The following is a 72,089-nucleotide window of genomic DNA, read 5'->3' on the forward strand; positions in this document are numbered from 1 at the left end:
TATTTTGAAAAGGCACAGTTTTTAAGAAGGAAGATTAGGGATTTATGGGGCGGGGGGAAAACCCTTGAACAGGGAAGAGTAGTCCATGCATTTCAGGGTAAGGAATTGTAAACTATTCCATCCTCTTCAAGAGAAACCCACAGGAGTTGGTTGATAGTAACCAAAATGAAACAAACTACGTGATTGTCCACTCTAATCTTTATTTGTGTAGCACAATACTATAAAATGTTGCTTTTTATGATTACCAAAGCTTGTTTGAAAGCATGCACTTTGTAGGATCTTAATATTTCACATGTGATGATCGCCAAGGTACTCTGTTATAGTGATAATAGCTTATTGCATTATGATGTATGCAGATATTTAATCTAAGTGTCATGGTTACGAATGGTGGATGGTTGAATTTCTGTTCTCTAATTTGGTTTGCCGTAGGCTAGAATATATACACGGCTGGTTCCTGCCATCTTGAGGTTAAAAAGGAGTAGACTTTATAAGTGAAAAAGTTATCCTCGCAGTTTAAAATAGATCACTTCTCTATGGAGCGTGATTGAGTCTGTGGTGGACAATCAGGAGACTTCCCAAGAAACACAGGTTTAATGGCAACCAGATTCAAAGAAGTCTCCAGGAAAAGATGCATACTGTTTTTAGCCTTTGGGGTTCATCTTTTGATAATAATGACACATAAAGGAGAAGCAGAGCCCTTGGTCTTCTGATTCTGGTGCGCAGAAGAAGGAGGATTACCCACAGGCAAAGAGGGATGTGGGCGAAGAAAAGGACCAGGTGAGATGTTTACGTTTGGAGGGCGATGATTCCACAACACCAAAAATGTTGAGGAATGCCAGGGAGATGCCCCTCCAAGGCCCAGAACTTCATGGTGGACAAGGTCTACTGATCTTTCTGCTATAGTGTCATAAAGGGAGGCATTTGATGAATTCCATTATCCACCAACCATGTCTGTAGGTCACTATATGTAAAAGTTGAAGCATGATTTTTTATTTTTATTTTTTTAAAAAAGGGAGAAGAATCTTTTAATGATTTGGGAAAGGACTGTGTCCCATGACTAAACTAAGTGGATTTTCTGTTTGTATGTTTGTTTGTTTCTATGGCAATTGATGTTTCAGTGTCGTTGGCTGCATCATTTATAACTGAACCAGAATGGTCATAAATCTGTTTTAATTAAAACTCATGTCAGAGCAACAGGAACAGATACACAAGTATTTGAAGTTTACAAACTACATCTTTGATAAGGGAAAATGCTGTCATGACATGTGTACAGTTGCTATTAAAATGCCATCTATATATTCTATATGATTGTATAATATTTTATACAACAGTACAAATAAAATATTTTTCTATTATGATGAAACACAGGTCTTCCGTTTGTTTGTTAGCTCATATAAATAACATAAATAACACTGTCAAACGACACATTGGAAGTGCTGACATTTTTTCCCCCCTAGGCTTGCGAGAGTTAATCATGCTGCCGTTACACCTGCTCATGCTGTTTAGAAATATTCCAGTTAAGTTGTTCAGTAGGTTAAAATGAATGCATATTTAAACACCATTTAGAAGCCAGGAAATTTTATTTCACTCAAGCTTGTTTATATAGATTTGTTACATTTGGCAGTATGGAGAGAGGAGAGACAAATTAACACCAATTGCAGCACCTAGATGTATAAATGGTTGCTAGGAAAATGAAATAAAATAAAACCAAAATACCCCCAAGATTTTGAACAGTTGAAAGCAGTGGTGGAGCAGGAGGGAAGGAACATGGGAAATACCAAGGGCAGAACTACAGCTACACAGGGCAGCTGCAAATAATACTGTCTCCATTTGGAGCTCCTTTCCTTTCTCTCCATGACACAGGGACCCACTGACTGGCACGGTGATGTCATCCATCCTATGTCCCCATCAGCAACATCCAACCGGAACAGGAAAAGCACAGAAGCTGAGGGTACAATGGCCAGCATGCTCGGCTTCAATGCTGTAGGGCAGAAGGGGAGAAAGATACTTCACTGGATGCCATTTAGAGAACTGCCCCAGCTTGGCTGGAACATGTAGCTCTGCTCAGAGAGGAACTGTTGCAAGAATTGGGTCATGGGACTTGCTTCTGGGAAGGAGGGCATTCGTCATGCGTCTGATGTGTAGGGTGGAGAGAGGGTGTAGGCAACGGAGGAGGGTCCTAAGGAAGGTGGCGATGGAAATTAGCGTCCCACACTGATGTTACATGTCTTGCAGCTTGGATCTTTCTTGGCATTGGCAGTGGACAAACTCATGAGTTGGTGGCCGGTGATTTCTGCCACTGTGCCGAGGGAGAGACTGACTGGGTCAGTGTAAATCACTTCCAAGATGACATCCTGCGCATGGTGGTAAACCATGACCCCGTCTTCTTCAGTGCAGGTCAGGAATTTGTTATCCTGCAAGTTCAGCTGAGGCAGGCGCTGCTTGCAGAATTCGTCCCCCAGCGAGCCGACGGGGGCAAGGACAAGAATGACATAGTGGTAGGCTGTGTACATGCAGTAGAAGTCCCCGAAGTACAAATTAGTGTTTGGGTTGAAAAGTTTCTCAGCTGCAATATCAAACCTGTATCTTCCATAAGGTGAATCCTGGGGGGGCTTTCCAGTGTTGAATTCGGTGTGGCAGCTAAAAAAGATCCCCTCCAGCTTCCCGCTGATAGGAGAGCCGTGGCTGCCGCTGTTATCCTTAACTGAGGGCTGAAGGATGCTTCCATGCTGCTCTCTAGAAATAAAGGATGGGGGATATGTTAGTTCCACAGTGGCATTAGAGCATGGGTTTCAGAGGACCATGGGTCAACCCAACACCCTTATCGTGTTTGCATTTATGCAGGGAAACCGGCCAATACAGATGCGGACAGAGACCAAATTGCTGTATAGGACATTGGGGAGCTGTGTGTATTATTGAAGAGGCTCTCTAGTTTTAGGCAGTGAGATGTTGAAGGGAGGCCAAAAGCAGCCAGGGAAGGCCTCTCTTATTTTTAGAATAGAAAGTATAATTAAAAAGTTGCAGCAATCTATATTGTCGATCTACTTCTGTCCCCTTCCTAAGAACCACTGGATTTAGACTGACGGCTACAGACTGTGCCATATCGACAGTAAAATGTTTGTCTGCAAAGTTAAGTGTTTCATTAGGGCAGCAGTAGGCAACCTTGGCTCTTTTATGACTCGTGGACTTCAACTCCCAGAATTCCTGAGCCAGCCATGCTAGCCCAGGAATTCTGGGAGCTGAAGTCCACAAGTCATGAAGGGGCCATAGTTCCCCCATGCTGGCTCAGGAATTCTGGGAGTTGACGTCCAAAAATCATGGAGAGGCCATAGTTCCCCCATGATGACTCAGGGATGCTGGGAGTTGAAGTCCACAAGTCATGAAGGGGCCATAGTTCCCCCATGCTGGCTCAGGAATTCTGGGAGTTGAAGTCCACATGTCATGAAGGGGCCATAATTTCCCCATGCTGGCTCAGGAATTCTGGGAGTTGAAGTCCACGAGTCATAAAAGAGCCAAGATTGCCTACCCCTGCATTAGGGCAAAGGGGAAAATGTGATGTCATAGGATGAGTTCTAGTTCCACTTTGTCTTCTTCTATACTTTCCATGCATAGAGGTAAAGAAAACTTTAGATGAGGTTCATCTCTGGTGTCTTTTTAATTTCTCAGAAACAGGAATGTGAATTTTACATTTCAGAGGGCACTGGAGTGAATCTACCTTTATTTTTTTACATTGGACAGATGTGCTCATGAACAGATGAACCTAACAGCAAACATAAGTCTGCCTAGGATTCCTGATCAATAATTTTTTGTTTAAAACCGTTCTGCAGAGTTTATGCTATCTGGATCAGAATTATAAAGCATCTCTAATTCATAGTTCCAGAACAAACATCATTAAACTTGAGATTAACCATTTTAGGCCACAAGGAGGAGCAGAGAGCCCCTTTTTGGATGGCAGCACAATGACCCCCAATGCCAGATGAGCTAATCCTCGGCCAGCAATGAACCTACTCCAAGGCTACACATTGTTGTTAATTCTTTCCTATATTATAAATGCTTTGCTTTATTAGATTTCAAGAATATTGCAACTAAATCTACTAAAGAGTACAACAATCTGTGATTCACTTATCAATGATAACACAGGCAACTGTTGCTAATTAAGAAACAGGTTGCTCCTAGATCTGATGTGTTGAGTGCTTCCTTGTCACTTAGTGGAAAAAGCCATGCTCATATCTGCTCCACACGCCATCAGGCCACCGTGAAAAGCTGGCTCTTTTTGCCTTCACTTACCTGATGTAGTCAAAGTATTCTTTGTGCTGATTCCGATAAAAGACCGAAAACTTAAGCATACGCCCTGCAATCACTTCTGCCTTTTCCAAAAGTTGTGTTAAGTGAACCTTGGAATAATCTGTGAATACAAAACATTTCTGTTAGCGTGGGGAACACGCCAGTGCTTCCAAACAGAGGATTGATGGTGCTATTATCAATTGGGATCCAAATTCTAGCAAAATACACCTGTCCATACATGCGTCCGTATTTCACCACTGGTCATTCTCTTTCAGGGTAAAGCAACACAATGTCAAGTTCAGAAGGAGAGTAAGAGACAGTAGGGAAAGGAAAAAAAGGAGGGAAGGAAAAAAAGAAAGAAGAGAGAACCTTAACAGCAACATGATTTAGTATCATCCTCTTCTTGCAAACTGCCTCGCTTCTATCATGCCCACGTGTTGATTCATACCCCACCTTTTGTTCTCAATTTTGCAACTCTCTCTTTCTCTCCGTCTCTCTCTCTCTCCCTCCCTCCCTCTTTCTCTCTCTCTCTCTTTCCCTCCCTCTTTCTCTCTCTCTCTTTCCCTCCCTCCCTCTCTCTCTCTCTCTCTCTGGATTGGATATCCATTTGTCTGAAATGGTGTAGGGTTTCCCGCCTGAGCAGGGGATAGAACAGGGTTTTTCAACCTTTTCACCCATTCTACCACTTTTAGGATAAGGCAATATTCAAGTACCACCAGTCACCTAGCAAGGTGTCTAAAACTTGATGACCCCCCCTCCCCCAAAAGAACAAAGGGATAAAGTACAGGCAGTCCTTGACTTATAACAGTTTGCTTACTGACTGTTCAAAGTTCCAACAGCACTGGGAAAAGTGACGTGACCATTCTTCCCACTTATGACCATTGCAGCGTTCCCCGGGGTCACGTGATTTACATTCGGATGCTTGGCAACCGCTTCACGTTTATGATGGCTGCAGTGTCCCAGGGTCATGTGATCCCCTTTTGCAACCTTTTGACAAGCAGAGTCAATGGCTGGGGGGCGCTTGTGGGGGAGGGCAGGCGGGGCTGTGGGGGAATCCAGGGTTCTCCAGTGGAGGGGTGGGTGGGACTGGGGTGGGCACCAGGGCATGATCCATCAGAGGAGCCTCACTATCCCTCTTGGGCTGCGCGGGGGACTCCCAGATGGTGGTGCAGGCTGCCCAGAGCCCTGGGCAGCAGAGGGCAAGCGCCCAGCCTGGCCCTCGAGCTCCCAGGGCACCAGCACTTTGCAGCTCAACCCAGTCAGCCCCACTTTCCTGAGGGGGCGCTGGCTGCACTTACCTCCTCCTTGAGGCTGCTGGTGCTGCTTTTCTCACTCTCCTTGGCCAGGTTGCTCATGGTGGGTGCAGGAAGGCAAAGCGCCTGGGTTAGAGGGAGGCCCACTCCCTCTGCACGCGAGGAGACCTGGCTTTGTAACCAAACCGTCCTTTGCAATAGGATGGGAGACCACCAGGTTAGGCCAGGAGGAAGGGGCAAGGGGATGGTGAAAGGGCAGCAGGGCTGCTGGTGGCCAAGTGCCAAGGCAGGACTTCCCTCAGCCTTTCTCCCTCTCATTATAATCTTCCTTCCTTCCTTCCTTCCTTCCTTCCTTCCTTCCTTCCTTCCTTCCTTCCTTCCTTCCTTCCTTCCTTCCTTCCTCCTCCCTCCCTCCCTCCCTCCCTCTTCTTTTTTCCTTCCCTCTTCATTCTCCTTTCTTTTTTCTTCCTTCCCCTCTTTCCTTCTTTTTCCTTCCTTGCTCCCTTGCCATCTTTCCTTCTTTTTCTTTGTCCTTCCTCTTTCCCTTTCTCCTTTCCTGTCCCTTCTTGGATGCTCAAATGCAAAAGGGGAAACATTTCTCCATGCCTCCCTGCCTTGTGACCAAAGGCCACTTTTGCTAGTAGTCTGTGGCCACTTAAAAGACTGGCTCAGTTTATCCCGTGGTTGCCTTTAGTGGGGGCGTCCGCAGACAACAGTACAACAGCAAAACTGTCGAAATGGTGGCTGTGACAGTTGATCAGAGCTCCTCCATTTTTTATGGGCAACAGCTTTAGCGTTTGGGAACAGAGTTACAGTAGCTTAGTTGCTTTTCTATTAATACCTAATCCTTAAAAGGGCTCTCTTGTAGGGACGCTGCCTTGGTTTAATTCAGACTGGAAATACAGCAAAGGAAAATATTTTTTCCCCACTCTGTTTTCCCCACTGGAAATGGCTGTTAGCAACACACAAGGAAGGATACTTTGCTAAGAGCTCACAGTTCAAGAATACCAGTGTTAACTTGGATTGCCAACAAAATTCTGTCTGCGACAAAACAGAACAGAAAATTGCTTTCTCCTTTGAACTGGGGCATTTCCAACCGAATTGCCTCTTCCTTCCTTCCTTCCTTCCTTCCTTCCTTCCTTCCTTCCTTCCTTCCTTCCTTCCTTCCTTCCTTCCTTCCTTCCTTCCTTCTTCCTTCCTCCCCTGCTTCTCTTTCCTTCCTCTGCATTCAGGAAGGGATGTTGGGAGTGGGTGAGATAGCTAGCGCTGCCACTGGCCATGCTGCCACTGGCCGTCACTATCCTACGCAGGCAGGGGCGGTCCCAGTGAAAGGGATGCCTGGTGGCTACGTGGCTAGGTCAGTGAGCGGGTGTGGTGCTGATCTAATGGTGGGGGCTATCAAAGCCGGAACCCACTCAGCCTTAGATCCGCTGGGCAGCCCTGGAGCTAGCGAGGCCCCCTCCCACCGCCTCTGCCGTGTGAGCGCTGGTGTCCTGGGTGAAAGGGAAGCACTTCGCTTATCAGTGCTCAGCAGAGTTGGTCAGCAGGGATGCCGGGCACTTGCTGCCTCCTCTTCATGCACCCGGGGGATGGGATGGGGGCAGCCCCTCGCTGGCCCTTTCCCGCCAAAACCTCCTTTTATATTCTCTCCTCTCCCCCCACTCCTACGCCTGTCCTCTTGAGTGTAACTCCAGCTTTCGGAAGTGCCGATCAGCTGTAGCACGGTGCTGATCCTGGCGCTTCTGCCGAGCTCCGACAGCTCTGCATCTCCAGCTGTCTCTCCCTTGGGCTTGTGTGGTGCTGTCGCTGCTACAGCTCATTCCTCTCCACCCCCGCTACCACTTATCTAGGACAGTCGCGTACCACCTGCCAGGTGCCAAATTACCGCTGGTGGTAAGCGTACCACCGGTTGAAAAGCCCTGGGCTAGAAGACCTCCAAGGTCGCTTCCAACTCTGTTATTCCATTATTTTTCTCAACTTTGTCCAAGTATGATTTTGGACAAAGATGAAGATCTTTCTAGATCTTCCTTTTGTGTCTTTCACTCTTCTTTCATCTGTTTATTTTGTGGTCCTTCTCCACAGCTCAGAAAACCACCTGAATCTCTCTCTCTCTCTCTCTCTTTCTCTTTCTTTCTCTCCTCCTCCCCCTATTTGTCTGAAATGATGTAGGGTCTACTGCTTCTTTCATCTGTTCATTTTGTGGTTCTGTCCTCATTCTTTCTCTACAGATCAGCAAACCACCCGAATGCATTTTTTTTTCATCCTGGTCACTTACTTTTGTATTCACTTTTGCAAGAATCCAGTGCCCCTTCTATTTTCCTGTCTTCCTCACAATCCTCTGAAGCACCCAACTTCCAGTGGTTTCCCTTGACCTACTCAGTACTCAGTTCTTTGACCCAAAGTGGCCGCTCTGGCACCCAGCCATTTCTGCATCTTTTAACTGATACTTGTTTCTGACAAGCTGTCTCTTGGCCATAGGCTGGTTCTCACAAGCAGAGGACTCACCTGCCGTACAGAATTCAATAATTTCACTCCATTCTGAAACCGTGTAGTCTCCGTCCACCTGCTTGGAGGCTGTCTGCACAGCAACGGTGTATTCGGTCCGTGGGCTCAGGAACCAGTGGCCACGGACAGTCATGGGCAGGGGGACAGCTTTTGCCACCAGTTTTGTAGGCACATCCTAGTTGAGCAAGGAAAAGTAAGACAATACAAAGAGTACCAGAAGATAAATGAGCCTCCCAACTGTTGAACTTCATCTCCCCAGTTTGGTGTTCTCCACTCTCTTGGGGAGCAGCCGTGGAGTGGACAAGTGACATCCTGTACTAGGACACCACCACACAAACAATACAAATTGTGTAATTCATGTCAAATTATATACTTCATATTATTTCCACAGTAATAGAATGATGCATGTGATATTTATCATGCCTTTCTCCAGGTGAATTAGCTTGGTTTCTTACTAAAATTCAAAGATTGTGAAATGTTATTTTCTCTTGTTGGTTGACTAATAGAAGAGAAATATTCAGGGGGTAGGAAGGAAGGAAGGAAGGAAGGAAGGAAGGAAGGAAGGAAGGAAGGAAGGAAGGAAGGAAGGAAGGAAGGAAATTGGTATTTCCTGAATGCTTCACTTAATTAGTCCCACTAACAAACGTAACATAATGGTTAGCTAGGAGAATCAGAATTATTTGCCAGAGCTGGTATTGCATTGACTGAATGTCATTAGCAAACATCTAGAAGTCCACTAGATGGCAGCAAAGTAATATTGCAAAGTCTAATCCTGAGGTTCTTGCCATCTTATGGCAATTTGAATTATTGCAGCCCAGATACAATAGTCCTAAATATAGTACAGTAGTTGGAAGGCTATAAAACTGGAGATACTGCATTTCTCCTTTTTCTTGAGAATGGTGTCTAAGTACATTGAAGAGGTGGAATCAGAAGATGGTTGCAAGTATTATAGCAATTCCACATTTCACAGGCAATGAGTTCATCTTCCAACTAAGATTTCTTAAGCATTTCTGGTTTGCTATTTGGTTGGTGGGCTTCTGCAAAAGGAGATTATCAGGATGTTTCTTATAATTGACCGGACCTCTAAGGCTATTCATATTGTAAGGCAGTTCTTTCAAGCATGCCATTTACCCTCCGTTATAAAGAAAGCTCCTTGGAATCTATTTATGGCAGGCCAACAGTCTGGTAATCCTAAACAGATTAAGGCAAATCAGGGTAAACACAGGATAACATATCAGTGGAAAAGTGAGCCTTCACACCAGTCTCAAACAGTCTCCAAACAAATTTCTAGAAGCAAAAACCCAATACAACCACTAGAATATTATATAGGAAATACTGCAATTAATAAAATATACAAACACCGTTACTTTCCCCCTCTAATGATCTATCGTAAATGAACAGGTATAATATAATAATAATAATAATAATAATAATAATAATAATAATAATAATAATAATAATAATAATAATAATAATAATAATAATAATAATAATAATAAGAAGAAGAAGAAGAAGAAGAAGAAGAAGAAGAAGAAGAAGAAGAAGAAGAAGAAGAAGAAGAAGAAGAAGAAGAGGAATAGGAATAATAGGAAAAAGGCCATCCTTTTTGAGTTTCTCTTCTTATCTGGTTAGAATAGCATTGCATAAATAAATTATAAGTGAGGAATACAAGAATAAACTAAATAGGAATAGCCATTTATTAAAACAGCTGCAAACAAGGGACCCTGACTTGTATGTAATGTTATACAGATCAGGATTCAATGAACTTTCCTGGTTTGTTTTGCTGATCTAGCTGGAAGCAAAACGAGACAGCATCACACTCTCTCTGGAAAGGGCAAAATGTAGCCTCTTCAGTAGAGTAGGTCAACCTCTGAGACTGCACCTCCTTATCTTGTAATTACTGAAATATCTCCCTTATTCATACTAATGATATTCATAGATATAACTCCTTTTGATCTGAATATCCAATTCTCCAGGCAGAAGTGACCATAAGTAGCTACTAATAAGAAACATTCACTAAATAGGTAATTGTGCTAGAAGAGGGAGCGAAATGGTCTTCTTGGGGGAAAAAAGACCATGATGTGGGTGTAATATATTATACCCCAGATATATCCAAGCTATGCATGTCATCAAAGCTATGTATGTCATTCAAGCTAAGTATGTCTATATGGAGATTCTCAGTCACCCAGTTCTTCCAAAGATGCTTTTTCACAAGGCAATTGGACTTCCTTGTTAAATAAGAAAGTCCAGTTGCCTCGTGAAAAAGCATCCTTGGGACATCAAAGGGGACATATTCTGAGGCAGCAAAGCTCAGACTGTGAAGGGAAAATGGATCTAACAAAGGGTCAAGTTGGCTGGGGGTTTTGAGAATTGAAGGCCACCGTTTCAGCAAATATTCTGGGACCTAGAAACAGAGGACCATTAACGAAGTTCATAAAGTTCATCAGAAGCAAAATGACTTGCTTGGACTGGAGGCCATTCATGGACAGGGAAGCTGTTGTTGGCATTAGAAATAATTAAGGAGAGTCTCTCCTTAACAGGCAGGGCCCTGAGGGCTGTTTTTATTGTTAGTTGCAAAGTCATGTCCGACCTATCACGACCCCATGGACAATGTTCCTCCAGGCCTTCCTGTCCTCTACCATCTTCTGGAGTCCATTTAAGCTCAAGCCTACTGCTTCAGTGACTCCATCCAGCCACCTCATTCTCTCTCGTCCCCTTCTTCTCTTGCCCTCAATCTTTCCCAGCATTAGGCTCTTCTCCAGTGAGTCCTTCCTTCTCATTAGGTGGCCACAGGAGAACAAAAGAGGAGAAAATTGCAAATGATTTTTCTAGTTTTGTGTCCAGAACCAGGCAGGTGTGTGTTGTGATTCAGGGTCAGCCTGTGGGTTCGGCAGTTGGGTTGGACGACTCAGAGGAGGAGGAGGGGGGTGTTGAAGAGCTTGCTGATGATGGCCTTGAGGCTCCGCAGAGCCCTCAGCCGGGCCCCTCCCACCTGGTCACAACGGAGACCCAGCTGTGTGAGCCTGACAGCGTGGATGAAGATGACCCACAGCTGGCCCTGTTCAAGGACGCCCGACGCAGGAGGCAGTCAATCAGGGGTAAACAGAGGAAGGTAATGGGGCACCTCGGAAGGAGGCAGAGAGAGGCCACGCCCTGAACTGTATTTAAGGGGAATGTGTGGGAGGGCTGGTTTGCTGAAGGCAACCGCTTGGATAGTTCCTGTTTCATAGTTCCTGTTTCATGGTTGGTGTCTTGTCTTGCTCTGTTTTATGTTAATAAATTTGGCAGGCTTTATTCCAGCCTCTTGCTGTTTGTAAAGGGGTTGTCCCTGCTTTTGCTGCAGGGCCGGTAGCAGGCTGGTACAGAACAGTGTGATAGTGGAAGGAAGAACTAGACAGGTTCCTGAAAAGGAATCTTTAATATAATAGAATTCTTTATTGGTCGTGTGATTGGACACCCAAGGAATTTAATGCTAGTCTAGAGTACGTAAAGAAACTTGGAAACTGCAGGAGGATTTTTTTTGTCCTAATTTACAATGAGTTCATTATGGTGAAGTATCTGGATGATCTGAAATGCTTCTTTCCACCGGGGTGGAGTTGCCATTTGTGAGCTGAGCTAAGCTACCAACTGTCTCTTGTCTGTTTATGTCTGTTAGCCCATCCTGGTCTTCCCACAATCTCTCACATTCCTTCACACTTCCGGTGTGAGTGCAATTGCCACTTCTGATGGGTGGGGAAGAAGTGAGAATATGCTTGGGTGTGCAACAGCCGGACTAGTACCAGTTGCTCATTTGCTTGCCCACCTGGTTCAAAACAGAGATGGCAGTTCTAGTCCCAGCAATCAGCTATCCTTGCCCTTCGGATCTTTTCAGGAACAAAAGACACCACTACCAGCCAAAGAGACAACTCTGTTGTCATAGTGCTGTGGAATTTCCTCCCAAGAAAGGAGATTTTCCTTTCTTCTCTCCAAAAGGAATAAAGGTAGTCCTCAGCTTATGACGACAGCTGATCTCAGAATTTATTTTAGTTTATTTATTTATTTTAATTCCATTTATATCCCGCCCTTCTCCGAAGACTCAGGGCGGCTTACAAGCTTAGCAGTAGCCTTCATTCTATGTATATGCCTGCTTATTAGGGCTTTCGCCCCCCCTCCCCCCAAGCGGCATTATTACAAAGTCAGCTTATTGCCCCCAACAATCTGGGTCCTCATTTTACCTACCTCGGAAGGATGGAAGGCTGAGTCAACCTTGAGCCTGGTGGGACTCGAACCTGCACTAAATTTATTTATTTATTTATGTTTTAGAATTTATGTTGCTAAATGAGAAATTTGCTAAGTGAGGGTTGCCCCATTTTACGACTTCCTTGCCACATTTGTTAAGTGAACCACTGCAGTTGTTAAAATGGTAACATGGTTGTTAAATGAATCTGGTCCCCCCCCCCCATTGACTTTGTTTGTCAGAAGGCTGCAAAAGGGGATCGCGTGAGCCCGGGACGTTGCAACTGTCATAAATGTGAGTCAGCTTTCAAGCATCCAAATGTAAATCACGTGACCCTGGGGATGCTGCAATGGTCGTAAGTGTGAAAAATTGTCATAAGTCACTTTTTCCAGTGCAGTTGTAATTTTGAACCGTCACTAAGCAGACTGTTGTAAGTCGAGCACCACCCATATAAGATTAATCTGCTCAGGAGCAGAGCACTTTCTCGATGTGCCTTTTAAATGGAGATCTGCATATGTTTTTGTGGCCTCTAAAGACATTAATAACAATGATAATGAAAACACCATGATGGCACAGTTGCCAAACTGCTTCACTGGAACATCTGTAAAAATTATCATGACAATAAGTTGGTGAGAACACACAAGTTGAAAAGGTAGTTGAAAAATGAACAAGTTAAAATATTGGGGGATTTCTGAATATAAACGTTTTGGCTCATAATACACCAGATATAACTCTGGTTGAACGGAAGGAAGTGTGTCTAATTGATGTGCCAATATCAGGAGATAGTAAACAAAGAATTGGAGAAGATCACAAAGCATTAAGATCTGAAAATCAAAGTGGAAAGATTGTGGCATAAACCAGCTGTGATGGTCTCAGTGCCTCTCCAAGAAACCAAAATATCCAAAAAACCTTGGACGAAACTTAGAAAACCTGTGCATTGACACAATGGCCATCTGTCAGTTGCAAAAGATCACACTGCTCAGGTCTGCACCTATACTAACCCCAATACATTACAACATTCCAGGTTCTTGGGAAGAATGTGATGGTTATGAAGGCCAACACCAACTAAAAAGCAGCAATGATGACTTCACATTGTTGTGTATATAAATAAATGACATTTAGACTTGCAATGCTAGACTGACATAAAGTCTAGATTGACACGAGTCCAAGACTTTGGAGGTTCATATTTGCACCTGGAACTCTGTTGTTGACATAACACATTCCTACCACAATTGGAGTGAAAAAAAAGAAAGACTAATAATTTTGGGAGGAGATGTGTTAAGGCAGCTTTATTTGGGCTAAATAATTTTTGTTGTTTTTATAAGAGCCACTGATTTAACCTATTCACATCTTCAGGGTCAGCATTTAAAAATACATTATCAGCTGTCAAATGTTTATTTATCCTTTAAATGCAGTTTTTTCCAAAGTACTTTACAGGGCAAACACTTGACATTTTGGTATTGACTGCCTTTCTTTTTAAATAGAATCTTTTCCTCTGTCTGAAGCACAAAGCCATGCAACATTAATGTAAAATTATCCACACCGAATAAGATTCAGTAACTGAGTGATGTACTTGACCATTTAAACAACAACAGCTTGATAGCAGCGGAGAAGCTATTTTACTATTGCAATTATTACTGACAGAGAAACAAATATAATCTCAAGAAGACAATGGTTCAAAATGCTTTTCCATTCTCTGTCTTTATATAATTATTTTTTTGTAAATATGGGAATTACTGAGACATTTGAAGTGGGTAATATCTAAGAAAGTTTCAAAACCAGTTGGACTGTTTCCTAAAAATGTTCTTGATGGTCATCCTCTGTCCATAGTACTGCTGTTCACTACTGTTGACTTGGTGGCATGTACCTAATTATGGAGTCATAATAGAAGTACAGTAGATTGGCATGAACTGAGCTGAAGGTTCAGACAAAAATTGAACTTCCCACTGTTTCTGGGACCTTCAACTCAATTCATGCCAAGCTTGAGTTAAAGTTATATTGATGTGGGCTTCCTGCTTGCTATTCCAAATCCAACAAATAATAATGTATCTGTTCTTCCCACTGGTCAATAGCACTAGCTCAGTATCACCTATCGTTTGCGTACTGGCTCAACCAGGGCTCAGCATCTCATGAGGCAGAATCAAATCCATCTAGATATACATATAAATGCATCATATTAGGAAAGCAACTTGCATAAAATATTGGGAGGATACGCAGATATGTACGTATTAGCAGAAATGCATGTCAAAATGCATACTTTCAAACACATTTCATGCAACTGTTCATCTCAAAGATTATATGGAAATGATCAAGTGACTATATACAAGCCTGAATTAATCCCCCATAACCATAATGGGGTTTCCTCTGTACTAAATGTGTAAAGGATTACTACTGTAACAATCCTAGGGGAAAATCCAATATGACATCTTCACTGTTAATTTTTCCCAACTTTGCAGGAAAGACAACTACATCAAATGCCTATTAAGTCTCTGATGAATTATAACATATAATGGTCTGGATTAGACAGAGGTACCAAACCACTGCAAGGATGTTAGGAAAATTTAAGTCTGAGGTAGAAGACTAGACCTGGGCTTCCCTTTCTTTGGGAAAAACTTTTTGTGTTAGCAATTTAAAATTGCTAACCTTTTCCTAATACTATGGGTAGCGATATTATGAGGATTTGAGTAGAGAAATCAGAATTCTGCATTGCTCGGTGCTTCATGCAGCTTCCTCTGCCCACAGGAATGGAAGACCTACCTTGTGCTTAAATTTGTTGGAATTCTTGTTCTCTTTCTTATTTAGATCAATGAAATAGTGAGTGATGCGTTCCTTTGACTTGGAGTCCATGTCCCACGAAATCTTGAAAGAATCACAAGTGATGTTGCTAATCTTGATGTTGTGAGGAACCGGGAGCTCTTCCATCTCAGCAATCCCGCTGTCTTGCGACTTGTTCCCTGCAGAGGTGTGGATAAAACGTAGCCCTGGTTAAGGGGAGCACGACTGGAGAGCACAGTTCAGCGTGCATTCCTCGGGGTTTTAGAGGCAATAGATCAGGGGTCTTCAAACGTGGCCCTTTTATGACTTGTGGACTTCAACTCCCAGAATTCCTCAGCCAGCGTATGCTGGCTGAGGAATTCTGGGAGTTGAAGTCCACAAGTCATAAAAGGGCCACGTTTGAAGACCCCTGCAATAGATACTGGTAGATGGGGTAAAGACCTAAGATTAAGTTGGTGAACATAAGATTTGCAAAAAACAACAACAAGATCAAGAGGTGGAGCCTTGTCTCCCTAGCAGACAACTTAGTTGCAAATTGGGGTTTCAAGGAGAGGCAGCAGCATATTACTTTTACTTACTTTTACTTTTATTAAATTTGTATACCGCCCTTCTCCTGAAGGACTCAGGGTGGTTAACAGGGCATATATAAGTAAGAATACAAAAATTAAAAAGGAATTAAACAAATGCCCAATTAAAAATTACAATAACAATAAAAACCCATTAAAAAACCCTAACGTCCCCCATCAGGCCAGACCAGCTTGTTCAAATAAGTGGGTCTTCAGACCGTGCCGGAAGGAGCGAAGGTCCGATGCCATCCGGAGCTCAACCAGTTCCATAACACCGGAGCGCCCACAGAGAAGGCCCTCCCCCTGGGGGGCCACCAGTCGACATTCCCTGACCGGAGGCACCCTGTGTCATGTCTCATAATTGGAATATTTTTAGCCAAGGCAACTATAGAACTGGACCAAGCAACTTAGTTCTGGACATTGGATAGGTTGGTAACTGGAGCTGGGCATTGTCACTGTTCCATGCCCCATAGCAGAGCATCTTGGGCCCGACTGCGACAGAGGAGGGCAGCGGCTGACTCAAAATGGGCAGCTGATGTGAGTTGTGAGTGATGCTTTTCAAATGGTGAAGCTTGGCTCACCCATCCGGTAAAACAATGTCCCATCTAACATTCAAAATACTGCCATCTTTTCTGGATTTCAGAACAGAGTATAAGGACCTGCCTCCGTTTCCCTATCTTTTAAGCAATCTAGGGGCTCTGACATGTTTCTTTTCTTTTTTTTATTGAAAAGCTTTACAAAATTTTAATAATAAACACCCCCCTCCCCATCAACCCTCCCCCCTTCCCTCCCCCCCCCCAGACTTCCCAAAGCAGAATACAGGGTATTACACATAGCAATCTTATGCAAACATATGCTAAATATCTATTACAACGTTAACAAACCTTCCACACTTTAACTCCCTTATAACAAAACTAAAGTAATTATAATAACACTTCTATAATTGTTAAGAATTATTCATATGCTATTTGAAACTTTTTAGTCCCATATTTGTTCTGAATATAATTAATCCATCTTTTCCATTCCAAAATATATTTTTCTTGTGACTGTTCTTTCAAATAGGACCCAGATTGTTGGGGGCAATTAAGCTGACTTTGTAATAATGCCGCTTGGGGTGTGTGTGAAAGCCCTAATAAGCAGGCATATACATAGAATGAAGGCTACTGCTAAGCTTGTAAGCCGCCCTGAGTCTTCGGAGAAGGGCGGGATATAAATGGAATTAAAAAAAATATGCTGAAACTTTTGCCATTTCAGCTACGTCCATTACTTTAAGTATCCATTGTTCTATTGTAGGTAAGTCTTCTTTCTTCCAATGTTGCGCCACCAACAGTCTGGCTGCTGTTATTAAGTGTAACATTAATTTAGTTTCTATAACAGTACAATCCGAAATAATCCCCAGTAAAAATAACTGTGGAGTAAATCTTATCTTTTTCTTAAAAACTTTCTGAAGAATCCACCATATTTTTATCCAAAAGGCTTTAACATTTTTACATGTCCACCATGTGCCCACTCATTTGGGAATGGTGGGAGGTCTTTCCACGCTACCAAGTATTGGGTCGAACCATGATGTTTCCTGGAGTCTAATATCACTTTAATTTCAAAATGTTCTTCCCCTTCTACCATAATGGGCTGTGGAGGGGGGGAGGCTTTTGCTGGCCTTAAGGGAAAGATTAGCTCCCACTTAAGCAGACTGCAATGAAACATAGGGTGGACTTCTCTTAATGGCTTTAGGAGTTCCAATTCCATTATTATTGGGTTAATTATGCATTTTATGAGGAACGGTCCTATGAATTTTGGCCCCAGCTTTTCTGAGGGCTGCAAAGACTTTAGGAATTTGGTTGAGAGATATACTTTTTTCCCTATTGTGAATGGTTTTGGTTCCATTCATTTTTTATCTGCCTGTGCTTTATAAGCTTCCCTCGCCTCATCCAAAGCTTTTCTAAGGTGTTTTGTAGCTGCTTAATCCACTCGTTCAGGGAGGGGATGGTGGGTTCATTGACAGGTAACTCAGGCATCAGGTTAAAACTCTGTCCTGTCGCCACCTGAAATGGGGTGTAACCAGTACTTAAATGCACTGCGTTGTTGTATGCCATTTCCGTGAAAGGTAGCAGCTCGGTCCAATTGTCTTGTTGGTAAATTATGAAGCACCTCAGGTATTGTTCTAGTACTGAGCTTGAACATTCTGTCCCACCATTCGTTTGCGGATGATAACTAGATGACAGGCCTTGACTGGTACCGAATAGGTCCAAAAATGCTCTCTAGAACTTTGAAGTAAACTGAGCCCACCTGTCTGATATAATGCGTTGTGGGGGCCCCATGCAGCTGGTAGATATGTAGTACAAACAATTTGGCCAAGGCTTTAGCGGTGGAAATTTTCTGGCAGGGTATGAAATGGACCTGTTTGGAAAATAAGTCTGTCACTACCCAAATGACAGTGTTTCCCACGCTCCTTGGCAGTTCTACTATAAAATCCATAGAGATCTCTCTCCAGGGTGCTAAAGGGCTGGCAACTGCTTGTAATAATCCCGGTGTTTTCCCCCTGTCTCCACTTAGCTGCTGCACAGACGGGGCAACTAGCCACATAGCTTTCAATGTCCTTTTTTATAGACAGCCACCAGAACTGCCTTTTGGTCAGATGGAGAGTTTTCACGAACCCGATGCCTGAGTTACCTATCAGATCCCGCCTAACGTAAGGACCTGCCTCCATTTCCCTACCAAGAAAGCAGAACTCTTGAAACTTGCATCATTTCAACTTTTATTGGCAGGTACAGACAGCAGGAAAGCTAAGCGGGATCTGAGAGCTTCCTGCCTGAATCAATAGGTTAAACCTGTGAAATATTAACCCCACCCGAACTGTCCATCTGGTCGGTTCAAATAGGCCAATCCATAGGTGACATTAAGCCATGGGAAACAAGTTGATAAGGCGCCTCTCTCAAGGTTTGCAGGTCTTTGCAGTTTCCTCCCTCTGCACCGAGATAAGGCAAATGGCCCCAAGGCATTCCATTCACACCCCAAAGAGGATACATCAAAGAAGATAGGGGAAGCGTGCACTACAAACACTACAAGCCCTTTTACCCCCCCTCCTCCCCCCCAGGACAATGGTAGAACCCGAGAGTTTAAGCACAGAGAATATAGAGAATGATACAATTGAGGGAATTATAAAATTAGGGTTCTGACACAGAGTTGCTATTATGTTGAATTTACCCTCTTGTCCCAAAGGTGCTTTTTCCAAAAGGCAACTCGACTTTCTTGGTTTTTTCCTTCACATTTCACTTTTTATCCAAGAAGCTTCTTCAGTTCTTCTGAAACTTCTTGGATGAGAAAAACCAAGAAAGTCCAGTTGCCTTTTGAAAAAAAAACCCACCTTTGGGACAGCCATGAACTGGATAATGGAGAATCTCCATATACAAATTTCTCTGGTTATTTACTTCCAGTTTGAGAGCCAAAAAACGTCTCTGACTCAAGGAACAAAGCTTTTTGATTAGACCACCTCTCCTTTCTTCAGAGCAGCTCAGTGGAAGAGACATTTGCTAAGTCTGAGCAACTGAACATATCAACGATCCATCTCATTCTTGTATGTGAAAACAAGCAAAGCAAAGGGTTGAACTCAACTTGGCACCTTTTTCCTACTAGCATTCTCCCCAAGCTTTCCAATTAATTATCAGTTAGGAGTATTCAAAAAGTTTCACTTGTCACTCATCCAAAAACATGAAGTGCTACATTCCACTCTAGAATAAACTTACATATTACAATATGATGTAATATTGGTTACCATGCAATTCTAGGTAGAGTGAGGATGAGGGTCAGACATAGCTAAGTAAGACCTAGGAAATGTGTTTCTTTGTACATAGATCATGAGCATTGATATGCACACTAGTACTTGCCATCAAGACCCACTTAATTGTTTTTCATGATTAAAGGTTTGTCATCATTGGGTAGGGCTTAATGGGCCAGTTCAAAGATAATCGAGAAAAAGCAGAGCCGAGCCACTGTGATTTTTAAAGTTACCCAGAGAGAATTATGAAGTAATTAAAGTCAGATAGAACATTTATTATTTAAAAAACAACTCTTTTGCTAATTTAAGTTCGACCTACTAATTGTCAGCCTGGGAAAAATGAGCACAAAAATTAATTGCAGATTTCGAATAGGGCTATTTCAAAGGTTCTTGAATTCTTACAAGCAGGAATATCAGCGTTTGATATTCGTAATCATGACTGGAATTCAGTCATGTAATTTGATCATGGAATCTCTTTACTGGACCTTGGAGAAAGCAGTTCTCCATTCTACCTGAAATTCTTCGCCAAATCTCAATATTTTTTTTCAGAAGAGTTGGACAACCACCTCACCTTTTCTTCAAGTGAGGACGCTTCCGGAAATATGGGAGGAATTTTTTAAAAAGCCCATGGCATAAAGACAGCTCAGGCACACAACCCTGGATACTTCTCAAAAGCAGCAACAATGATGGCAAATAATAATAATAATAATTATAATAATTTTATTTGTATACCGCCCTTCTCCCAAAGGACTCAGGGCAGTGAACAGGGCAATAAATACTAATACAAGAATACAAAAATTAAGAAAAGATTAAACAAAGTGCCCAATACCTTAAAACAATAAGTTAAAATACGTTAAAAGCAGTAATAAAACCCAAAACCCATCAGGCCAGGCCGGCTTGTTCAAACAAGTAGGTCTTAAGAATGGTGGGAAGGAGCGAAGGTCAGGCGCCGTCCAGAGCTCAACCGGTAAACGGTTCCACAAATCCGGCACACCCACAGAGAAGGCCCTCCCCCTGGGGGCTGCCAGACAGCATTCTCTGACCGGTGGCACCCTGAGGAGGCCCTCTCTGTGGGAGCGCACTGGGCGGAGGGAAGTTGATGCCGGCCACAGGTGCTCCCTAAGGTACTCTGGACCCATGTCATGTAGGGCTTTAAAGGTCATTACCAGCACCTTGAATCTCACATCAACAATTTTGTGGTGCTGCTCTATCAGACCAGAGATCTACTAGGTAACAGCCCTTATTAGCTCACCTTGAATGATCTGAAAAGCTAAGCAAGACCACACCTGGTTAATACTTGGATGAGAGACTGTCAGGAAACCGTCAGGCTAGATGAGGAAGTCCAAAGAGGAACCTAGGAGAAGACAATGAAAATGCCAAGAAATCAATCTGAGGATGTCCCTGAAGCCGCGAGGCCTGGAGCTCCGCTCTGAGCAGACTTTGTTCCATTGCAAGACGAGAACAGCCAGACAGTTTTCCAAAATCCTTGATACAAGAATTGGGATGTGCTTTACAAAGGGCCACAATCTGGCCAGAGTGAAGTCTTTGGGATCTTCCTTAACTATCCCAGAAATCAAGTACTTGTTGATTACACCTTTTCCCTTGAAATCAAAAGGTTTAAAAATATCTTGATCTTTAACTGAAGCTTGGCTTAATCACTTAAAAACCTGAGCTTTGGATCTCAAACATACCTAACATAAAAGATGTTATGTATCAGGAACAAGGTCCACCAGCAAATTAAAAAGAAAAAGGAAAGGAAGGCAGCATCTACTTCAGAAGACCTCCACAAACGAGGTGTTCACCTTGGTCAGGAAAGAGAATGGAGATGTCTCTATTCGAGCTTCTGTGACTTCAAAAAGTCCCTGCCTGGAGCTGTGCCTCAAGACAGGTCAAACCAAAATGGAAATGTACTTGCCTTACTGAAAAACAGAAAATAAATCTTATGAACAGGAGGAGAATAAAATAACACACCATGGTAAACTGTTGTCGAATGTGTGAAAGCATCTGACTTTTTTCCCCCTTTTGACTTTTTTGTTTTTAATTGTAATTGTCTGCTTCACTGCCATTTTGGTGTGGTTTGTAAACTGAATGCTCTTTCCAATGGAAATAAAATATTGTATTTTTAAGGCAATAAGCCACGGGCATCCTCAAGGGGGAATGAGAAAAGCCAACATGGCTATCGTGACTGTGGCATCCAGGCCCTGCCTCTATTTTAATGCAGGTGTGGCACCCTTTGAAAATGGACAGGGTCTCAGTTGCACAGCAGCTTCCCTTGTCTACCTTTTAACACTTCTGAAACACCCCCTTCCTCCTCTGAATCTAGTCCGCTGAAAGTGATGGACGCCTCACTTCCTGGTGGCCCTCCGAACTTGGAATGCATTTTTGCATCTTCTGCAGGGTTACAAGCCAGATCTCTTAGAGAGAGAGAGAGAGAGAGAGAGAGAGAGAGAGAGAGACAGAGAGAGAGAGAGAGAGAGAGAGAGAGACAGAGAGAGAGACAGAGAGAGAGAGAGAGAGACAGAGAGACAGAGAGAGACAGAGAGACAGAGAGAGAGACAGAGAGACAAAGAGACAGAGAGACAGAGAGACAGAGAGACAGAGAGAGAGACCCCTTCAGGCCTGGGCCACTGGTTGCAACACAGCTTTAAGCAATGGAGGAGCCCCAAATTGTCTCCAGAAGTGATAATAGCCATGATGGGGTAAGGAGATTACGGTTAAGTCCACGGAGATGCTGCTGTTATGGTCTTCCTGTTATAGAAATGGCTAGTAAATACTATTATGTAAAAGTAAAACGTTTTCATTGTATGTTATTACCTTATTCTACTCTGTCAAAAGGAGTCCGAAATCAATGCTTCTTCTTCTCCTTTCCCCTTTACTCTACACTTTTCCCTCTTCCTCCCATATTTTCTCATTATTTTCATTTTTCTTTATATTTCTGCATTTTATATTTTGATAAAGTAAAAAAAATACTTGAATGGAGATGCTGTAACAGTCATAAGTATGAAAAGTCACAAGCCACTTTTTTTTAGTGCCGTAGTAACTTTGAATAGTCGTTAAAAATGGTTGTATCTCAAGGACTAAACTACGGCATGGGAAGTGAGCATGAATTCTAGTCTTCACGAGCAATTTTAAGCGGACATGGCTTTCAAACCCCAAAGACTGATATATATAATCATCAGGGCAACTGATTTCAATTGTTCTATACCAAAATGAATTTCCTTAAATGCTAAATCTGCCTTGTTTATCTTTTAACTAATATTTACAAATTTAAGGCTGAGTTCCCAGCTGACACAATAGACTGAACAGTTTGAGGAACATATTTATCCCACGTAAGAAATACATTTCTTTCCCTCTCCATTTTCCTCTTAATGAAAGCTCTGTGTTTTTCATGGTCTGGTACTTTTGACGTCTGCCTTCTTCTTCCTTGGCTTAATGAGCCATTTCTTTGCTTATCACACACACACAAATCTAATTTGATTCATGCAAATGGCCATTTTAGCAACTAAAAGAAAACAGAATGCCTGAGATGGGACTTGATTTTTGTTTTTGTTTTTTCCCCAGAGGGAGCATTTATAACATTGATGGTTTTCCTGCCAACCTCACCAAAATAAGAAAGAAAGAAAGAAAGAAAGAAAGAAAGAAAGAAAGAAAGAAAGAAAGAAAGAAAGAAAGAAGAAAGAAAGAAAGAAAGAAATAAAGAAAGAAAGAAAGAAAGAAAGAAAGAAAGAAAGAAAGAAAGAAAGAAAGAAAGAAAGAAAGAAAAAGAAAATGTATCATCTTTGCAAAATCCTTCGCTCTTTTCCAGCTGAGGGCTAAAATAGACAATCTCTCAAGCTGGGCTGAACTAACTCCTTCCCATGGATAACATTTGAGACAGGTTTGTGGAGAGGCGCAGCCTTCCTCTGATCCCCTCCTATTTGTTTCTGGCCTTTCCACTTTTCCCTCACAAGGTGTGGGGCTCCCCGGCAGTCCTAAAAAGATTTGTTATGTATAGAGATGGGTGATCATGATAGCAGCAGCCACTGACATCACCAGGTGGCGCTGTACTGCGACAGGATTGGTTGGCCCGCAGACGGCGGGAAATTCAGATAAAGGGATTGGCCTTGGGTGTACCTGGCCAGGTATATAAGGGGGTCAGTCAGCCCTATTGTCCAGTTCAGTCTGACTACAATAAAGAGTTGACATGCTGCACTCATCTGCCTGGCGTTTTCCATGCGGTCCAGAACCCACGACACAATAGTGGCGACGAGGATGGGATCCTGCTTCATTTCAGAGCTGAAATCACTAGCTGATGCACTAGCTGAAGTCACTGGGACCAAGGGAAGAGATACCTCTCCCTAAGTCCATTCTAACAAAGCAGTATCTGCCAGATCAGACACAGCATGGCAAAATTCAGCCAGATCCGTGAATTCGACATCAGCCAGCCTGAACACTGGGAGTCGCATCTGGGACAGGTTGAAGGGTGCCTACTGGTTAACCGGATCAAGGAAGACCGGCATAAAGCGTCAGCTTTGCTGTGCCTCAGTGGACCAGACGTATACGATGTGGCTGTCGGGTTGTGTTCACTGGCGCACATCACATCCGTGTCGTACAAGGACCTCATGGACAAACTAAGTGGGCATTTTATGCCAAAAAGGTCTGAAATGTTCTGGTGGTTCCATTTTGCCCAGCGGATGCAGCTACCGGGCGAGGCGATGGCTAAATACATTGCGGCCGTGAGACAAGCCGCCCATCTTTGTAAGTTCCCCGATCTGGAAGACAGAATACGCGACCAGATCGTGCTGGGACTAAGGGACAACTGGCTGTGTCGAAAAATACTCGCAAAACTGTCCATGAGTCTGCAAGAGCTCCTGGATGAGGTAAGGGCCCATGAGGCATCCAGCGGCTCAGACCAGCCCACACACCAACCCAGCAGCAGCTCAGAAGGTACAGTCCACCAGGAGAGTGCTGTGTATGGCGGAAGCAGGGAAGCAGTCGAGGAGGAAGAAATTGATGCCGTACTTCAAAGGCTAGGAAAATACCTAATGCGGCGTGACAACGATGGAAGCCAGCGGAAGACCACGAAGGCCAACAAATTCACCAGTTGCAGCTGTAGCAGCTGCAGAGGAAACGTCCAAAAAATGTGCCAGCTGCAGAGGGAATCACCCAAGAGCAACCTGCAAGTTCCGAACCGCGAAGTGTCATTCCTGCGGCAAGATGGGACACATCCAAGCCGTCTGCCGAAATCGCAACCAGGACAGCCTGCATGAACTTCAATCTTTGGATCTGGCACTGGCTGAACAAATACTGGCTATCCAAGATCTACCAGAGTGTCATCTCCAGGTTAAGAACATTGCTGCCGGTACCACTGCAGACAGGGTCCTGAGCAGGATCTTAATGTGGGTAGTCTCAGGGTGGCAAGAGAAGAGTCCAGGCCCAGAGTTCCAGGCATACTTCACGAGGAGACATGAGTTGTCTTCTCATAAGGGATGCTTATTGTGGGATAGCAGGGTCATTATTCCAGAGAAATTGAGGGAGAAGGTTTTGCAGTCACTACACGAGGGACATCCTGGCATAGTCAGGATGAAGGCATTAGCACAGAGTTACGTGTGGTGGCCTGGCCTGGATAAAGTTATAGAGGAACAAGTAGCAGGGTGCTATGTTTGCCAAAGGTCCAGGCCAGAGCAACCGCACGTCCCTGTACACAAGTGGGAAGTAACACACACTCCCTGGTCCAGGGTACACATCGATTACGCTGGACCATTTCAAGGACAACTGTTTTTGGTGGTGGTAGATAGCTATTCCAAATGGCTAGAGGTAGTTCTGGTTGCGAGTATGACCACAGCAAAGACTGTCCAGGTGCTCAGGGGACTATTTGCCACGCATGGCCTGCCTGATATGTTAGTCTCAGATAACGGCCCACAATTCACATCTGCTGATTTCCAGGCTTTCACCAGGGCCAACTTGATTAGGCACATCACATCCACATCTTTCCACTCGTCATCCAACGGACAAGCAGAACGCATGGTGAGAACAACTAAGGACGTGTTGAGACGCATCATCAGTGGAGACTGGCACCAAAGGTTGGCTCAATTCCTTCTGGCACAACACACCACACCATGCACAACCACTGGCAAGAGTCCTGCAGAACTACGTTGGGGAAGACGGCTTATCACTAAGTTGGACAGACTCCACCCCGACAGAGTGGCCGCAGAGACAGAACAACCAAAACCCACCAGGGAACTAAACATTGGTGAAATGGTTTGGGCTAAGAACTATGGGCCGGGGCATCTGTGGATTCAGGGGGTGGTGGTTGACAAAACGGGGCCTTTATCATACATTGTAGAGGTGGAGGGAGGCCGCCAGGTCAGGTGATACATTGACCAATTGAGGAAGCGTGCTCCTGAAAAGCCACAAACCAATCAACCCCAGCAACCGGCAACAATGGGTCCGGGGAAGGAGGAGGATCTCACAGTCATCGAACAGTTGCCAGAGTGTTTTGGCAGGGCTGAGCAACAACAGGCACAGGCCCACCACGACAATGTGGTCATGAGGGCCCAGGGCCAGGACTCAACTACTGACTCTGCTGACCAAGCCGGGGAACAAAATATGAGACGGTCATTCAGGACTCATATGCCACCCACTTATCTAGAGGACTATGTAAGGTCTTGAGGGGGAGGTGTCTCAAAAGAAATAACTGTACAACAGTGTATTTGTTTTTGTGTTGTGTTGTTGTTTATTGTTTGTTCTTGGGGGAAGGGGTGTTATGTATATAGATAGGTGATCATGATAGCAGCAGCCACTGACACCACCAGGTGGTGCTGTACTGGGACAGGATTGGTTGGCCCGCCGGCAGCGGGAAATTCAGATAAAGGGATTGGCCTTGGGTGTACCTGGCCAGGTACAGTATATAAGGGGGTCAGTCAGCCCTATTGTACAGTTCAGTCTGACTACAATAAAGAGTTGACATGCTGCACTCATCTGCCTGGCGTTTTCCATGTGGTCCATGTGGTCCAGAACCCGCAACACAATAGATTAACCTAAAGGCTTCCTTCTCAGAGGCACAACAGGCCTGCATAATCCAATCCCACAGTCCGTAGGTGCCAATGTCTGAGTCACCCCCTTTGGAGAAAGCTGCAAGCAATTGTCTCTCCACCCTCTCCTCTCAGATCCTTGATTCACAAATGGCTAATTGTATAATTAAATTATTATCCATATGAGCAGTGACTAAAAAGGATCACAGTTGTCAAACACAATATTAGTTTCATGTTGTGCTAGTGGACTCCTACTCTTCATTACTTCCCGGCCTTGCAGAACAAACAGCCAAAGCCTCGTAAGATTTCAATTGCACAAAGAACAGTCCTTTGCAAACTGGCAGCTGTGGCCCATTTCTGACTCATTTTCTTGACTTGCAAGCCACATTGTCTTACACATCCCTCAATTCCAGCTTGACCTGTCAATAACTTTAAGACTTGGACAGTCACTTTTCTGAATACATATCCAACCCCCACTCATGCCAAGATGTTTTTCTCAAGAACATCTTGGGATGAAATGTTATGGATGTTATAGCACATCTCTACATGGAAACTTTGAAGAAGGCATGGCCAACTTCGGCCTCTTTAAGACCTGTGGACTTCAACATCCAGAATTCAACCCCACTCATAGGAAATTCTTGGAGCTGAAGTCCACAAGTCTTAAAATGGCCAAAGTTGGACACCTCTATTTTAAAAGGTGATGGTCGATAGTAATCAAGAGAAGTTAGCATGGACTAATTTCAAGTCGCTTTTGGTCAAACGGGTGGCTATAGAAATTTGATTAACAAACAAATACAATATCAAATAGATCAAACATGAACAACATCACATGTGTTATCTACCCACCAGTCTACTCCTGATTGACTTTTCCTTCAGTGCTTAACAGCAAAATGTAGATACAGCTATCTTTAACTGTTTATTCCAGCAAATTATAAATGGCAAGAAGGAGACAATGATCCTCAAGCCCATTCTTCACTCAGGGGTCAACCCATCAGAAAGTCAACTAAGCTCAGCAGGATACTACTGGATCTTTTGAGGTTGCACCTCCTTGAATTCCAGTGATCACTGGTCCTGGTGGGACAATAATAATTCTTTTCATAAATTTGGATCCATAAATTTGGGTCTGGGATTGAAGACCAAACAGAAGACCAATTGTTTTTCTCAAAGTCTTCTCTACAATATCCTATCAGACTACATTATTTAAGGTTGAGGTGTACAAGAAAGTAAAAGAATTCAGCCATGAAATTGATGGGAAGGGAATGTACAAAGACCCGTTTCAAAGACTATTCTTGGTCACTATTGAGAATATTGCTTAAAGTTGCATTCAAAGAGCTGGAGTTACATGTAAAAGAAACATGAATGCTAGCGGGTTTGGGGAATAAAAGCAAATTGTAAGATTATTTGCAATTAAACTAGGGTCTAATTTTACATTTAAAAATAGGTTTCAGGCCAATTCACATTAATAGTTACATGAATTAGGAGAAGATGCTTAGAAAGCTTCTATAAGCGTTTACTGCAAAGATAAATTGTTGCTGATTTTCCTATAGTTAAAAACCTCTAAAGGCAAAATGTATGACAAGATTCTGTTCTGCTAGTCTGGACCCTTGATTAACCTTCTCTAAACACACAGCAGACAGGACCGGATCTGGGGTAACAACAGCGCTATCATCTATAACTTCAGAATCTTCAAATAAAAATGTCGTCCCTGATTACAAAGGAAAACTAGCCTACTTCACTGGGGCTGTTGCAAAGATGACAGGGTGGGGACCATATTCACCCACTGTAGGTAAAATATCATTCCAAAATGTAATCAAAAAATAATTACCTAACAATATTTTAAAGTCCTTGAGGTGTTATGATGCCCTTCCACTTCCCTTGTATCAAAATGTTAATGCATACAAATATATAACCTCGAAGTAATAATATTTGACCCCTTGGTGATTTCACATTCCTGAGTTTTACTTACGAGCCTGTGACTGTTCATCAACTCTGTGGATTTTTGTCAAAAAGTTGTGGGGCGGAGGGAGATGACAAATGCATCGGGGTGGTGGTGGATTATTTTCCCAGGCCTTGCAGTTGTTACTTCAGCTTCTCTGCAAACTAGCAGCGGCTTCTGCTGACAATGCACACTTTCCATGTGCAAAAAACAGTGACAAAATGGATTCTCCAAGTAAGTTTCCACTTCCTCAAATTCTACCATCTAATATCCCCAGCAGAGAAAGAGGGAGTCAAGGCAAGCAAAATAAATCAAGGTAGTTTTTTAATGATTGGGACAGTACGTAGTTTCAGAAAATGTGGGGCATTATACTAGAAGGGCATTAATGATTTCCCCTAAATAATGATTTCTGGGCTATGGCTAATATATCTATTCTTTTCTCAAATACTGGTTTATTCATGAATATTAAAGTACAGTGAGATACTCAAATTCAAGTTCTAAGTTCAAGTTTTCACTATATACCCATGGGGATTCTCAATCCTCCAGGTCATGGTTGTCCCAAAGGTGGTTTTTTTTCTTCCCCAAAAGGCAACAGGACTTTCTTAATTTTTAACTTTAAGACATTCTGTTTCTTATCCATGTTCTGACCGAATGGTGGAAAATGGAAGGATTTATATTCCTTGCAGTCATCTGGTTGTTAGCACTCTTTCTGAGAGTCGTTGAGGCCACTTGGGGTTTTTTCTATACCCTCAAGGTCACCTGAATCAGAGTGTAAACGGGTGTGGAATTGCTGAAAGGACTGTGCTGTAAACAGGGGATAGATAAATAGTGTCATATCCCTGACCCTCAACAAAAGTGCATATAGTCAAGGCTATGGTCTTCCCAGTTGCAATGTATGGCTGTGAAAGTTGGACCATAAGAAAAGCTGAGCGCCAAAGAATTGAAGCCTTTGAACTATGGTGCTGGAGAAGACTCCTGCGAGTTCCTTGGACTGCAATGCGATCGAACCGGTCAGTCCTAGAGGAGATCAACCCTGACTGCTCTTTAGAAGGCCAGATCCTGAAGTTGAAACTCAAATACTTTGGCCACCTAATGAGAAGGAAGGACTTACTGGAGAAGAGCCTAATGCTGGGAAAGATTGAGGGCAATAGAAGAAGGGGACGACAGAGAATGAGGTGGCTGGATGGAGTCACTGAAGCAGTAGGTGTGAGCCTAAATGGACTCCAGAAGATGGTAGAGGACAGGAAGGCCTGGAGGAACATTGTCCATGGGGTCGCGATGGGTCGGACATGACTTCGCAACTAACAACAACAACAACATCCCTGATCCTCTATTGAGAGAGGGCTGTTCAGTCTTAGTATAGACAGCCTTAATGTAGACCCCTTTTTCAAACTAGCAGTCCTCTCTGTCCAGAATGTGGACTTTTTAAAAAAGTACTTTTGGGACTTCTGTTTCACCACTCCCCACCCCAATTTTCTAGTCCTATTTTCCAAGATAAACTCATCCTCAACTGCCCTCGCGGGATGGCACCATTTACCTGAAATGGTGTAGGGTTTCCTGTTTGAGCAGAGGGTTGGACTAGAAGGCCTCCAAGGTCCCTTCCAACTCTATTATTCTGTTACTGTAGCTTTACATTCAGCTCATTAGGATGAAAAAAATCTAGGTTAGCCAACTCACCAGCAGCTTACCTTTGAATATGTCCAAAGATTTGAAAGGAGAAGGAGACGGCAAGAAGAACATCCAAACATTAAATTCTTATTAGGGATGTAAAGGACTTTCACCATAGATCTTGCTGGGAGTAGATTGGAGTTTATTGCTTCTAATGGATCCACGGCAGGAGGAACATATGCAGAAGGCGGTAAAATGGATTGCAAGGGCACCAATCTATATGTCTCCAGTCCCAACACACTGCCTTGAGTGGATTGGATCAGCAAGAAGCAACATTGGATGACATTTCTGCTTTTTCCTTTAGCTCTCTCAATAAATGTAATTTATTCAGTTTAACATGGGTATCTATTCTAGAAAACTCTGGACAGTGTACCTGATCCAAAAAAAAGAGGGAAAAATAATTAAAACAGTTCAAACTCACTAAAACAGGCAGCCCAGACCAAAACAATTTGAAGGACCAGGGTTTGGCTTTCGAACTCTCATTAGTATTTCAAAATTCTGTCTAGACCGCAGGGTGGAAATCTTAACATGCCATACAAACCATCGCCCCAAATGACCCTCCCACCCCCAAGTTATATAATTTTTCTTGCACAAGAGCGGCATAATAGGGATGGACAAGGTCGTTCTTCAGAAGGACTTCTGCTGGAAAAGGGATGAGCGCCTAATGGACCTGCAGAGTTTTAAATGCCAACCTGGATCGTATCTTACTTCCCATTAGTTTCCTCAACCATGAAATTCATAATTCTTGGGGGTGGGGGAATTTTTTGGGAGTGCTTGGAGAAGGAGAATGCAAAAATGGATGAGACAACAAGTCTCCCATTTGGGAGAGAACTAAAAGGTTTTCCCAGAACCTTCTCAGAAAAATTAAAACTAAAATAAAGTAACCAGGATTCACTTGGGCACTCAGATTGAGTTCCAGGGAGCAGGATGAACATTAGGGGTGCATCTGGGTGCATGTGAAGGCAGTGTTTTTTCCTCAGGTCATAGCTGAGTGCAATGGAAGTTGAAACAGGCCTCAGGGTTGCACTCCCCCAAATTCTCTTAAACCCCGACATGTCTGTCATTTTGGTTCCTGTCATTACTAGAATCAAATTTTGCCAACCTTGCAAATTCTGGACTTCTTGGGCGGGAAAGTTTGCAATGCTGGAAGCACATCAAAAGCATCTTGAGGCCCATGTTTTGGCCACACCATCAAGCCCAAACAATGTGTCCGTTGCCAACATAGTCATTCAATCTTTACTCAATCAAAGCATTGCTCTATTTATTGGCCAGGTGTCCTACCCTAAGTGCATAGTGGGAGCATGCATCATTAAGCAACCTGCATTTTAGGAGTCATCTTCATACTGATTCAGGGACGTGGTGGCTCAGTGGGTTAGGATGCTGAGCTTGTCGATCAGAAGGTCGGCAGTTTGGTGCCGCGTAACAGAGTGAGCGCCTGTTACTCGTCCCAGCTTTGGCCAACCTAGCAGTTCGAAAGCACGTAAAAATGCAAGTAGAAAAATAGGGACCACTACGGTGGGAAAGTAACAGCATTCCGTGCGCCTTTGGCATCCAGTCATGCCGGCCACATGACCACGGAGACGTCCTCGGACAAGCGCTGGCTCTTTGGCTTTGAAACGGAGATGAGCACCGGCCCCTAGAGTCAGAAACAACTAGCACACATGTGTGGGGGAGCCTTTACCTTTACCTTACTCATACTGATTCAGGGGAGAAAAATTGTAGAATTCCTGGGTAAGTATTCTGTTTAATATTCCAAACCACCACAAAACTTAGGAAGAGGAGAAGGAGGAGGAGGAGGAGAGGAAAGAGGAGGGTAGGGAGAAGAAGTAATAGTAATAGTACAGAGGGAGATCTATTATGCATTGCTGCACAGCAAAAAAAAAAAAACCAACCCAAAGAGAAAAAAGAACTGCATATGAATCAATACACTGTAATTATCAAAAAGTAATTAAAGATAAAAAGTGCCCCAAATCTACAAGGCAGACGTTCTTTTTCAAGGCATGCTGTCTAGCCATCTTCAGGGACTTCATGTCTGTTGAACTTCCTTCCTAAACCAAACATCTCAGTTCTTCTCAAAAAGAGCGAGTGTGCATCATCTCATTTTCAGGAACTCCTGCCCCCAAATATTTAAGGGTGCAAGGGTCTTCCCCTTCAAAACGTCCTTTGCTTCCCAAACATGAAGATATATTACGGTATATGTAACTGGATTCCACACTCTTTTTTTTCTTAAGGGTTGAAAAGAAAGACCCTAACTGGGTCTTATACTTAAAAATGAGCCCCAACATTGTGCGAATGTTGCAAATCAATTTGGCAATCTGCTTTGTGATTTAATGAGTAACTGTGTTTAGGCCAAGGAGAAATTTGAGGTCAATTTCACATACAGTATATACAACAGTAGAGCTAGGCCCCAATGGGAACTTCTGGATTCACACATCATGGCTTAATGAATCTTGGTTTAATAAAACTAGGGTTGGCTAGGTTTCCATTTCACATGAAGCCATACCAGGGGTAGGCAACCTTGGCTCTTTTATGACTCGTGGACTTCAGGAATTCTGGGAGATGAAGTCCACGAGTCATAAAAGAGCCAAGGTTGCCTACCCCTGCCATATACCATGGTTTACAAAGTACAACAGTCATCTTGATACATTAAGCTGAAACTGAACAACTGACAGTATACTTGAGTGTGTCTCATGAACCAGCAAAGATCATAATCTTTGTTATTCTAAACATGGTTTTAAAAGCTTAGGGTCCAGAAAAATAGAAAACAAGGTAGCTGGATTTATAATATGTTGGCTGGTTTTAAAACACTCCTCTAAGATGTTGTAGAAAGAATAAAAGGGATGATTTTGATTGTTTGATTCCTTTCTGGAAACTGGTTGGGTGCTGGTAACTCTCCATGAGATCCTTGTCAAGCTGGCCTAATACAACACTCTCCCAAGATTAAATTTTAAAAATGGGATGAAACTATGTAAGATACATCTGCTGAGATTTAAATGAAGAAAAATGGCTTCAGCTTTTTAAAGAATGAAACTTGGATAGTTGTAAGTAAAGGGAAACTTACCTTTAGAGAGGGAACATGAGGTGACTTTATACACAATAATCTCTCCCTCCTACCAAGGCCCTTTTCAGAACATAGCAAGGAGGGTTGTTGACACTCAGTGACAATTCTATTCTAGGCTGGTGCAGCAGGATTTTTTTTATTATTATTATTTTTAATCCCATTTATATCCCGCCCTTCTCTGAAGACTCAGGGCAGCTTACAATCTAAGCACAAATCAACAAATCAAATGTGCTTAGCAATAGCCTTCATTCTATGTATATGCCTGCTTATTAGGGCTTTCACACACACACCCCCAAGCGGCATTATTACAAAGTCAGCTTAATTGCCCCCAACAATCTGGGTCCTCATTTTACCTACCTCGGAAGGATGGAAGGCTGAGTCAACCTTGAGCCTGGTGGGATGCGAACCTGCACTAATTGCAGGCAGCTGGTGTTACTTAAGGAGGCATTAGCCCACTGCTCCACCAAGGCTCTTTTTAAGATGGACTTTTAAACGTGTGAGAAAGGAGAATGCATGGATTGAGCATCTCTTTACCGTTGCTCATCTTGAGCTTGCAATAATGCAGAAACCTGGGCTTAGCACTGATGATGTTATGTAGTTGGGTCATGAAATGTCTGCAAGAGAGCACCAAGGACCCCTCATTTCAACCCTGAACTACAAATATTGTACTTTATTGATACGGAAACTTGCATCCAAATGCTGACCCAGGCATGTTACCTCCACTAGGGAGATTTGTACCTGTTGCCATCATGGCAATGATGCAGATTGATCTGCTTTACAGCTAATACTCCCCCTTACAGCATTTGGTTGCAACTGGGTTCAAGGAGCCAATGCTTATAACTGGATTCTGCATAATATGATTTCATTTCTAGCTAATTTTCACTCTATACCTGACATTCCCTGAACAAACACAGACATTTCTCCATTTTCAAAGTTCCTTCTGCTACTGGTAGCAACCTTGTAAGATGTTTTCTCCAGCCCCGAATGGCTCATTCTGACATATAAGCATTTAGAGATGCTTTGGAGATACCTAAATTATCTCTTCTGGGTATATTGTGACAGAAGAGGAGATCTAAAAATGTTACGAAATAGGACAGTGTGAAGGAGAAATTCTAAAACACAATGGGACTATTTGGAGATTACATGACAGCATGAAAAAGAGCATTGACCCTCAATGTTTTTCTTTAAGACACCACTAAATTATCCTGAAAAACGTTTGCAAGCCATTATATAAGCCAAGAGTTTATTATTATTTTTTTAAAAAAAATAATGTTTAAAAGGCCCAAATTCTGAAAGATTCTTGAATTTTAACTGACTTGGTAATCTTGTAGAACTTCATATGTATTTTACGAGTAGAGCCACGCTAGACTACGGTAAGCAAAAACCAGGAGGAGTTTGGTAGCATCTTTCCCAATTATATAAAAAAAAATTACTATAGGACAAGAGCTCACTTCAAGAGCTAAATTGATGTAAGTTTTAAATCTGGGCACTGTAACATTGTCCAAAGAACCCATTTCAGAAGAAAGTATTTGAATCTTTTTAAGAGAAGCCATTACGAGCTTCACTGTGCCTGAGTTTTGGAAGGCCAGCGATAAGATTCCAGGCACAAATGTTAGTTTGAGCCTTGCAATTTAATTTGAGGATATTCCTCAGGATGGAATGGCTCCTTTTTGACTTTCTGTGGAGTTGTATTCCCCAGATCTAACAGATTCACCATCTGGGACTTCCCTTGCTGGAAGAGCAAAGGGGGGGGGGCTCTGGCCAGCAGCTCCATCTGTGCCACGAGAGAGGCAGTGCTCTTTAGAGCAGGATGCAAACAGGACAGGCGCTTTCCTCCTTGTCACCTCTGATTAAGATTGCTGTAATCTGTTGTAGACAGGACTTCCCTTGAGGTCCACCTAGAAACCAGTCAGCATCCTGCATCCTTACTGGTCAGTTTCAATGCTGCCCTGTTACTGTGGCAGCAGCTTTGGTTGCCAGGTTATTTCTGAGTGCAGTTTGAAAGGCTGTTGCTACCTTGCAAACCCTTCATGACTCAGAGGCTGACTATCCAAGAGACCACCTTTTTCTAATCAAATCTGCCTATCTAATCAAATCTGCCTATCTAACTCAGATAGATAGGGGAATGTCTGCTTGGGATGCCCCAAGAAGGCATTACATGTTGTTTAGATCTTACACCATTGCATTATTGGTGTCCTACTGTATAACATACATCGTAAATTGCCTAAAAGAGAGCTTGCTTGGTGTAGTGATTAGGATGCTGGACTCAAGAGTAGAAAAAACCCAAATTCTAATCCTTCCTTTGGGAGAGACTTCCTCTCCAGCCCTAAGATGAAGGCAAGGGCAAACTATCCCTGAAAATCTTGACAAGCAGATGACATGGACCTGTCTTTGGAGTCTCCAGGGACTCACGTCTCACTCCAGAAACTCTCTAGAGTCCATTAGGACTGAGGCCATGCATGGGTTTCATAACACCAACAAAAAAGGATCTGAGAATGAGATGGATGCCACTGTAGGACTCTCAGTTTACTTCGCAGCCGAGGTCAAACTCTGCTGGTCTTTGAACTTTCATTTGCTACGAGATGAAGGACAGATGTGCCATCATGTCAAAGGATGTTTCACTCTTTAGAAGGTGGATGATATTTCAGATGTTATAAAATCCTGCCTCTTTTTATTGTTGGTGTTAAAGAAATAAATATAACAAGACTGGATCAGAGGTCTAATAATTATGGGCGTATAAGTCATTAATTCAGAGATTTGATTCAATTTTTGAACTATCTTTTCCACATAGTCAAAGCCCCCTTTTTTTTTACTTGTTCTGGACAGCTGAGTCAAAGTGACCTAATTTGGAAGTTTGAATTAAGCCACTGAATCAATCTGATCCAAATTTGAATCTGAGCTGAATCAGTGGGTTGAACTGAAATAGGCCATCCTCCGACTACAAATATTCAGAGGTTTAGGTTGGGTTCAAGGCAGAAGAGGACTGCAATACAGTAACAGAGAAAGCAAAACAAGTGGTTGTATTTGATAAAGAATCCAGCTTCATGTGAATTTAAAAATCAGGTGAACAACCATGGCAAAAAATATCTGAACATTTTGCCATGTCCATTCCTATATCTCAGCTGTCAATTCTTTTCTCAAAGATATACTATTACTTGATGCCTGCTTTTGCAACCAGGCAAAACAATGTGGGGTTCACCAGATGCTACAGAACTGCCACCAGTCCTTCTCAGTATGACTATTAGTAAGAAATGATGGGAGCTGCTGCAGTCCCAAAACATCTGGGGGGGCCTTCCTGTTGCCCAGATGTTGCAAGAGAAATAATACTTCAATCTGCACACACATCAATATTAGTTGAAAATACATCACCATATGATGCGCACAGTAATAAACCCTGTAGATATTTAGCACAGTCCTTCAGTGAAGTATTTTCTTAATATAGAATTGACACAAGTAAATGGCTGAGTTAGAAAACTCCCACTTCTTTCAACACTGAAGAGCATTTCGAGATTCTTCCTCCTCATAGCAGTCCAAGAAAAAAAAAAACCTACCAAAAGATAGTAGAACTCAACAGCTTTTAAAACCTAGCTTTCTCTCTCATGGAAGGCTGTAAAAAGCCACAGCCCAGAGATCAATCAATGGACAAGTGTCAGAAAGGGCTGTTGAGCTTCGGCAATGGACTTTGTCATTTCTTTAGACATTTGATACACAAAAGAGCTAAAGTAGGTCATTTTAGAGTATTCCAGCAATACATTTTCCTCAAGCTTGGAGTAACTTTGCCAAGGTTCACTGAAGCCTTCAGCAGATTTTTTTTTGAAATGCAATTATTATTTCCAAAACCATCTATGCAAAATAGTACTTACATTCAAGCGTGAAGAGAGACAGGAACACTTTGTGATAACAATAAAACTAACATTGATTAATGATTCAGCTACAAATACCACAATGGAAATTGATTCAGCTACCAATGTGCCAGTTTAACGTGAAAAGTTATTATTTCAAGGTCAGTCAAGAGATGTGACAAAGTACATGGCTTCAGAGCTCATGGAGTAAACTTCCACCTTTCCTTTCCTTCTTTCCTTCCCTTCCCTTCCCTTCCCTTCCCTTTCCTTTCCTTTCCTTTCCTTTCCTTTCCTTTCCTTTCCTTTCCTTTCCTTTCCTTTCCTTTCCTTTCCTTTCCTTTCCTTTCCTTTCCTTTCCTTTCCCTCTGTCTGTCTGTCTGTCTGTCTGTCTGTCTGTCTGTCTGTCTGTCTGTCTGTCTGTCTATCTATCTATCTATCTATCTATCTATCTATCTATCTATCTATCTATCTATCATCTATCTGTCTGTCTGTCTGTCTGTCTGTCTATCATCATCATCATCTATCTGTCTGTCTGTCTGTCTATCTATCTATCTATCTATCTATCTATCTATCTATCTATCTATCTATCTATCTGTTATCTATCTATCTATATCTATCTATCATCTATTATCATCTATCTATCACAAAAGGATTTTTTTCACATAGCATTGTCATCATGCAAAAAGAACAACAACAACAAACACGTAGCACACCCCACACTCTCATTTATTTTCAGAATACTTGATGATGAAGATCTCCAGAAAATGTTGGGCCTTTTGGCCCTGTGAACCGCCCTGAGTCCCTTTGGGAGAAGGGCGGTATAAAAATCTCAATAAAATCTAAAAATCTAAATCTACACAGAGAAGTGAAAAGAACATCTCAGCAGATGACAAAGGCTGCATTTATGGCCAAGAACTCTGTATGGATGTATTCATGAGGCTACCAGAGAAGAGCTTGACTTGAAGGAGATTGCAGCTTTTTATTCAGTTGCACCCAACCTAATAACAACCCTACAACCAAATGACCAGTGAAATATTGTCCCTTCTCTCTCCTGAGTTACCCATCCACCCAAGAAACCAGTGAGGTTCTGCTACTCTGCACTCTACCACTATTGTAGGTGCTATAGCATTACCCAAAGAAGAAACTTCTTTCCTGGGTAAATAACCTCCAGATACCATGAAATTTAGACTGTTGGCAGAGGAATCTGAAGACATTTGGTTACCTGAACTGGAGCTCATCAACAATTCATTTGCTACTAATTCTACCTGTTTATAATGTTGGATAAACAAGTGCTTTACCCACTAAGACAGCATCCTATTGATTATGATATAGGATTTTCCAATCACATGTCATCTGAACATTTTAAGGCACTGTATGACTACCAAGAATTGTTAAATTTATCTACATAAAGTCTTCCAAGCTCCTGTCTACAGAGAAACTATGCAAGATTTAAATTTGTGGTTCCAAAGAAGAGCTAACATTCATGATTGCCTTATGTCATTATTTAAAACAATTGCCCCAACATGAAGGAAGGTTTCATAGACACCGTTAAAATGATAACGGTCCTACTGTGAAGTAACTACAGAAACAGCCACTCTAGTCAAATAGAAGTCTTCTGGCAATCAGGTAGAAAAGTTATAAAGGAAGTCCTTCAGTAATTTTTCATTGTTCATAACTTTGATGGACATCTCTGACCACTTAAGAAAGAAAAAGCTTCTTGTCTGAAAATCCCTCCAGTTCTCAACATAGAAACCACCAAAGCCTGTCCACTTCTACTAGATAGATTGACATGAGAATGGGTAAGTGGCTCTAAGTCAAATAGAAAGATGGTGGATTTTGCATCTCATAAACATGAGTGGCTTTTAGAGATGCTATCCTCCAATCTAACTATAGACGAACCCTATGGGACAATGGGGTGCAGGATGATAGGAACTTTGCATTTTGAGGCATTTTGAGGCATATTGATGATTGTCTATTAATTGCTACAGTTCTTGTTTAATTGCAGTTGAATTTTTGTTGCATATGAATATATGTGATTCCCTCCTGAATCACATATTTGTCAAATGGGCTGACAAATGTAAAAAATATACAAATCCAAGCTTGTTTTCAAATTAAAAATGTGGCTGAGTAAATACAAACGTACTTTTTAGGTGGACAGTTATTTGAAGTCACAACTCCCAAAACATCTCAGGAAGATATTTACGCGAGCGAGATTCGAACCCACTTGACACAATGGTTAGATATGGGAGATTTCATGCTATACCCTATAATGAACATCTCTGCATTTGCGGAGCAGCAGAAGTAGAAGACCTGGCTCACATCCTATTTGACTGTTGCCTGTATAAGAGGGTGAGAGACAGGTATCTTGGTCTACATACCAAACGAATGACCCATTGGGATCCCCATATCAAAACAACTTGCCTTATGTCTGGCCAGAACTTGAAAATAACATTTAACGTAGCACAGTACCTAAACAAAATGGTCCAGTTGAGATCTGCATATGTGGGGATGATTGTGGTAGATTGCAAGGGTGACTCCGAAATATAATTTTATCATATTTTATTTATATCTTAAATTATTGTACATTATTACAATTTCATTTTAGATTGTATTTTATTACCATTTCATTTTAAATCGTATTTTATTCTAATTCCATTTTAAATTTTATTTTATCAAATTCCATTTTAAATTGCTTGCATCAAATTTTAGTAACAATTTGTGCTGGAAATTTGCACTTTGATATGGCCCAAGGGCTAATCAATAAAGCTGTTAGTTTAAAAATTAAAAATGTATAGAAGAAAACAGTGTGCTTAACTGGCACTGGATTTGCTGAGTGTCAGATCTCCTTAGCAGAGAAAATAAAGCTATGACATAATTAGTAGTAGTAGTTCATTGTTCTTCTTCTGGGTGCTAATGGTAAAGACATCCTCAACTTGGCTGCAAGTCTTGATGACTGTATCCACGCTGTTTTCTTGGTAATGACATGGAAGATATTTAATACTGCAGATTTGATTTCCCAAACTAGTTAAGAGTCATGGAAATTCACACAATCCCCATTGTGCTGGTCAGAGTAAATAGCTGTTTTAGGAATTAAGAACTGTCCCTTTGAGGGATAGCCTTTGGGGTAATGTAGTTTTAAGTTACTTGGTCATATCTGTGTTTCGGATTGGCCACTGGGAAGGACTTCTGATTGGCTACCTGGGATTACTGGCTATGTGCAGGCCAGTGGGACTTTTATGAATTCCAGCCACGGGAGCTGTTTGCTCCTTCAACATGGGAGATACTACCTCTTTTCACCTATGTGTTGGGTTCAAAGTATGAAATGTGCTTCAGAAGAATCTCTCCAGTAACTGTGAGTTAATGTTTAGGGAATGCCTGATGAATTAAAGTAATCTGCATGAAACCCTTTCCGTGGAGTTTATCTGCCTGTATCAAGCAATAGTAGCCTCCTTTGATTGAAACAGAACACCCATCACAATATTAACTAGGCCCAACTCTGCTTAGATCAGGTCAGGTAAGTGTCACCACTTGCTGAGTCCCAAAAATACCGTATGAAATGTTACCTGAATCTGCATTTCACTGACCAGAAGCTGGTGGACACAGATGAACGGAAAGAGTATATTCTCCTGCAAACATGCTGCTAAGATATTTTCCCATGGTGTTAATGAAATCAGAGGAGGTAGTAGAATTAAAATGAGCATGCTAAGAAGAAGAAAAAATGCATTGGATACAAAAAGCAAAGGAGAATTAATGGAGTAGGAACACAACAAACCCAGAATGTTAAAAAGGAGAGTTGAGGATATGAGACAGAGGGATTAGACAGGCATTCAAGGCTCAAAAGGCAGTTTAGAGAGATATGTGGGAAAAGTGAAGAAAAAAGGTGGCTGCTTTCCTGCCTGAGCCAAGATGAAGACTTGGACCTGTTGGGAAGCCGATGAACTGGGGACCAACTTGGAAGTAGAATCCCACACTGGCTTAAAGTCAGCAGGCTAGTTTAGCATAAATGGTCCACACAGCTGTGTATTCCCACCCTTCACTGCTACTTGCACACTGCCCTGCTGAAACAGATGTTGCAATGTGGAAACAGTGGTGCCCATGTGCATCATAGGGGCCAGGCTCTCTTTTGCACATCACACACCTAATGGTGTGTTGAACTCCTTCTCTGCCTCTTTGCCCAGTCTGGAGAAAGTGGAGTTGCAACAAAAGAAATAAATTTGGCCAAAGAGCTGGAAAAGTTCCCACCAGCACAAAAAAAACCCCAGGGCTCTTGCACCCAGGCTATCACCACCCAGGTAGCTGCCTTGACGTCTAAAGGCCCAGCCATAGATTGCTCTTTTTCAAAGCCAGGAAATCTAGGAAGCCAAAAGAGAAAAGAGATGCGAAACAAGGAATGGAAGAACAAAGGTCAGTTAGGAATAGCATCCAGTGCCAAGTGGGAGACTTATGCAGACATATGCACAATTTGTCACAGTGAGAAAATACGTCAGGTTTTCAAAATGTTCTATTTAAGCATCTGGCTCATTCAGTTAAAAGGTTATGGACCAAACATATGCACATATCAGGATAATATTTGTATTTTATACAAATACGGTTTTTCTGAAGGAGAGATGAATGGTTGCTAAGCAATTAAAGGGGGGGGGAACCCTAGATAAAACAAAGCACCAAATGAAAGGGAGAGATATTGAAAATTGCTTGTCAGAAGAAAAGCCGTGAGAGAATCTATTACAATCACAAAAAGAAAGTTTGGAAGGTGATGTCCGCATTGAAGTATTCCTACGAATATTATTTGTTGACAGGAAAGTGAGGTATAAATTAAAAAGCAATTAAAAATGCACGCCACTGAAGCGAATGGGCACCACAGAAGCATCCAATAAGGTTTTAAAGAACATCCTTGACTTATGACACAGTTGGGATGAGAATTTCTGTTACTAAGCAAAGTGGTTGTTAATTGAGTTGTGTCTGATTTTACAACCTTTGTTGCTACTCAGGATGTTGCAACCCCTGTGAATCCATGCCTGTGACCAAGTGTCTGAATTCTGATCACTTGACTTGGGGATGTTATGAGAGTCGTAAGTGTGAGGGTTGGTTATAAGCCCCTTTTTTTCAGTGTCATTGTAACTTCAAGCAGTCGCTAAACAAATTGTTGTAGGTTGAGGAGTACCTGTAATGTTGCCATGGCTTTGGAGTGGACATATGATCCCCCTGCTTCTGTGGCACAGCCAACCATGGATCGTGAAACAACTTCAATAAAGCAACTTAATGAAAAAAATATATAGAGAGAAAACAAAGTGGCTGAACTCCAGCAAGATCTGGTGAATAACATCTGGAAATATGTTGTTTAGAAGAGGGGTCCCCACCCCCGTCAACTTTTGTGAGTGGCAGACTTGTGGGCACTCAACATACGTGCATGACGGACCACCACTCACACAAATCGAGCTGCATTCATGCATGCTGGCCTGCTACTTGCACAAGGGCTGTGTGCATGCTTGCTGGCCAATCACTTGCTTGGCCCAGTTTCCCTCCCCCCGCTTCAGCTGGGTCACCAAGCTGCAAAGATTGGGAACCACTGGTTTAGAATTTCAGAACTTTCTGAAAATTCCAGACTAAATGTAACTTCTTTGCACAACCTCCAGTCAGTGATGTTCCAAGATGTTTCTGTTGGCATTAAAAAGGGAATTCCTTGGTCCATGGAATTCCAAGGAACAAAATGGGACAATGTTTCCACAGTCAGCAATACTCTTAGTCCTTATTTGTGATATGCACAGTCTATTCAAGAAGGATTTAGCTAGATGTGGTGGGATCTAAGATGCTGGCTTGATGTTGGAGACGACCAGGCTGAGCCCAAAGGAGAGGTCAAACAGGTCATAAATCATGAGTCCCTGCGTGCTCACGAAAAATCTAAATCCAGCCTACTTTGAATGTCTTTCTTATCTCCTGCTCATTTCCCTTGACAATTAGTAACTCAGATTCTTGTAGAGAACTTAAGCTTGCAAAAAAATCTTTATATACGCATTTGAACTGCCTGAATCTCCTGATTTCCTCAACAGAGTTAAGATCCACACTTCCATGGGTGCTACATGAGAAAAATATTCTCATGCACACATCATCATATAAAATCCAGCTGATCATTCTAGGAGACTTTGTTCAACCCTGTTTTATATACATACTGTATGTTCACGAAGCTGTGTTGCGCAAGTAGTATGATAACCATGCCTGGAGGTGCCTAGAGATGAAATTATTATGAATTTAAAGAAAAGAAGACCCAAACAGATATTTATGATCAGAAGCAAAAACAGGATTCTATAACAATATTTCTGCACATTCAGGATAAGGCTAAGTTGGGTATCCTCTCAATGATCTTTTAAATATAAGTGGCTGATGCTCCTTTGCTAAATGTTTGCATTTCATTTTCAGTAGGGGAAAATTATTTTGCAATTCATATTTCCCAACATAAAAATGATATATTGTCCCTCTGACTGTGAAGTGAACTTATAAAGAAGATCCAGATACTTGTAGTCAGGAATGAGCACTCAGAGATGTGGGTGTATCTCACACACAAAAAAATATTGAAATGTTTAGATTGCAAAAAGAACCAAATAAATGGGAATAGTTCTAAGCTGTCAAGACATTTCCAATTTCCGTGCAGCTAGAAAGACGGATGCAAATAAACAACAGAAGATACGACAAGTGCAGGCCACAGATATCTGTGAATTAGAAGGAGTCGAATGGAATAAAAACATTTTAGACTAAATTCAGCAAAATAAGCAGGAGCGGGACTGCAGCTGATTCTAACAAGAACAGCATTAAGGAGGAAGAAGTAAGGCAGATGGAACAGTTGAGTTTCTACTTCTCTTTCACTTTCCTAGAGTCTTGCTTTTAAAAAAAAACACAATGCAGTTTTTGCGAGCAAAAAAACTCCATGTGAAATTACTTTCCATAAACAATATGGTTGTGAGCTTGGATTGAGAATACTGCTCTATTTCTAATGGAAGTCGTAACTGGCATCTCCCTAAAGCAGCAAGGAATGGCACATAGATTTTTCAGAAGTCGTCCTAGCATCTCTTGATCACCAGGACCAGCAGCTTTCCACTTAAAGTGACAAAAGTTCTAGAATGAACCATACCACAGAACTGTAGAATATTTATAAATGAAATATTGATTGTTCACCCTATTTGCAGATAAAAACAATCCTATTTCTAGATGATGCTCACGTTTTCCTGTGTATCCATGTCAATAAGTAAGATTGCATTCCCTGGTTAAATTTATCTTGAACAATTTTTTTTTAAAAAAAGTTAATTTGAAAACCTGCATGTTCTCTTGCATGAAAGATCCTTGAAAATAAAATCAAATAAAGACTGTGTTGGTGAATTCTGAAAGCCTGCTATTAGTTGAGGCTTGCATAGATTTACTGGCTGAAAAAAATGTGAAATTAAAGCTTTTGTCAGTTTGAGAGGAGATGAACACCCAGGGGATTTTTCAGGAATATAGATTTTACCAATCAAACTCACATCCTCCTTCAAAAGGCTGTTGTGAAACAACCATTCATTTCAATCACGTTTTCACAGAGACCAGAACCTCAGAAATACTCTTTGTACCAGAGCATGCTGGACAAACGACACCCCTGTTTATGTTGTATTAAGGACTGTGGAGGGATGCGGTGGCTCAGTGGGTTAGGATGCTGAGCTTGTCGATCAGATGGTCGGCAGTTTGGTGGGTCGAATCCCGATTGCCGCATAACAGAGTGAGCGCCTGTTACTCATCCCAGCTTCTGCCAACCTAGCAGTTCGAAAGCACGTAAAAATGCAAGTAGAAGAATAGGGACCACTCCGGTGGGGAGGTAACAGCGTTCCGTGTGCCTTTGGCGTCTAGTCATGCCGGCCACATGACCACGGAGACGTCCTCGGACAAGCGCTGGCTCTTCGGCTTTGAAACGGAGATGAGCACCGGCCCCTAGAGTCGGAAACGACTAGCATGCATGTGCGGAGGAATCTTTACCTTTACCTTTAAGGACTGTGGGCAAATGAAGATATGTCTTCCTGCCAAAGAGTGTATTTGTTGCACTTCTGCACTTGCCCCATAGAGGCATTTGTGATTCCTAAATGACACTTGTTGGACACTGAATATGTTTCAAGGACTGCAAATGGTCCATGCAAAGCGCATAAAAATGCATGTTCTTTTCTTCTTTCCACTTTCACTGAAAAACCCTGAAGGAATGACCAAGAGCTTGATGTGGGAAAAGGCCTTGGAGCATTACAGGCAGAGCATCTTAGTTCTTCCAAGCGTTAGCTGGACATCTAAGGCCTATCAGAGAGAAAGCATGTCATATTCCTCCTGGTATCCATCTGCTACCTTTTTGTCCTTTCTTTTCATCCAAGAGAGGACACACCAATAAGGCTGTGACCAGGTGACTGTGCTTGATAAATTAGACTCTGTGCCAATTAGCAGCCTACTCCAAAGAACTTCATATACTTCACACCACTTTGATTGAGATGAAGAAAGTTGCACAATGTGTCTTCAACATGTACCATCTCAAATTAAACTTGACTACAACAACTGTGAAAAAAACCATGTCTCTCTCTCTCTCTCTCATCCACACTCACATTAAGTTGGCATTTGAGGGAAACAGAACGATCAGATCAAATTTAGGAAAAAGATATTGCACGATCAATATTCTCATAATGGAAATGAAGTGTGACTGCCATCTCACTGCCCCCTCTGATCTAGAACGCTTCCTTCAGCTAAGATTTTAAAGTAATTGCAGTGGCAATCTGAAATACTTTGTAATTTTAATTTAATTTAATTTAATAATATTTATATACCGCCCTTCTCCCTGAGGACTCAGGGCGGTTCACAGGGCAGAATAAAATACTAAATACAAACATTAAAAAGAGATTAAATGATTGCCCAAGTTAAAACAATTGGAATACAATTCTAAAACCCCAAGATAAAATTAAGACACCAAAAATAAAAAACCCCACCAATCCCCATCAGGCTAGGCCGGCTTGTACAAACAGAAACGTCTTGAGATTGCGACGAAAGGAGCGAAGATCGGGCGCCATCCGGAGCTCTACCGGTAACTGATTCCACAGCTCCGGAGCGCCCACAGAGAAGGATCTCCCCCTGGGGGCCACCAATCGACATTCTCTGATCGGTGGCACCCTGAGGAGGCCCTCTCTGTGGGAACGCACAGGGCGCAGGGAGCTTGATGCCGGCAGCAGATGTTCCCTAAGGTACTCCGGCCCCATGCCATGGAGGGCTTTGAACACCGTTACCAGTACCTTGAATCTCACCCGGAAGACAACTGGCAACCAATGCAGCTCACGGAGCAGAGGTGTAACGTGGGAGTATCGGGAGACTCCCAACACAACTCTCGCGGCTGCATTCTGTACCAGTTGGAGCTTCCGGGTGGTCCTCAAGGGCAGCCCCATGTAGAGAGCATTGCAGTAGTCCAGACAAGAGGACACGAGCGCATGAGTGACCGTGCACAAATCATCCCGGCTAAGATAGGGCCGCAACTGGCGCACCAGGCGAACCTGGGCGAAGGCCCCCCTAGTCACAGCTCCTATATGGTCTTCCAAGGTGAGCCGTGAATCTAGGAGGACTCCCAAGTTGCGAGCCCTATCTACGGGGGGTAATAGTTCACCCCCCATAGCCAGAGGTGGAATGTCCGAATAAACCCGGGATGAAGGTATGCAAAGCCACTCAGTCTTGTCGGGGTTGAGTTGAAGTCTGTTCCTCCCCATCCAGACCCGAACCGCCTCCAGGCAATGGGACATCACGTTGAGGGCATCACTGGGGTGGTTTGGGGTCGAAAGGAAAAGTTGGGTATCATCAGCGTACTGATGATACCCAACTCCAAAGCCACGAATGATCTCACCCAGCGGTTTCATGTAGATGTTGAACAGGAGAGGCGAGAGGACCGACCCCTGAGGAACTCCACAAATGAGAGACCTCGCGGTCGACCTCTGCCCTCCTGCCAACACCGACTGCGAACGTCCCTGGAGATAGGAGGAGAACCACTGTAAGACTGTGCCTCCCACTCCCAGCCCCCTGAGACGCCGCAGCAAGATACCATGGTCGATGGTATCGAAAGCCGCCGAGAGGTCTAATAGGACTAGAACAGAGGAATATCCCCTGTCCCGAGCCCTCCAGAGATCATTCACCAGCGCGACCAATGCCGTCTCCGTGCTGTGCCCGGGCCTGAAACCCGATTGGTACGGGTTTTCTTATCCCATTATATCCACCCTGTAATAGTGGACTGTTGTGCAGAATCTTAAAAGGCTGTTTAAGCCCAGAGGCTGCATAAATGCCCAGCCTTAGAATGGTTAAGTATGTGATGCTCCCTCTAAAAGTGTTGGCTGTGGCCAACCTTCTTTGTTGCCTGACTTCATCTGCAGAGCTGAAAATCCAGGATTTATTTCAAGCATACTTTTCAAAATAGGCTAAGTATTTAGAGATGAGACTTTTCTCATTAAGTTTCCCCATGTCCAGAAAAGATCACCAAAGCCATTAAACAAGAAGGGAGAAGGAAAGCAGATTAGCCAAAAATAAAAATAAAAATAAACCACACTCTGGAAGATAATCCTCTAAAATACTAAATTCTGGACACAGGTTGGGTTTTGTGTGCACTAATACATAAATATAAGAGAACTATTAAGTGCCACAATCACTGCAAGCCGTGGGCACAGAGGCATCAGTAATACAGAACTGATTACTGGAGAGCCTTGTCGGCTTGCTTGTTTGAGACCCTTGCACACGTGAAAACTAAACTTCATTTGTTAGGCATGGTTAACTTTCTGGTTCATTAATAAGGGATGACTGAGCTGCCCATCCCTCGGATGGGAAGACCCTCCTTGCAAAAGCCGCTCAGCTGCCCAGGACGGGAACATCTGGAACTGGGCGGGTATAGAACAAAGGGCTGAGCAGCGGACCGAAGCGCCACATCTGGCGGGTCTTCACTCCGTGGAGGCCGGTGGACCCGAGCCCTGTCCAGGGTGCTGAAGCCTCCCAGCCGCCCGCTTCTCATTTTCCCCTCTCGGCGTCTCCGCTCCCCGCCTGCTTCGGTCGGTCACCACCCAGTTCGGATGGGCCGGGTGCTCACCGGATCCGCAACAGGTTCGGGGCTAGAAAACAGCCGCCTTTCCCTTCGCCTTCTCTTCCCGGAAATCACCTCCTCCCAAGCTCACGTCTACCCCCCCCCCCACCACCACCACCCATTCAAGGCACCGCAAAGGGGCTGATCCGCGATGGGTCCACGGTGGGGGTTTGGGCTTCACCCCAAGGGAGCATCGTCAGGAGCTCCCCGGCCGGGCCCAGCTCTGCCCCGGAGGCCTGCGCGCAACCGGGGCTCTCGTACCGGGTCCAAAAGGGTCCGCGCGAACGAGCAGCCGCTGCCCCTCCTTGGTAGCCCCGGGAAGCCGCCGCAGCCAAGCCGGGCTCCGCGAGGGAGAGGCAACCTGGCCGCGCCGGTCTCTCCTTCCTCTCCAAGCAGACAGACGCTCCCTCGCCGGAGGAGCCCGCCCCTCCCTCTAAAAAAAATCCTTTTGTTAGCAGCAAATTGCAAGGACGGGCAGCGCTGGGAAGGGGGCGGCGATGGTCCATAGCCGGCGGTTCAGGCGGCCTGGGAGCGGGCGGGGGGGCGGGCGAGCGTGGGGAGGGGTCCTTGGCATCGGCCCTCAGCCCAAGGCCCGAGAGAAGCGCCAACTCACCGTCCCGGTCGCAGAGCTGAATTGCCTCCAGGCTGAGGTTCTTGAGGACATCCTCGCAGGGGCTGGCCGGGCTGCTCCGGGGATGGTCCAGGCGAGGCACCTCCATCCTCCCGACTCGTCGCCTTCCTGGGCTGGGCTGGGCTGGGCTGGGTTGGCCACGGGCGCGGGTCTCGCCCGCTCCCTCGGAGCTGCGGAGGGGCAGCGGGGGCCAGGTGGGTGGGAGAGGGCGCCCTCTGCGGCAGCCTCGCAGCGCTCCTGCCTCTGGCCCGACTGGCTGGGAACTGCGCGGTGCAGCAGAGAGGCGCGCTCGCTCCCACCCGCCGTCCCTCCCCGGGGCTGGCTGGCAGCGGGCGGGGATTAGAGGACGGGAGGAGCGACGGACTGGCAAGCCCTGCGCTGGCGCGGGAAGGGAGGAGCAGGAGAAAGAGGGGGAGGGGAGGGGAGGGCACCGAGGCTGCTCACCTCGCTCCGCGGGAAGAAGCTCGCCGTTCGCAGCGTCGAGATGCGGAGCGCCTGTCCACCCCCCTCCACCCTCCCCTCCGCCCCCGTTTACCGGGAGTGCAAGGCCGTCTTGAGCTCTTGAAGCCCCCCTCCTCCTCTCGGCCCCCTCCCCCGTTGCTTACGTAAGGCTTGACCCACGGCCGCGGGAGCGCTGCCATTTTGGGCTGCGGCGATCCTGACCACCGCTGCAAGGCAGGTAGAGGCTCCCTCCCGGCCTCTTTTTGCTGCCCCCAGCGTCCACCCCCCACACACACACGATCCTTTCAGCCAGCATCCGCTTTCATGATTTGGGTTGGCCCGCTGACGCATTTCAAGAGACTCCGTGATTGCCCCGGGCTTGGACTCGGCAGGCAGGTCCATCTCCAGCTTTTCTACCGCAAGTGTCTCTGCCCCGGGGCTTCCTGGCAAGCCCAAACCCCCTTTTCTCGGTGAAAGTGGAGCAAGGGCTGAAATCCAAGGTCGGGGCAAACGGTAAGAAGAGTTAGTCGCACCAACTGCCCGATGAAAATCCTTCTTAGTTTTCCTTTCAGCTCCTGCGAAGAGAGAGTTAGTTCCTTGGTGGCAGCTCATAATTCCATAGTTGTCCAGCTAGGAAGTTGAGAGGTACAAGCTGGATGGTGGCCATATCACAACTCTCTTTTGGAAGCTGGAGGCATCAGTCCTGGAGATTAGTAGATCCTGCCCTCTTCGGCCTCCTCTTGAGATTTTGCACCACTGTTTTATGGAGGAGGCTGGCTCTATCCAACGACAGGCCAGCATTTTAATCTTTACGCTATATATTCGTTCACTCAGTTAATTTTATTAGAATACAGAATAACAGAGTTGGAAGGGACCTTGGAGGTCATCTAGTCCAACCCTCTGCTCAAGTAGGAGACCCTACACCATTTCAGACAAGTGGCTGTCCAGCCTCTCCTTAAAAGCTTCCAGTGATGAAGCACCCACAACGTCTGAAGGCAAGCCATTATAATATCTATATATTATGTGTTATCGTATACATATCGTAACATATTACGCCACCTTGTTTTAGAATCTTGAGTTAGCACCCACAAGGGTCCGTACACACTGAAAGAAGAGTACGCTAGCTCTGAAATGAATCGGAGTTAAAATTGTTAAAATCCTTTAAGAAACAAGGAAGTAGGAATTCAGCCCAACAATATCCTGAATTTTAATGGTTTAATAGTTTAAACTTTTTTCAAACAAGTTCTTCATTTCAGAGAATATAATTTGTCATATTTTTAAAATATATATAGCTAAATAATATTTCCAAAATATTTATAATCACTTACCTGCCTTCTCAGGTTATCTTTTAGATCAACCAAGCCATTTCTATAGAAACATAGCTTTGTTTGCATCCTTTATGAAGGCATCTCTGTCTGTCTGTCTGTCTGTCTGTCTGTCTGTCTGTCTGTCTGTCTGTCTATCTGTCTATCTATCTATCTATCTATCTATCTATCTATCTATCTATCTATCATCTATCTATCTATCTATCTATCTATCTATCTATCTATCTATCTATCTATCTAATCATATGTAATTCAGCTCTTGAAGTAAGTTCAGCTATTCTAATGTTTCACTTTCCACAAGCATTACTTTCCTCTTTCACCTAAAACAATGGACTTAAAAGAGTGGACTTAATTCTTTGCAGCTTTGTCTTTCCTATGACACAGACATTGTCAACCTTCCTCCACATAGATGCATTTTTATCTATCTCAGCTGGCCATGACAGGCCATACTGGTATTAATTGATCGTCTAATTCATGTAGAGCTCCACAACTCACAGAAGTAAGTCCTGTTAGGTTCAAATGGGCTTATTTCCAACTTAACTGTAGCTAAAATAATCCTTTAGTTTAATAGGATTTTATACTGAAGAGATATTTGCAGGACTTCAGTGTCTGTCCTTGAAGGACTACTCATTGTAAGATGTGTAACAACATAACAAAGCAGATAGGTTTTCTTGCTCAAAACAATTAGGGGTCCTTGGCCCTCTCTGAGTTTGGCTGTTCGGTTGTTTTTTTTGCAGACATTTATTTTATTTTTTTATTTTATTTTAATTCCATTTATATCCCGCCCTTCTCCGAAGACTCAGGGCGGCTTACAAGCTTAGCTGCAACGTTTCTTGCAGATTTTGAAAGCAAAGACCCCTCATTTCAATCCTGAGCTACAAATATTCTCCTTTATTAATATTATGGTATATTATATATTATTGATATATGAAATCAATTTGCAGTGCAATCCTATACAGATCAGTTAAAAAAAGAAGAGATTGCAAGAGAATTCATTGGGATTTATACCCAGGTAAATATGTACAGAGATGTAAAGATAAGCATAAAGATATCCATGTAGTTTTCTTCAAAAGCTGAGAAAACGGTTTGTCTCTTCCCTTCCTCCTTCTCCTTCTTTTTTTTCTCCTAATCTCCCAGTTTCACCTATATCTCTCGGATTCCCAGCTAACACCACCACCCCCCAATTAAAAAAAACAGTAAGGTTAGTAGTAATAGTCAGGGCTTTTTTTGTCATAGAACCCACGGAATGGCATTCTGGCACCTTTTTTTGAACAGATTTTGCGGACATCCAGCAGCCCGATCTGGGCTCCAGAGGCCTGGAAAAGGCCTCTGCAGCCTGGATCTATGGCTGCAGAGAGATTTTGCACACCCCTCATGGCCGATCTGGGCTCCAGAGTCCTTTTCTAAGCATCCGAAGCTCGGATCCATGGCCGTAGAGTGATTTTGTGGACCCTCCTGGGGAGGAAAGCCATGGCAAATCTAGACAGCACACTAAAAAGCAGAGACATCACCCTGCGAACAAAAGTGCATATAGTCAAAGCTATGGTCTTCCCAGTTGCATTGTATGGTTGTGAAAGTTGGACCATAAGAAAGGCTGAGCGCCAAAGAATTGAAGGCTTTGAACTATGGTGCTGGAGAAGACTCCTGCGAGTCCCTTGGACTGCAAGGTGATCAAACCGGTCAGTCCTAGAGGAGATCCACCCTGACTGCTCTTTAGAAGGCCAGATCCTGAAGTTGAAACTCAAATACTTTGGCCACCTCATGAGAAAGAAGGACACTGGAAAAGAGCCTAATGCTGGGAAAGATTGAGGGCAAGAGAAGAAGGGGACAACAGAGAATAAGGTGGCTGGATGGAGTCACTGAAGCAGTAGGCGTGAGCTTAAAGGGACTCCAGAAGATGGTAGAGGACAGGAAGGCCTGGAGGAACGTTGTCCACAGGGTCGCAATGGGTCGGACACGACTTTGCAACTAACAACAATATATTGCATTGCAAAACAGGAGGTGTGCAAATTGCAGAATATGCTTGCAGTGAAAGGTTGTGTTGGTTCTTATGTTCTTCTGTGGACAAGGCATCTCTGGGTTCAAAGCTACTTATTTATAGCTTGCATGGAAGAAAGTGATCATAGAATCCTAGGAGTAATTACAAAGACAAAAGAGCACAAATAAAAACAGTGACCATTAAAGGCATGAATGGATATTCATCCACAGATGCTGACTATATTTTAGTCTTCTCCTTATTAAAAATCAACATGTGCAGATCAAAGATGACTGATTCTAACATGCAGCTCAATGGATTCGTGGATGACAACAGTATGGAACATTTTCACCATAGGTCCCTGGTTTAGACTGTTCAGTTGTGCTAACCAGCAACAGAACTGCATACACCACCAAAATGAGTTGGTTTTGATCCATTTTCTAGCAAAGAGCAATTAATTTCCAATAGATATACCTGGCAACTTTCACTAGCAATTCTTCTCTTAGGACTGGAACCCGTGTGGTGTTTTATAAATCTTGTTTTGTAAGTTGATCATTTGATTTTGCACCTTATATTTGTTAGTTGCTGTTTTTAACTCTTGTATTATTACATGAAATTAACTGAATAAAGGAAAACCCAGTGTATAAAAAGCATCATTACAAGGAAGAAATGCGGGGGAAGGCCCCCCAAACTACCATCATTCAAAAGCCAAATGGTAAAATCTAGGATGGTGATCATATCTCTTTGATGCTGGATATATATCAAGTATGAAGTGGACCTTCATGAAGTGGGGGAAGAATCAGAGTCCCAGCCAAGGCAGAATAACAAAGTAACAGAGTTGGAAGGGATCTTGGAGGTCTTCTAGTCCAATGCCCTACTCAAGCAGGAGATCCTATACCATTCCAGACAAGTGGCTGTCCAGGCTGTTCTTAAAAGCCTCCAGTGATGGGGCACCCACAACCTCTGGAGGCAAGGCGTTGAAAGGTCATTTTGCTTTTTGCAGATCTGTGGTATGCTGATTAAAAATCAATAAAGGTAAAGGTAAAGGTAGATGACAACCAGAGGAATATATTTACAAATACTCAAGCAGAAACAAGTAGACCAACATTGCTGGTCTTCAAAGCAGAATTGATTTCTATAGTATAAATCTTCTATAGCATAAATACACCAGTGGAATACAGTGGAAGAACAGGGTAGAACAGGGTAGAACAAAGGCTAATGACCCTCTTTTACCGGTCTACTACAGAGAGCGTCCTCTCGTACTGTATTGCGGTTTGGTATGCTGGTCTGACAGCCGCGGATAGGAAAGTATTACAGAGGGTGGTGAGTACAGCACAAGACATTGTGGGCTGTCCCCTGACACCACTGGATGACATTGCCAGGGCCAGCTGCCTTGGAAGAGTGAGGAAAATTCTCAGGGATGACTCAGGGATGACTCACACCCTGTCAGGTAGGAGATATACGAGTATAGCCAGCCATACCAACAGGCTGAAGAACAGCTTTATCTATGGGCTGTTAGGCTCTTGAACGGGAAATAATTTTATAAACTTTATGTATGATAGACTTGTGAGGCCGGTGTGTTGTGCAATTAGCTCACATGGTGTAATGAGATGGAGGGTTTGTTGTCACTGTGAGTTGGGGGTGGGGGCATGAAGGGAGGCTCAGCCAATCTCAATGTATACATGGTTGTACTTTGACAATAAAGGTTCATTCATTCATTCATTTTTACTCTAGTTGATATATTAATTAATTAATTAATTAATGATAATGTTAAGTAATTATACAATATAACCAACAAATGCTTTTTCCTTCCAATGCTGGTCAGGCGTACAAGTCATGTTCTACAACTATTAGTCACTGGTCATCAAACGTCATTAAGCAATTACTCAAGCCATTAGAAACGCTGCAGGTATTTCATTTGGCACAATGCAATAAAGCTCCAACATATTACCAATTTTTTTATTAATATTAGAGCCAGAATTGTTTTTAGCTTCAAAGGTAATCCTTCCCTTACAGACCCTCTTCATTATAGGTCAATAAAATGAGAAAATAGAGGGGAAAATTCCTATGGTTTTTGTTTGTTTGTTTTCAAAGGCCCAGGAGCCCAGCGTTCATCAGAGGTCATGCTATTTTTCAGGATGCATGGCAGGACTGGAAAACTGGGCTAATCCTGTGTTCAGGCAATATAAAATAATTGTGTTGGTCTTGTCTACAGGTGTTAGCCAAACTAATAATCTCAGAGGATAACAGAAATAAGGAATGCCATTCAAGAGTCCTGAGCAATTATTTTTCACCCAATTTTTCATCAGAAAATTATTGTCACAATTTGTAATTTAGAAAACCTAAATACAAAATATAACACCTTTTCATGTGGGTGCTCTCTAAAACGGTTTAATGTGATGACTTATAATGGACAGAAATTAGAAGTAGAATCTGCAGACAATCTTTCATTTGCTAGCAATCTGGGCTTTTTAAAATCCCAAGATCTTCAAGGATGTGTCAGATGACAGATCAGTTTTGGGTAGGTAAATCCCATGGATTTTAATGGCACAACACATAACATCCTTAACTCCTTGGCTTCATGGTTGCAAACTTGTCGTTTCCAAGCATTCAAGATGCCAGACTTGTGGACTTGTTATGCTAGAATACAGTTGCTATGTTTTCAAGAAGTGGGATTATTATATTTGATTACTGAGTAGAGAAGGGCAATTCAGGTCTATCCAATTCCTGAGATCTTCCAAGTCAAGCTAAGCCATATTTTTGAGTTTCAGGACTCAAAAGGTTACTATTAACAACAGGACAGCAATGCTTGATTTTATATTTGCAAGTGAGCGCAATTAACCAGTGGAACAGCCTGCCCTCAGAAATCATGGGTGGTCCATCACTGGAGGTTTTTAAGAAGAGACTGGATGGTTTTGTCTGAGATGGTATAGGTTCTCCTGCTTGAGATTGAGGGGGCTGGATTAGAAGACCTCCAAGGTCCCTTCCAGATTCTATTCTGTTCTACTACTCTACTCTACTCTACTCTACTCTACTCTACTCTACTCTACTCTACTCTACTCTACTCTACTCTACTCTACTCTACTCTACTCTATTCTATTCTATTCTATTCTATTCTATTCTATTCTATTCTATTCTATTCTATTCTATTCTATTCTATTCTATTCTATTCTAAAGTCATACAATATTACTGCTGATAAGGCCTGCTGCAAAAGATCTCTCCTGATGTACTCATCGTCATGTTCCCCTGGAAACTTTACATCCAATATAGTTGCAGCCATGAAAGTCAGAATCATATTTCCTGATCTGGTCCATTCGGTAGGAAGAAAGAAAACCTACTTTTGGCTATGGTCAGTTACTGCTGATGCCTGGAAAATGGGCAAGCGATCAAGGATGCTTTGCATGTTCTGATGTCTGCACACAAATGATATCATGAGGCATACATAGCTTTTACTGGCAACCTATGAGTTAAACTTGTAGCCCCTGAACACTCCAGATTGGATTTCCAACAGTGGGATTCATCTGAGTTGCAACCTTTTGAAATAATAAACTCCTTTATGTTATTTCAGCTGAATCTCTATGAACACGAGAAGGGACTATCCATTGTTCCCTTACAAAATGCAAACAATGCAAAAGTTCTGGATATGCAACAGGTTTCCTGAAGCTGGAACACGTTATCAGAAAGTCTACTGCTTGATGGATTGCATGTGATGGTCTTTGGCAAGCCCAGCACAAATCTATTATCAGAGATAATAATGATACAAAGAGACTACAGAGGTCAGCACACTTGTTGGGTGAAAAATGAGCTCTGAGAAGTGTGCCCCCCTGTTAATTCTGTTTGCCTGATGTCCTATGGCAAAATGGAACCAGAATTAACATGAAAAAAAAACACCAAGAAGAAGGCATTGGTCAAACCTATTGGCGTGAAGACTTGGGTTGGGCTTGAAGGAGATTTTTATATTGCCAGTAGAAAGAAAGGGAACAGATAATGCCTCTGAATGGCAACTATTTTGAAACTGGATGAAAGGCTTGATAAAATAAAGGTGACAACTGTGAAATAAGCAATTAGCCAAGAAAACAGAAGGCCACAACTGAAAGAAGAGGTCTTCTAAAAAAAATATGAATTCATGAATACGACAAGTGTTTGAGGAACAAAAGCATTACTCTGGGAGAATATAATAGTTTAAAGGCATTTATATTGGGTAGCATAGGATGAACAGAAGGATCCTATTTACATCTGACTAATAAGAAGCAGCTTGGTAGGAATATTGCCCTGCTAAAAATAGCTTGATTGAGATGCTGCTGTCAAGATATTACACCGATTTGCTATGACTGGGGAAATACTTGGAAGAGGGATGGATTCTGAGCAATCAGGAAGCAAAGACAGTTCAAGCTCTAATAAAGCTGTGCAAATGCCTCGTGTGAGGCAGTGACTGCTCAGCTGTGATATAGGAACTGTCAAGTGACCTTGGTGCACCTTCCATTCGCCTCTAGGACGGGGACGAAAATAGAAAGGGTTGAGGTGCCAAAGATTTCTTGGAGGCTTTCATTCCATACAGAGGGACACGTTTTGGATTGTTTAATGCGGTTTTTATTTGCCTTCTCAACATCTCACACCATCTATCAAGAAAAAGAAAAGGGGAGGAGAAGAAGAAGAAAAGGAAAAAAGAGAAGGGGGAAGTGAGAAAGGAGAAGAAAAGGGAAGAGGAGAAGGAGGAGGAGGAGGAGGAGGAGGAGGAAGAAGAAGAAGAAGAAGAAGAAGAAGAAGAAGAAGAAGAAGAAGAAGAAGCAGAAGCAGAAGAAGAAGAAGAAGCAGAAGAAGAAGAAGCAGAAGCAGAAGCAGAAGCAGAAGCAGAAGCAGAAGCAGAAGCAGAAGCAGAAGAAGAAGAAGAAGAAGAAGAAGAAGAAGAAGAAGAAGAAGAAGAAGAAGAAGAAGAAGAAGAAGAAGAAGAAGAAGAAGAAGAAGAAGAAGAAGAAGAAGAAGAAGAAGAAGAAGCAACCACTCATGGAAAAGAATTTCAAGGCTAGTTGGACGTGGAGCTGGAAAGTAGCAATAGCAGCAGCACTTAGACTTATATACATCTTCACAGTGCTTTACAGCCCTCTCTAAGTGATTTACAGAGTCAGCATATTGGCCCCAACAATCTAGGTCCTCATTTTACTGACCTCGGAAGAATGGAAGGCTGAGTCAACCTTGAGCCGGTGAGAATCGAACTTCTGGCAGTTGGCAAAATTAGCCTGCAAAATTAGCCTGCATTCTAACCCCTGCACCACCGCAGCTCTTTTTACTATGTTTACTAGGACATCATTAGTAGCTGTGGCTTCATTTTTGTACAGAAAACGAATTAATCTGAAGAGTCAAAGGGGCTCCTGAATGACGTGTACCATCTATGTCTGGCTGCAGCAACATGGTTTTCCACTTACAGGGACTCTTCCTTCTCTTGCAATGGACCCTGGGACAGCTGGCACTAAGGTCCACCATCCCAGCCAAAGTAGCTGGCACAATGGAAGGCCACTTGTGGTCAGTTGATCATCAGGAACACTCACTTTGTTTCCTGTGTGAGCTGAAGCCGTATCTGGTCATGTCCCCAAACTGCAAGATGGCTCCTTCCTTCTTCTGAGGGGAGGACCAAAAAAAGAAAAAGAAAAGAAAGATTTTTTTTTCTGGAAAAAAATCTCATTGAACAGAATGAGGGTGTAGTGGTTAAAGCAACCCTGTTCTTTTAGCAATTTGCCGATATAGAAGCTTCTAAGATGGATAACATGAAATTATTTGTAAGACCAAATCCAGGTGAAAGAGTAGTATTCACAACACTAAAACTCTGTGAGCACTGTTACCAAATTTCCTTACCCTTAGCATTAGATTTCTTAGGAATCTTCCCATGGGTAGGAAGGGGCCTCTATATAATCTGAAAACTTAGAACTAACACTGGATGGAAACAGCTCTCACAGCATAAGAAACATTTGTATTTGTTTTTTTCAGATCAGATTAGATGAAACATTTGCCTGTATGCTTCGTAATCTAAATTAGGAAAGAGTTAATGTAGCAGCTCAGATAGTATTGGTGCTGTTGCAGACCGATAAGAATTCCCCCGGTGTGTGCAGGCAACTGGAGCAGTGAACAACAGTGAGGAGAAGTGATACAATTGTCACAATATTAAATTTATCCCTCTATTTCACACGTGCCAAAATCTTCTTTTGCAAGTCTAAGAAAAGAAAGGAATTCCAAAGTCCATAAAAGTAGACAAGCGTGGGGGGCCTTGAAATTTGAATCTGGTACGCAGAATGAAAGCTGAACCACCAACTCAACCACATTTTTTAGACTATTTTTGTCCCTCCTTTATTATTTTTATAAATAACTCAAGGCAGTGTACATACTTAATACTCCTTCTTCCTCGTCTTTTCCCCCAACAGCAACCCTGTGAGGTAGGTTGGGGGCAAGAGTGACTGGTCCAAAATCACCCAGCCAGCTTTCATGTCTAAGGAGGAGTAGAACTCACCATCTCCTGATTTTTAGCTTGGTTGAGGTGAGAAAGTCCCTCCTTCAGAATAACAGAAGGCTGTGCCCTGATTCACAGGTTGCACTAAACCACAATATGGCTTCTTTTTTGAGTGTGTGAATCCAGGCATTGTGTCTTGCCAAACAAAGCTCAGTTTAGCAAATGTGTGAACCCAAACACGTGTTGGAGTAGGTGCCTGCATAGGTGCCTGTTCTCCACAGTGTTCAAAATAATGTATGAATCCACACGCTCAGTTGTGACTCCTGGTGAATGCCCTTCTCTTGAGAATGTTCCAGAAGTGCCGCTTCTGGGATCTTGTTTCCTAGTTTCTACTTTAGTTCTGATGTTCCCGAGCTGTCTTCCATCTGAGGACTGAGCAGAGCCAAGACTGCTTAAGTTCTGTGACCTGCCCAAGTGCATTAGATGTTTCCACAGCTTCCAAGTGCATAAAGCAATACTAAAATATTGAATTAGATTCAAAGGCAGCTTCTTTCTCAACAGCATAGATGGATTTCACCTCATATCTCATTGATCAAAAGCTCTTTAAAAGAAAGGAAAAGCTCCAAATTTGGAATTGAAGTTTTCAATGCTTCTTTGCTACCACCTAGTGAATGTCCTGGGTTTTACTGCTCATACTGGTATGCTCCACTACCTTTTCCGTGGGGAGACCCTCAAAAATATTGGGAAAACTCTAAAACATGGGATATTATTCATCAGTTCTTTAATTGGTGCTTTTCCCGCGTTACATTGCTGAAAGCAATTTATGCATAGATTTCTGGATACAGAATTTAATATGGTTTCCCTAAACAGTAAAGGATTTATTGTCATTTAACCGTACCTCCATTAAATAATCTCAAAATATTGCCTAGATCAATATCATTTTCTGCTGAATTAAATAATCAGTTAAAAGGAGTCTTTTAACTGTCTTCGTGTTTTTTTATAAAAGCTTCCATTAATTAACAGCTCTGATTACCCATGAAAGTGTTATTTTAAACTTTTAAAGAACAACTGACTTACATGCTCGCAAAGGGAACAGACGCATTCTTCAGTCTAGCAGTTGTGAGATACAAGCATGCCTGCTAAGACGGACCCAGGATCGATTGGCTTGAACCACGACTGTCCACAAAGAAGGAGAGGACTGATGTGATTCAAGTCATGAGATCATTGCACAAAGAATGAAATCGTGATGTGTGCGATGTTCCTGGAGCTTCTCCCGAACATTTGCTAAGTCCTGCAAGTCCAGATGTCAATTTCCAGGCAAAGATTATCCAAATTGAATGACAGGGTGTTTTTTTTTAAATTGTTATTTGTTGAGAAAGAAACACAACCAATCCTGCATGTATTTTGCAATTTTTAAAGAGTTACTAACTTGAAAAGGGTCGACTTCCAGCTTTCATAATTATAAGCCCTTCGTTGTCTTTAGTGCTCTCCTCAAAATTGTCTTTGAAGGTTCTCAATCATACAGGTCCTGGTTGCCCCAAAGATGCTTTTCAAAAGACTAACTGAACTTCCTTGGTTTTTCTTGGAAGACATTTCAATTCTCATCCAAGAAGCTTTTTCAGTTCTTCAGATGCACCCAAAGGTGGACTTTCTCTGTCTCTCTTCTCTTCTCTTCTCTTCTCTTCTCTTCTCTTCTCTTCTCTTCTCTTCTCTTCTCTTCTCTTCTCTTTTCTTTCTTTCTTTCTTTCTTTCTTTCTTTCTTTCTTTCTTTCTTTCTTTCTTTCTTTCTTTCTTTCTTTCTTTCTTTCTTCCTTCCTTCCTTCCTTCCTTCCTTCCTTCCTTCCTTCCTTCCTTTCTTTCTTTCTTTCTTTCTTTCTTTTTTCTCTTTCTTTCTTCCTTCCTTCCTTCCTTCCTTCCTTTCTTTCTTTCTTTTCTTTCTTTCTTTCTTTTTCATTTGAATGAGAAGTGAAATGTCTTCAAGGAAAAACAAAGAAACTCCAGTTGCCTTTTCAAAAGCACCTTTGGGTCTGCTCGGAGTTACACCAAACAGCAACTGTACACAACCAGGATGTCTTTCACTGAATATCTCAAAACAACATTAACACCTTTTCCTAAGAAGGGTTTTTTCCCCCCTTTAGAAGTGTGCTACATGACTGTTCTCGATAGTTCAATGTTCCTTCTCTCATGACAATCAGAACTGAAAGTTATTACTTTAAAAAAGACCCAAATTGTTATCTATCCAGTCCAGGCACCATCAAGTCCAAAGGAAAGTTCCATGGATGTCCACATCCATGTTTTAATTCTCTCACAAAATTAGATCCTGGTTGCATGCAGCTTTCTGGATAGTTTGCCGCCACCTACTGTTTGCCAAGATTTTTGCATCTCAAATATGTTAACTCTCATTTATATGAAATCAAAGTAACAGTTGTAGAAAGTAATCAGTGCCTTAGTTCTATTGTGTAGACATTTACCGAGATAATATGGAAAGATCATCAATACATTAATTATAATAAAACGATCTTGCTTTGAAAATGCAAACCCACAAATAAAAGGATTTTGGGGGAAAACTAATGAGGTGCAAAATGAATTCCAGATAGTTAATTATTTATTTTTCTTTGCTCAGAAAGTCATTAATATTGATGTGTTTACAGCATTTACAGCATGGGTGTTTACAAAATGCAATGCACACCCACATTTGTAAAAGAGATTTTGCCAATTCTGTAACAGAGTTAGTGCTACACCTGGTTGCTAGCAGGGTGTAGCTCTGATGGGAGAAAGCAGATTGGGTTAGTTCTCCATCATCAACAGAATCCATGGGAACTAACAGTTCAAGGGACGATGATTTAGAGACCAAGAATCAATGAATCTGCAGCACATGGTGCAATATGCTTACTAGCCCATGCAAGAGGAGGGTTGATCGATGCTACTGTGTAACAGTCACAACTCCCGCCCCCTCCAATTGTCTGACTCTTGTTCATGAGAAGTCCAACCTAGAACTAGGGAGGAATTTTCCAAAATAACCATTAATCAATGGAATAGTTTGTCTCCCAGAATTGTGGGTGCTCAAGTGTCCAGGATGGTATGAGGTCTTCTTCCTTGACCATGAAATTGGACTAGAAGATCTCCAACGTTCCTCCCAAACTTATTATTCTATCTGTCCATTTCCCTCCCCCCTCTCTCCTATCATCCCTCTCTCTCTCACACACACACATACACACACACACAAACACACAACTATCTCTATCTATCTATCTATCTATCTATCTATCTATCTATGGCTTTTTTTCTCATAGAACGCTCAGAACGGAGTTCCGGCACCTTTTTTGGATGGAACCTTGTAGGGTAGGCAAGGTGGGTTGTATGACATGTGTGAGTTCCGGCACCTTTTTCTTTTACAAAAAAGCACTGTATCTATCTATCTATCTATCTATCTATCTATCTATCTATCTATCTATCTATCTATCTATCTATCTATCTATCTATCTATTGAACGTTGTCACATTCAACCTCTTCTGCTATGCTGAGGGTACACACTCTTTTAAAGCTTTTTCATATCCTGATACCAATTTAAATCCTGCATGTGTGCTTTTGATTCGGGATTATATATATATTTGGCTTCTGAACTTCGCAATCTTTCTTTGAAACGGGCTTCTGCAAAATAAATATGATGTATTTTTAAAAGGCTTGCTCCCTGCTTTTAAAAAAAAAGGATAATTGCAGCCTTAGGCTAGATAGACAGTCATTTGCAGTTCCTGACAAGGAGAGATGAGAAAAAAGCAAGACAAATCAGTTGAAATTTCTCAGCAAAGTCTGCTAGACAGAGGACCCTGAAAATGACCTGTTGATCAGTTTTATTCTCTTAGACAGAAACCATGCCTGTGTGGTCAAAGCATTTTGCAACCCCACTGAGGAAGACAATGGAATTGAAATTGTACAGGGAGACCTGCTTGAGGAGGGGGCTGGATTGTAAGACCTCCAAGGTCCCTTTCAGCTCTCTTCTGATTGAATTGGGGTGAGAAGGAGAAGACAAGTCTGAGTCTGTTGTTCCATGTTACTCTCCTATTACTCTTCTGTCATTAAAGGTAAAACCTCCTTAATCATCTCTCTACCAGTCTTTTCCATGGCCATCCCACATTGGTTAATGTTTAACGTGCCAAAGGAAACTCAGAAGACTTTTTTTTATTGACTATTTTCATTATCCTTCTGATCCAAACTATACAATGTGTCTTTATTTCACAACAAGGCTCCTGCTTCTCAGACACTTCAGCTAGTCTCTAGACTGCAGCATTTCTCACATGTAAAAGAGGCTTCCCAAGATTGAAGACCGTCCATATAAAACAAAGAAAACAATAAACTTTTGCCCAGAGAGTACCAGAAGGAGAAAAGTAGGTCCAGACTCTGTAGCTGCATTTTGTATATGGAAGGAAGTTTCAGGAGGAAGACCTCCCCCACCCCCCCACCCCGACCTTCCCTGGGGTCTGCAGAGGAATAGGTAAGAAAACCAGACGGGTGCCAGACAGAGAGACTAGCTTGAAGGTTGCAATAAAAGGAACAATCTCTGTTTCTTCAGAAGTGACACGAGCACTTAAAAAGAACTCACTCATTCCATGGAAACCACAATTCCCCCTTCTTTCTGGAAGAGTTCGAACAATGGATGAACTGGGATTCAGAAAGCATCTACAGCAAGTGCTCTAAAGCAGGGCTTTTCAACCTTTTCACCCATTGTACCATTTTTAGGATATGGCAACATCCGAGTACCACCAGTTGCCTAGCAAGGTGTTAAAAACTTGACCCCCTCCCAAAAGGAAAAAAAGTGATGAAGTACAGGTAGTCCTCGATTTACAACACTACACTTAGTGACTGTTCGAAGTTACAATGGCACTGAAAAAAGTGCCCCCCCATGCCACAGCCGAGCAAGACGCCTGCCTGCCCGCCCGGCGGTGCTCTTTCTCCTGTCCGAGGTTCAGTGCTGAGCTCCAGCTGGAACCTGGCACTGATCCTGGCGCTTCCGCTGAGCCCTGACAGCCCTGCAGCTCCAGCCGTCTCTCACTCAGGCTTGTGCGGTGCTGCCACCGGTTCAGCTCATTCCACTCCCTCGCTACCACTTTTCTAGGATGGTGCCAATGTACCACAGGTGCCAATGTACCACAGGTGGTACCCGTACCACTGGTTGAAAAGCCCTGCTCTAAAGCAACACTCTCTCCCAGAACCTCAGCCTGATCTAATAAGGGCTTTTTGTTATGCGGATCATTCAACCTGAGAATATGGCTAACACACCCAAATCAAAATGCGATGTGACCCAAGGCTAACGCACTTGCAGACCAACTAACAAACCAACCAATCGTAAGAGGGCTTATAAACCTAAAAATTAAGCTGTAATAATTAAAATAAGATTGCTACTGATGAGAATGACCAGATGAAAGAAAAGAGATTTCATTTGCTTGGTGACTTCCAGATACCTACGGCCCAGGTTTAGTGGCCTTTGCTAAGAAGATGATGTTAATTTTTTAATATTCCCTGATATCTTTCTACTGTACTCTGTCTGCTTTCCACCCTATATGTTCATTTGCCTTGTTTTCCCATAATTCTTTCTCCAACGTTCCTTTATTCTGATTGTTTTTCTGCAACTCTTCCTTGCTTTCCTCCCTTCTCCTGGCTATGGCCTCTTAGAAGTAGGCAAAGTAAGTCTTCAGTCTTATGAAATAATCATTTTTGCATATTAGCATATTTTGCCCAAAGGTAAAGATTCCTGTGATATGTTCCGAGACTGAAAATTGCATTTACCCAATTCCATCTATATTCATTACCAAAAATATCTGGAGAGGAAGGAAGGAAGGAAGGAAGGAAGGAAGGAAGGAAGGAAGGAAGGAAGGAAGGAAGGAAGGAAGGAAGGAAGGGTGGGTTTACACCAGTATGGATTTATTTTTTCTTCTGTCACAAATGTCTGTACTTATATAGAAGAAAGAAAACAAGGCACCAAGATTTGGAAGAGACCTGAAAAAGAGTCCTAAAAAAAATCTCCTTGGTCCCTATCCTTAATTTCTTTCTTGACCAACTCAATGCTATGCAGTGGCACCAAATGATGTTGCCTGCAGGACAAGAGCAGAGCTTGCAATGAAATGGGGCGATGTGGAGCCATCCAGCCTGCCTTAGCAGCTCTTCTTCAAGTCTTCCATTCCATCCCTACCCACCTCAATCCCTCTATTTTTTCCGCCCCAAGAAATCAGTCCTCCACATTCAGACCTCACCTGCCTGTCCGAGGTCCCCTCCTTGCTGCCGCGTGGTTTTAAAAGTCGGGTTTCCTCTCCCGACTTTTGCAAATGACGAAGTTTCCCCCGCAACTCTGCAGCTCCTTCTCCTTGAGTGTGGACGGCGTCATTCTGGCAACATATGGCCTCTCCCTCAGAGAACAACTTTGCTCTTAACAAAGAGAATGGATGGCATAAACACTGCCTTCCAATCCCTCTTTGTGCCTTTTTTCTTCGGGGGCTGCTCTTGATGCCAAGTCCTTGGCAGTGGCGCCAAATATTGGGGAAGGTTGCAATTCATTAGTGGTTCATCTTGCAGCTATGATGCTTCTTTCATTACTGCGATCAAGCTTAAAGGGCTTTTTGTTTGCGTTTTGGGCACAAGAACTCAGCAGATCTTGTGCCACTGCACACATTGAACCACAGAAATAGAATACATCATCACGATATTTGCTAATGTTTTATGATTTTGTTAGCAGGCTGTCACATCTATTGTTCTAACTGTATCTATGTTCATGTATGGTACTATAAGATGCTCAGAGCCAGTATTCAAGTGGAACAGGACAGAAGCCTGGTATAACAAGCAACAAATCAATCAATAAACACCAGCTGATCCAAATAAATTATTTCCCCAATCTTCCCTGGCCAGTAGGGAACACTCCATGGGTCTGACCTACTTGCTTTATGCTGCAGCATCGACACAAACATAGAAATCCAGTAGAACTCTCCAGATAGGGACTACAAATATCATCATCCCCTGCTTGCCTAGCCAAGTAGACATTTGGGATGTCTGGTGGGAAGCCAAAGCAGCACCTGTGAGAATTGCAGTGGCAAAGACATCCGATTCACTTCCCAATGTACCAGAAACCATCTAAGATGCGTTGAGGTCCACCACAGAATCCTAGCTGTACATTTTCTATGGTCAGCGAGGCCAACTTTCTGTCAGCTCTGAAAAGATTGAATTTGCACAGGGTAAGGATGATTTGCAATGAAGACTCAGCGAGTTACCCATCTGACCTACTTGTAGAAAAAGTACCTATCGGAATAAAAGAAAGGAATTAAGTTAAAGTTCTCCAGGAAGAAAGCTCCCAAGACAGTGCAGAAAGGCTGAAACAGCCAGTCCCAAAATAGATGTCAAAGCACTTTAAGACTGACCACCGCATGACCCCGGAGCAAGAGACCAATCTGACTCTGGGCAGCTTGAGTATATTTGTGATTCTCCAAAATAAGATCAGGGGTCCCTTATGAGGAAGGAGAGGACTCCAAAACCCTCTTGTTTTTTAGCTCTTGATTTCAGGGGCTGCCACAAAGAAGAGGGAGTCAAGCTATTCTCCAAAGCGCCTGAAGGCAGGACAAGAAGCAATGGAAGGAAACTAATCAAGGAGAGAAGCAACCTAGAACTAAGGAGAAACTTCCTGACAGTTAGAACAATTAACCAGTGGAACGACCTGCCTCCAGAAGCGGTGAATGTTCCAACACTGGAAGATTTTAAGAAGAGACTAGACAGCCATTTGTCCAAAATGGTATAGGGCCATGGTGGCGAACCTATGGCATGCGTGCCACAGGTGGCACGCAGAGCCCTCTCTGTGGGCACGCATGCCGTCGCCCCAGTCCTACGCCTTCATCTGGGTTTTATAAAAATTTGCCATGTGCAAAAAAAAAGGTTCAATCAATCAATCAATTTCAACTTCTTGCAGGAAAAATAAATCTCATAAAATTGGAATTGACTGATTGAACTTTTTAGTCCCACCCAGACTGCCGTTACCACTGCAGCCATGCCCACCCAATGGGCCATGCCCACCCAGCACCCGTCGATACATAAGTGGGTTTGGGTTTGCAGTTTGGGCACTCGGTCTCTAAAAGGTTCGCCATCACTGGTATAGGGTTGCCTGCCTGAGCAGGGGGTTGGACTAGATGGCCTCTGAGGTCCCTTCCAACTTTATTATTATTCCTTCTGCAAAAGCACCACCTGAACTGCTACTGTCAGGCCCCAAGGACAACATGTGGAGTTACTTCTGAGTAGTTCCTTTATTGTTTGCTTATAGACAGAATCCCACCAGAATAAAGCAATTATCTGCATAATTGTAGATACTGTATGCTCTGTGAACTGTTAAGGAAGGTCTGCCTTCACCCTCTTATTGCCTCCCAGACACTCCAAGCTCTGCAACCTCTTTGCCTGACTACATTCCACCATAGCTACTCTCCTAAAACACATGAAGAATGGTTGCAGGAACTGCATATGTCTCATTTTTTTTATCCCAGGGCGGCTTACAATCTAAGAAGCACAAATCAATGTGCTTAGCAATAGCCTTCATTCTATGTATATGCCTGCTTATTAGAGCTTTCACCCCCCCCCCCAAGTGGCATTTTTACAAAGTCAGCTTATTGCCCCCAACAATCTGGGTCCTCATTTTACCTACCTGGGAAGGATGGAAGGCTGAGTCAACCTTGAGCCTGGTGGGACTCGAACCTGCACTAATTGCAGGCAGCTGGTGTTACTTAAGGAGGCATTAGCCCACTGCTCCACCAAGGCTCTTGATGAAAAGAAGGTTTGGGAGTGACATGATAGCAGTGTTCCAATATCTCAGGGGCTGCCCCAAAGAAGAGGGAGTCAAGCTATTCTCCAAAGCGTCTCAAGGCAGGACAAGAAGCCACAGATGGAAACTAACCAAGGAGAGAAGCAACCTGGAACTAAGGAGAAATTTCCTGACTGGGAACAATTAATCAGTGGAACAGCTTGCCTCTGGAAATTGTGAATGCACCTTCTCTAGAGGTTTTTAAGAAGAGACTGGAGAGCCATTTGTGTGGGGGTTGGGGATTGGGCTATAGAAGACTTCCAAGGTCCATTCCAAGTCTGTTAATCTGTTCTGCAGTTGCCACTGTTGTATAAGCAGCAGCCTTGTCAGTGCTCAGTCATCTCGAAATGCCTCTGCCCCAATGATAGATGATTTGTTCTGGTGTTTCAACAAATTTCAAGAGAATTAAGCTTTGGAGAGTGTGAAGGAGCTAGGTCTCCAGAAACCTTCTTACTTCTTTTGCCCCTCTCAGAAGTGTTGCAACAAAGCGATTTTATCTAGGGAGACAGTTGCCCAAATGTTGATCCACCAGGATCCAGGGAATGTTTAGGATTTAGAAGAGCTGCTTTATTAATTGTACTTTAGATGCACAATAATTCCAGATCCAGGAACTTCATAAATTCCCTTTGAAGAACAGGGAGGAAGTAAGGTTGCAAAGGACTGTGTTGCTGATAGCCTTGGTCAGCCACTGATTTTGACTTGCCACGCCCTGCAAAATGTTTGCTTGAAAAGTGATATGTATATTCATTTATAAATATATGTACTTTTGACCTACTTGGGAGGGAATAAAAAAATATTGTACTGGATCTCAAAATCTTGGCAACTTAAGTTTCAATATTTTATTCTTTCTAAAGCATGTAGAGCAGCTTTCAGATAAAAGAATAATTTCGTTCGTTCATTCTCTTGTTTAGAAAAGAGTTTAGGGAACTTGTTTCACTAAATTAAGTCCAAGAAAGAATTAGAACAAACTCTTATTTAACAAGAAGGGGGGGACACTCCATTTAAATCAGCCAAGTGCATATATATTAAAACTTTGTTTCGGCTGAGATACAAACGCAACTGTCTACTGAAATCTTCAGGACAAGGCAGCCTTTATTCTGCTTTCTTGCAACAGAATATAAAATGAGTCCTGGATTTCAAAGTCAGCTTGGGTTTCAGCCAGCCTTGGCTGCTAAATAGGTCCCAAAAATGTCAGACAAAGATACAAACACTCAAGTTCTCTAAATGGGTTACATAAGGCATTCAGACTCTCTCTCTCTCTCTCTCTCTCTCTCTCTCTCTCTCTCTCTCTCTCTCTCTCTCTCTCTCTCTCTCTCTCTCTCTCTCTCTCTCTCTCTCTCTCTCACACACACACACACACACACACACACACACACACACAAACCATTCATTTGCTGTCGGTGGTGCAGCTGAGTTGGGGGGGGGGGAAACGCACCAGTAAGTTGCAATGCTTTGAAAAACAACAAATGTTGTGAGAACAGAGAATGGCTGTTGTCATATATAACTTGCTGATGGCCCAGTGAGAGCGAGTTTAATCTTGCTGCCTCTTCCAGCTGAAGCGTTTGGTTGGGGAAGCCCGAGACCACTCCCTGCAATCTCAAATAAATAAATAAATAAATAAATAAATAAATAAATAAATAAATAAATAACCTAAAAAAAACAGTTACGATGTTTTAAAAATAGGGTGCTTACCGACAAAAAGGCTTTAAATTATACCGATTTCCATGACCGCCATAGCTCTCCCAATTGTTATGCTGATCCTGATTCCCTTGAAGTCTTCTTCGGTCTTCATCTTGTGGCTTAGGACATTTTGATATCCAAAACTTTTATTAGTGTGAGATGCGCGAAGGGCCATCCTTCAGGACTCAGCATCATTCTTCCATTTTCCAGGACTTAGATCCCTAAGAACTGCAACTAAAAAATCTATAGTAGATCAGCCTCGAAATCCAAGAAAATAAACAGGAGATTTGTCCGCCCAGCACCACCATGTCTTAAAGCAGGTTTTTGTTCTTTGAAGGGAAAAATATGTGCGATACTGTAGGATTTTCTTTTCTTTGAGAGGAGGAGAACTTTTGGCTAACATCCTGAGATAAAACTCATATCCAGAGCAGAGATGCCTCCATGGTCTCCATCTATCCTCATCATGGTTTCCAGATGATCGTGATGGGATGAAATTTAGTGCCAATGCATGTAGAATGCACATAAGTGAACAACATCATGGAAAACAGCTAAATTGGTGTGGGAAAAGCACATTTGTTGCCTCTACAGTGAGCCACTATTGAATGGGTTCTAGAAGAAGAGCAGATGTCCATCATACTGTTCCTTTTCAGAGTAGGCGCTCTTCTGAAAAGTACAGAAAACGTGCAAGAAGTTAAAAATTTAAGAAGCACAGTGTTAGAGCAGTCTGTTGAATTTGGGCTTGCCCAGTTATGTTGGATTTCAGTTCCCATAATCCACAACTAGACAAATGAAGTCTTATGCCTGTGGTGTTTTCCAAATCCAAATCACATCAGATCCTTCCTTCCTTCCTTCCTTCCTTCCTTCCTTCCTTCCTTCCTTCCTTCCTTCCTTCCTTCCTTCCTTCCTTCCTTCCTTCCTTCCTTCCTTCCTTGCCATCAGCCTTGCTTGATTTGGGTTTTATTTCAGGAGAAGCATCAGAAAGGAGAGGGAAAAAGACAGGTATTAGTATCAATTAAACATGTGGTCCATGCTGCAGATTAGGATTAATGCTGAGTCACAAGTCTGAAAAGGCTAAACGCCTGCAGGGCTACAATGTCCTATTTCATTTGTGCAAAGCTGCCGTGAAGGCCATAAAAGTAACTGAATTTCTGTCCTGTCATGTTCACAAAACCTCTTTCCTTCCCTGCTTCTCCTTGTCTGCCTGTCAGCACTGGTAGTGTTTGATTTTAGGTGGGTTCCCTGCCTCATTCCTTTCTTGTTACTTTTTCCTTTGATGTGAATTTCTCCAGCATGAAAGACATGAGGCACATTGCAACACAAAACAACCAATCATATTTTAGCTGGAGAGTAAGGCGAGAATTCACTGTGTTTCCAAAAGATAGGAGCAAATTTGTAGGATTCAGGTGCAAACTAATCAACGGATCTAGGTATGCCCATGGGGCATGCTCAAAAATGTTACAATGGCCACCACGTTGGTTCAGTTGGGGCTCTACCCAGAAGACATGCAACACAGTAGGCAGAACTTTGATTGTACCTTCATGGTTGCCATCTTGACATTTTTCTATTCCATCCTGAAGATGTCCCTGGCTATTCTCTTGAGTAATAAGGGAATAGACATCTATGGCTCTTCAGTTGCCAGGAACTGCAAGCAACAGATGTTGCTGGACCTATGATGCTCAACCCAACTCTTAATGACAATAATGACAAACACAGTATAAGCTGCATGAGCTTTTCCTGTGATTCCTAGATTATCAAGGATCCAATCATCAGGCTCTTTATGTGCCTGTTAATTTCCAGCTGAAATGTGGGACAGAGAGAGCAACTAAGGGCAAGTGCTCAGAAAGATAAAAGATAATGGCCCTAAAAAATTTACAAGTGACTATAGAGGTAAGAATTCATTTCTCACGGATTCAGGCTGTCAGTCAGCCTCAGTGGAGGTCACTTGCAAGGAACCTCTACAAATTGCTCCTTGCTCCTTTTCCTCCTCCCCTGTGGTTAGTAGACTCTGTTGGTTGTGCTGACCTCATCTAGAGCTGGAAGCTTTGTGGACTTTCCTGGATGAGTGGGAGACCAACCTTAAGACTAGACTGAGCACTAAAACAACATCCTGCAAGGAAGTCTGGCAATTCCCAGGAAAAGTGCATGGATGTGTCCATAAAATTAGCAAGTCTGGAGCCTAAATCAAAGAAGACTCAGCAATTTTTGTTTTTCCTGAATGTAACCTACCATTCCATGAAGCCTTGGTTTCCTTCATCCCAGTTGGCAGAGATGGAGTATCCAATCTGCTGCTTCCCAGAAACACTATTTCCGATGGTCACGCTGCAAAGACATTTTAAGATTCATCTTAGGAGAATGTAATATACACAACTTGCTTGTTGTCTCTATGAGTGTTTGTGTGTGTGGGGGGGGGGGGTTGACAACATCCAAATATCTTAAGTCCATACAGTCCTTTTTTACCTGTAAAAATAATTTCAGAGTATTGAGTCACTCTTACAATAGAACACAAAGTCAGCTGTGTTGAAACTGCAGAAACCTTGGGTGAGAGTGACCACATCATACTGGAATTCAATACAATTCAAACACAAGCAATAGAACATAATTAAAGCAGAGTCATACATTTTAAAAGAGCTGATTTTAACAAACTCAGAGAGAGCTTGGGAAAGATTCCTTGGATGAAAATCCTAAAGGGGAAAACAACTCAAGAAGCTTGGGAAACTCGGAAAAATATGATCATAAAAGCCCAGTACAGCACAATACCACTAAAAAGGAAAAACAAGAAATCTA

General features: G+C 42.8%; 1 protein-coding gene across 1 annotated transcript; it reads right to left on the reverse strand.

Annotated features, from left to right (window-relative positions):
* Positions 1–2,201: 2,201 nt before the first annotated feature.
* On the reverse strand, positions 2,202–48,708 carry PHYHIPL (phytanoyl-CoA 2-hydroxylase interacting protein like; the record flags this gene model as incomplete). The annotated part of the gene is made up of 5 exons (XM_081328729.1): positions 2,202–2,736; positions 4,288–4,405; positions 8,043–8,217; positions 15,016–15,212; positions 48,603–48,708. The coding sequence occupies 5 exons, from the start codon at positions 48,706–48,708 to the stop codon at positions 2,202–2,204; spliced, it is 1,131 nt and encodes a 376-aa protein (XP_081184855.1).
* Between the last annotated feature and the right edge of the window lie 23,381 nt (positions 48,709–72,089).

Source organism: Vipera berus (assembly GCF_964194415.1).
Source record: "Vipera berus genome assembly, chromosome: 5".
NCBI classification, from domain to species: domain Eukaryota; kingdom Metazoa; phylum Chordata; class Lepidosauria; order Squamata; family Viperidae; genus Vipera; species Vipera berus.